General features: G+C 39.3%; 4 gene segments (V, D, J or C); all 4 read left to right on the top strand.

Annotated features, from left to right (window-relative positions):
* Positions 1–33,743: 33,743 nt before the first annotated feature.
* LOC691808 (Ig heavy chain V region PJ14-like) lies at positions 33,744–35,221 on the top strand. The segment is given in 2 exon segments: positions 33,744–34,496; positions 34,580–35,221. Coding segments are annotated over 2 exon segments (408 nt in total).
* Positions 35,222–41,334: 6,113 nt separating this feature from the next.
* LOC108351342 (uncharacterized) lies at positions 41,335–42,797 on the top strand. The segment is given in 2 exon segments: positions 41,335–41,389; positions 42,436–42,797. Coding segments are annotated over 2 exon segments (417 nt in total).
* Positions 42,798–62,835: 20,038 nt separating this feature from the next.
* Positions 62,836–63,358, top strand: LOC102551538 (Ig heavy chain V region PJ14-like). The segment is given in 2 exon segments: positions 62,836–62,912; positions 62,997–63,358. Coding segments are annotated over 2 exon segments (408 nt in total).
* Positions 63,359–70,956: 7,598 nt separating this feature from the next.
* Positions 70,957–71,740, top strand: LOC134479188 (Ig heavy chain V region 6.96-like). The segment is given in 2 exon segments: positions 70,957–71,165; positions 71,274–71,740. Coding segments are annotated over 2 exon segments (513 nt in total).
* Positions 71,741–72,089: the final 349 nt, after the last annotated feature.

Genomic DNA, 72,089 nt, shown 5'->3' with positions numbered 1-72,089 from the left:
GAAATAGTCTCTATTTTCTGGTTTACCAAATTAGCATAGACTAGAAGATGCTCTCAGGTACCACCACAGGTGCCTCAACAGAGTGATTCTACATTCTCTGTCCTGCTGTGCCACCATCAATTCCATTCACCTGTGTGATGACAGTTTCTGAAAGGGAGATGAGGCTTTAACATCATGTCCACAAGGAACTCACAGCTACAACTACAGTAGTGAATGACTGGATAACTACAAACTGTGGTCCAGACTGACCAATGACGCTTGAGACTGACATGTTTTCTGGTTTCATCTCAATTTCCAACACAACTTGATTAACAGTTTGCAAATTTCTTTGGTAATTAAAGTCTTCTCAGAGCCAAAAGCCAAAGTTCTTATTATTTCTGTACGTTTGTAAAGTAAGTATATATATGTGTAGAACAATGCAGAGGAAGTGGCCATGGGAACCACAGAACACAGGGTAAAATATTCCAGCACTTAAGCAAATGAAGAGAGAAGACAAATGTCACTAAACCCCTTAATTTCTACAAGAGCTATAGCAATAGGGCTGAGCTGTCTATAATATATAAAATATCACCACTGCCCCAAAACACTGCCTGGAATATTTCCCTTTCAATCTTATTCACTGGTCATAGGATTGCTAGAATGTGGCTTCATCGCAAATGTTTAATTCACTGCTATTTTTCAAGTTGTTACATCACTTCACTCTGGGTTACTTTTCAGAACATCCTATTTGCACACAGGGGAAGCATCAACATAGTGACATGTCATGAGAGTCTTTAAATGTATATAAACCACCTAAGTGAGGAGTGCAAGAATTTGTTTTGCTTGCTTTCAGATCTGTGATTGATGAACTAAATACAGAATAATTATTGTTGTTCCTTCATGCTCTGTGCACACCCAGACAAAATGACAAACATGTATCTGATGAGGAAGGAGGCTCTTGAAGTGTCCACACTCTGAGATCACCTGCTGCCAAATAACTGGAGCTCTCTTTTTCTCAGGATCTACCCAAATGTTTCTGTTACATTTCCACAGTTTTCTTTGTGAAAGAACAGTGGTGGAGGAAATAAATCACTGCTGTGTATTGTATTTCTCAAATAAAAATTGAAAAACTAAATTAAAAAATGAATTTCTTTCTCCTCAAAAAAAAAAAAAGAAAGAAAAGGAAAAATGAGAGAAAGGGAGAAAGAAAAAGCATTAGCCGAAGGGGGTTCATTTCTGGGATTTCAATTCTATTCCACTGGTCTATCTGTCTGTCTCTGTACCAATACCGTGCAGTTTTATCACTATTGATAGGCTCATGTCAGCAAATATAAATGTATCATTATTAGTATTGGGGTTTGGTTCCTAACCATTGGATTGGTCTCAGTTTAATCCAGTTGTGGGTTAGCCATTCCTTCAATCGCTGCTCCATTTTGGCCTGTGAGTCTAGACTCCCTCTAAATATCACATTCAGAGATTCTCTATACAAATAGAGTCTGTAGCAATCATTGATGAGTCCAAATATTTGATCAAATTTCTGCTTTGCATATGACTTCATTCGTGTGTTTATTGCAGTGTTTTGTGTGTGTGTGTGCATGTCTCTCTCTCTCTCTCTCTCTCTCTCTCTCTCTCTCTGTGTGTGTGTGTGTGTGTGTGTGTGTGTGTGTGTGTGTGTGTGTGTGTACATTTTAACAGAAGATGCCTTCCTCTGCCAATCATTACTATATTTTAGACATGTTTTGTCACTGGGCATTACTTTACCACCTGGTTAGTCTGTCTGTGCAGTGAGCCCTAAGATCATAATTCCACTCTAAGAAAACTGGAAGGGTGTGGAGGAATTTTGAAATGATCTAGAAAGCAGGGAAAATGGAGACAGATGCCGTGAGAGAGAGTCCATGCCTGATACTACTAATAATATTCTTCCATAATTTGAGAGAGGAGTCTAGCATAACTTTTACAATTTACCCTGCAGATGATGGAAACCAATATAGAGACACACAGTCAAACATTAGTCTTTTTGTGAAATGAGATTCTGGAATCTTTTGCAAGAGGAAAGAAAGATTTTAGTCAGAAATATCAAAGACATCTGAAGAAAATGTACAAATCAACTATTATCAGTGCATAGGGACTCACAGAGACTTAACCATCCACCAGAGGGCATACATGAGATAGGCCTAGGCTCTCTAAACATGTGAAACAAATGTACAGCTTGGTTTATATGACATACTCCAAACCACAGGTTCTTTGGCTGTTTTTGACTCTGTTGCTTTCCTTGGATCACTCTTCCCTAACTTGATGTCCTTTCTAGCCTCAATATGGGAAGATGAGCCTAGAAGTACTACAGGTTGATAGCCAAGGTAATATGAAATCCATGGGAGGATTTCCATTATCTGAGGAGAAAGGGAGGAAGAAACCAGAGGAATTGAAGTAAGAGGGAAAACCTGGGAAGGGAAGAAGTAGTAAAAGATTTCATCGGAATTAAATTAAATAAAGAAATTATTTAATGAAAAATATAAAGGATAAAATACTATTACCAATACAAATGATCCATTACATGAGTGTCTGTATTACAGTAGATACAATTTAATGACTGGAGAAACACATAAGAATAAACCCTCTCAAAATAAACTATAGATAACTATGAAAAATTGTAAATAACATATGACTTCATCATCAACTCTCTCCTTTTGTAAAAGGGAAGCCTATTTGTGACTACCTTCTACAGAGTTTCATGGAAAAGGATAATCTACATAGCATGAGGTTATAATAAACTACTCAAATTCAAATAAACCAGATAAAAAATTACTTGAGTAAGGGGTCTCATATTAGATTTTCCAGTGCCCTGTGAGAAAAGGACATTTCCTCCTTTGATCCTCTTTCCCAGCATTTGTAATGACAATGAAAATATCAGACACACCCAAATTGCATATACTGAGTACACTGCCTGAAAAATATTATTCTACCCAAACAGAGTGAATAGAGTTCTCACAGTGGTGTGTACTCATCAGAAGTTGCACAGGATGACTCTCTCCCTAACATCAAGACCTAACTCCACAGCTGCTTCTCACAGTAAAAGATTATATGCAATGAAATATTATGCCCCCAAAATATGATGTCCCCAAACCAACAAGGTAAACAGACATTTTCTGGTTTCTGTATGAACAGGTTGTTTTCAACTCTGTACTTCCTTTCTCCAGTGGTATATATTACCAATAGAGAAGAGCACTACAGACCTTTTTTCTCTATGGTCATCAGCACCTTAAGGAACAGGGTCCTCCATGTTCATTCCTGCCCTCTGCTCCATTTGCAGTCATCACTTAGGAGTCTCTGGATTATTCATTAATTCATCAACATATTCCTCAAGTCTGGTTGCACATGGCCACTATGATCTGCTATAAAGAGCAGACCTTTAAATCCTACACCAGTACAGAAATATATTTAGGAATGTGAGCTTTTTATCTGCTATAAGCTGAAGACAGTGACAAACAAAAAACAAAGTACACACAGATAAATCCAACAAATCACATATACTAAATGTTTTAAAGAGCTGCCCCACAAGTTATATTTTATAGACGAGTGATAAAGTTAAGACTCACTCAACAGACACCAAGAAAATTAAATTAAATATTTCCTGAAGCAAGATTTTCCACCATAAGAGCCCCTATTACAACCCAAACTTCTTCTGGAATTTACAGAGATATGAATGCTTGCAGGATATGGATCCCTCGTCTGCCTGCACTGCATGAATGAGGCTCACTTCCTGTAATTAGCCACATCCTTTATTCCAATGCCTGTACAGTGTGACATATATAATGTCTTCTTTGTCTGAAATTTGGTCAGACTGGAAAAGGAACTTGTTCCTGAGTATACATTGCCATTTTCTCTAAGAAGCACAAATTAAACTTTATTAAAACTTGAAGCCTTTCTCAGTGCTTCCTTTTATCCTCTCAGGAACCTTCCTCAATGCAAAGCAGCCCTTATACTCAGCATAAAAGCCCAGACAAAGCTAGATTCCTCCTTCTCTTTTCATTAGAGTATTCATCAGAGTATGACTGTCCTGGCTCTGCTCCTCTGTCTGGTGATATTTCCAAGCTGTAAGTGTTTCAGGGTTTTAAGAGAAGGCCACAGACATGTTCATTTTTAGGATGTATGTTTAGAGTGTATGTTTTCTTTTGTTGTTGTTAAAATTCAATTTTAATTTACTTTTTCTTTTTTCACTTTACATCCCTCTCACTGCCCCACTCCTGTTCACCACCTCCTACAATCTTTTCCTCATCCACTTCCCCTTTTCCTCTAAGCTGTTAGAGGTCCACTTGGGTATTCCCAATCCCTGGCTCTTCAATTCACTACGAGGTCAAGTGTTTCCCTTTCCAAAGGGACCAGATATAGCAGCCCAGGTAGAGGAACATTATCCAATGCAGGCAAGAGCATTTGGACAGCACCTGATCCATTTATTGGAGGAACTACATGAAAACCTATCTTCACATCTGACACATATGTGCCAGGAGTCCTAGGTCTACCTCTTCTATGTCCTTTGCTTACTGGTTTATTCTCTGAGAGCCTCAAATATCGAAGACAGTTTCTTGGTCTACCTGTGGAGTTGTGTTGGGGCTGGAATCCTTCCTACTATTCTTCCATCAGAGTCCTCAAGTTCCATTCTCTGTTTGCCTGTGTAGTTCTGCATTTGTGTGAGCCAGTTACTGGGAACAGCCTCTCAGAGAACAACCATACTAGACTCCTGCATGCAGTCATAATAGAGTATTATTAACAGTGTGAGGGATTGCTGCTTGTCTTTGGAGTGGGTCTCTAGTTGAGACAGTTATTGGTTGGTTATTATCTCATACCCTTAATTAGACCCTGAAGCTTCTCTGGAAACTTACGCCAATAATGTATGATGAAGCCATGGGGACCAAATTGACTACATTATTTAAAACTCTGAGTTCAGGACACATGTAATAATAAGTTAAACAACTCTACAGGAGGCCGAATCCAAAGGATCTTATCTAGTTTTGGTGGCTGCATAAATATGTGTCACATGTGCAGTGGGCTCTGAATGGCCGTTACTTCAGTCTCTGCTCCAAACGTTGTCTCCATATCCACCCTAAGAATATTTCCCTTTTAATGAGGGAAGCATCCGCACATTGGTCATCCTTTTATTGAGTTTTACGTGGTCTGTGGATTGTATCAAGGGTAATTTGAGTCTTTGTGCTAATATCCACTAATCATCGAGTGGATACCAAGTGTGTTTTTCTGTGATTGGGTTACCTCACTCAGGATGATATTTCCTAGTTCAATCCATTTGTCTATGAACTCCATGAAGTCTTTGTTTTTGAAAGCTGAGTAGTATTCCATTGTGTAGATGTACCATATTTTCTGTATACTTTCCACTCTTGAAGGGCATCTGGTTTATTTCCAGCTTATGACTGTTATAAAGAGCGCCACTGTGAACATAGTGGAACATGTGTCTTTGTTGTATGTTGGAGCATCTTTTGGGTATATGCTCAGGAGAGGTATAGCTGGGTCCTCAGGTATGGCAATGTCAAATTTTCTGAGCAACCTCCAGACTGATTTCCAGAATGGTTCTACTTGTTTACAATCCCACCAACAATGGAGGAGTGTTCCTCTTTCTCCACACCCTTGCCAGCATCTGATGACACCTGAGTTTTTTACCTTAGCCATTCTGACTGGTGAGAGGTGGAATCTCACAGTTCTTTTGATTTGCATTTCTGAGATGACAAAGGATTTTGAGCATTTCTTTAGGTACTTCTCAGCCATTTGATATTTCTCAGCTGAGAATTCTTGTTTACATCTATACCCCATTTTTAATAGGGTTATTTGACTCTCTTGAGTTTTCATATATTTTGGATATTAGCCCTGTAGAAGATGGAGGACTGGAAAAGATTTTTTCACAATCTGTTGGTTGACATTTTGTCCTAATGGCAGTGTCCTTTGCCTTACAAGAGTTTTTCAGTTTTATGAAGTCCGATTTGTCAATTCTTGATCTTACAGCAAAAGCCATTGGAATTTTGTTCAGGAAATTTTCCCCAATGCTCATGTGATAGAGACTCTTCCCCACTTTTTCTTCTATTAGTTTGAGGCTATCTGTTTTGATGTGGAGGTCCTTGGTCTACTTGAACTTAAGCTTTGTATAGGACAATAAGAATGGATCGATTTGCATTTTTCTAAATGCTGACTGACCTCCAATTGAACCAGAATCGCTTGTTGAAAATGCTATCTTTCTTCCATTTGATGGTTTCAGCTCCTTTGTGAAAGACCAAGTAACTATAGGTGTGTGGGTTCTTTTCTGGGTCTTCAATTCTATCCCCCTGATCTACCTATCTGTCTCTGTACCAATGCCATACAGTTTTTATCACTATTGCTTGGTAATATTGCTTGAGGTCATTGATGGTGATTACCCTAGAAGTTCTTTTGTTGTTGAGTATAGATTTTGATATCCTGTGTGTGTGTGTGTTTTTTTTTTACTTTCCCAGTGAATTTGCAAAATGCTCCTTCTAAGTCTATGAAGAATTGAGTTGAAATTTTGATGGAGATTGCATCTAATCTGTAGATTGCCTTGGGGAAAACGGCCAGTTTTACTATATTAATCCTGCCAATCCATGAGCATGGGAAGTTTTTCCATCTTCTGAGATTTTCTTCAATTTCTTTCCTCAGAGAACTGATGTTCCTGTCATACTGACCTTTCACTTGCTTGGTTAGTCACAATGAGGTGTTTCATATTATTTAGAACTATTGTGAAGGGTGTCTTTTCCCTAATTTCTTTCTCAGCCTGTTTATACTTTGAGTAGAGGAAGTCTACTGATTTGTTTGAGCTAATTTTATTCCCAGCCACTTTGTTGAAGTTGTTTATCAGCTGTAGAAGTTCTCTTGTGGAATTTTGGGTCATTTTAGTATACTATAATGAATTCTTCCTTTCAGTTTGTATCCCTTTGACCTCGATTTGCACTCTGATTGCTCTGGCCAGGACTTTGACTATTCTATTAAATAAGTAGTGAGGGAGTGGGGAGCCTTGTCTAGTCCCAGATGTAATGGGATTGCTTCAACTTTCTCTACATTTAGTTTAATGTTAGCTACTGGTTTGCTGTATATTACTTTTACTCTGTTTATGTATGGTATTGAATTCCTTATCTTTCCAGGACTTTTATCATGAAGGAGTTTTGAGTTTTCTCAAATGCTTTCTCAGGATCTAATGAAATAATCATGTGGTATTTTTCTTAGAGATTGTTTAAATAGTGGATTATGTTGATGGATTTCCATGTACTGAACTGCCCCAGCATCCCTGGGATTAAGTCTACTTGATCATGATGGATGGTTATTTTAATGTATTCTTGGATTCAATTTGCAAGAATTTTATTGAGTATTTTTGCATCAATATTCATAAGGGAAATTGGTCTGAAGTTCTCTCTCTTTGTTGGATCTTTGTATGGTTTACTTAGAAGCATAATTGTGGCTTCATAGAATAAATTTTTCGTATTCCATCAGTTTTTATTTTGTGCAATAGTTTGGACAGAATTGGTATGAGTTCTTCTACCAAGGTCTGATAGAATTCTGCACTAAACCCATCTGGTCCTGGCCTCTACTTGGTTGGAAAACTTTTAACAGCTGCTTCAATTTCTTTAGGAGTTATAGGGTTGTTTAAATGGTTTATCCGATCCTGATCTAACTTTGGTACCTGGTATTTGTCTAGAAAAATTTTCATTTCCTCCAGATTTTCCAGTTTTGTTGAATATAAGCTTTTGTAGTAGGATTGGATGATTTTTTTTAATTTCCTCAGATTCTGTTGCTATGTCTTGCTTTTCATTTCTGATTGTATTAATTTGGATATTTTCTCTGTGCCCTCAGGTTAGTCTGGCTAAAGAAAATGATATCCATAAGCATAAAAGAGGCCTACAGAAACCCAAATAGATTTTACCAGAAAAGAAATTTCTCCTGCCATATAATAGTAAAAGAAACAAATGCACTAAACAAAGAAAAAATTTAAAGCATTAAGGGAAAAAGGTCAAGTAACATATAATGGCAGACCTATAATAATTACACCAAACTTCTCTCCAGAGACTATGAAAGCCAGAAGATCCTGGGCAGATGTCATAGAGACCCTGAGAGAATACAAATGCTTGCCCAGGCTTCCATATCCAGCAAAACTCTCAATTAATATAGATGGAGAAACCAAGTTATTCCATAACAAACCAAATATACACAATATTTTTCTACAAATTCAACCCTTCAAAGGATAATAGATGAAAAACTCCAACAAAAGGAGAGAGGTATGCTATAGGAAAATCAAGAAAGTAATCTCCTTGCAACAATACCAAAAGAAGAGGGATACACAAACATAATTCTACCTCTAACAACAAAAATAACAGGAAGCAACAATCACTATTCCTTAATATCTCTTAATATCAATGACCTCAATTCCCCAATAAAAAGACAGAGACTAACAGACTGGATACATAAAGAAGACCCAGCATTTTGCTGCATACAGGTAACCCACATCAGAGACAAAGACAGACACTACCTGGGAGAAAAAGGCTGGAAAACAAATTTCCAACCTAATGTTCCAAAGAAATAAGCTGGTGTAGCCATGCTAATATTGAATAAAATTGACTTACAACCAAAAATTATCAAAAAAAAAAAGATAAGGAAATAACATTCATATTCATGAAAGGAAAAAAATGCACCAAGATGAACTCAAGCCTGAATATCTATGCTCCAAAGGCAAAGGAAACTACATCCTTAAAATCTGAATAAAACTCAAAACACATATTACATCTCACACAATAAGAGAAGCAGATTTGAACACCCCACTCTCATTAATGAACAGATCATGAAAAAAAGAAATTAAACAGAGACATAAAGAAACTAACAAAAGTTATGATCAGAATGGACTTAACAGATATTTATAGAACATTTCATCCTAAAACAAAAGAATATAAATTTTTCTCTATACCACAAATTACCTTCTCTACAATTGAACATGTAATCAGCCACAAATCAGGCCTCAATAGATACAAGATTGAAATAATCCCATGTATCCTGTCATATCACCATGGACTTTGGCTGGTCTTAATAACAACAAAAACGACAGAATGTCCACATACATGGAAGTTGAACCACACTCTACTTCATGATAACTTGATCAAGGAAGAAATAAAGAAAGAAATTAAAGACATCTTAGAATTTAAGGACAATAAACGCACAGCTACCCTAACTTATGCGACCCAATGAAAGCAGTGCTTAGAGGAAAACTCATAGCTCTGAGTGCCTCCAAAAAGAAACAGGAGAGAGCACTAGCAGCTTGACAGCACACCTAAAAGCTCTAGAACAAATAGAAGTAAAAATACCCTAGAGGAGTAGAAGGCAGAAATAATCACACTCAGGGCTGAAATCAACCAAGTAAAAACAAAAAGGACTATACATAGAATCATCAAAACCAGGAGCTGTTTCTTTGAGAAAATCAGCAAGATAGATAATCCCTTAGCTGGAATAAGTGTTCCTATAGCATGTTCCCTGATAGTGTGTCACCGGAGTGACATGTATTTCTGGGATTTTTTTTCCTAATTCTGTCACCATAAGGAAATACTACCTTAGTGTCAAGTATCAAATACAGAAATTTAGATGGACACTTTATAAATCACAAGGAAATTTTCTGTGATTAAATATTATAGAAATACCAGAAAGGTCCTTCCTGGTCTGAGGAATGTGGTCCCTGCCTGATGGAGTAGCTGCAACTGGATCAGTCAGAGCAGAAATAAAATTGAAGTTTAAAAGTGACTGGTATCCTCAAATTGGTTATGCAGTTTAGAAAAATTAAATCAGATTATTACTATTCTTACTATTTTGTTGTTTGAGTGATTCATACACTTACCAGGTAAAAACTAAAAATATTGATATTAAAGGAATTCTGATTAATGAGAAGGACCTCAGAGAGTCAATAAATCATAGATTCCTGTTACAGTTAGGCACCTAACCTTGCTATAACTAATAAGATAAGGATATATTTTATTGAATTTTAGAAACTTTAAATATGGTAATTTATTTGTGCTATATGCTAACACCTTAAGTAGAAACATTAACATGTATCTATTGATGTATATCAGGAAACATCAATATGGCTCCCACTGGGTACTAACTCTTAAGATCCCAAGCTCCAAACCTCTGCAATCACCATCCACCATCAAGTCCAATAGGCTTAAGATCTGCCCTGAACCCTCTGCACTCCATCTTTTGGCCCAAACACCTATCCACAATCTCAGAGGCCTGCAGCCATATTGGATCACCAGGTGAAACCTGAACCACAATTTTTGACATACCATCACCTCTGGGCAAACCCATGGCACAAAGTTCAGCCTTATCATCTATGCACAGTAGTTTCTGGGCCATAGACAGCCTACATCCCTAGAAGCCTGCTGGTGTCCAGGACAACAAATGAGATTCATAAGCACCAAGCCGTGTCCCACTGGGTTCCCAGGAAAACCCAGCAGCCATGAAATCTGCTGTCATCTCAGTCCTTTGTCACACTGTCCTCAAATCTGCCAGCCCAAAAGGCTTGCTATCATCAAGGAACATGATCTCTGCCTGAGTCCCTGGAGGCCCGCTGTAACCAAGGAAACCTACCTCTACCTGCACTTAAAGAGGGACACTAGTGTCATAGACTACCAATTCTACATGCAAGCACAGAGGTTTGTAGGCTTATAAACCATAAATATAACCAGAAGGGCTACCAGGCTTATCAACATAAAATATAACCAGATGGCTAAACGTCAGCATAAGAACAAAATCAATAAAAGCCCGGGCAATATAGAACCAACAGAACCCACATAATCTGTTACAGCACATCCTGAAAATGCTAACACACCTGAATTACAAGAAAATGTCCTTAAATCTAATCTTATAAAGGTAATAAAAAGATAATAGAGGCCTCTAGTTGGGTATGTGTGAATCCCTTAAAAAATACTGAAAAATACAGGGAAAAAGGTAAAAGAGACAAATAAAACTTTTCCAGACATAAAAATGAAAATATAAACGATTAAGAAAATATACTGTGGCTATCCTGGAGATGGAAAAACCAGCACAGAGAACAGGTACTACTTACACAAGCATTACAAACAGAAATGAAAGGGACAGAAGAAAGTATAACAGGCATAGGAGTCCTGGTAAAAGAAATTAATACATCAGTCAAAGAAAATGCTAAAGATAAAAGGTTACTTTAAAAAAAAAACAGGAAAATTGGAACATATGAAAAGAACAAACCTAAAAGTAGTAGGAATAAGATGGATTTCCCAAGGAGTCCCGCAGGGCCACAGGATTAACGAACTTGAATACCAGCTCCTTGAATCATCTCATAGTCTGGGACACTGGTGCACTGCAAACAGAGGTCAGTTGACTATGGCTCCCAACCTCCAGTAGCTAGCAAGGGACCTGCCATTTCATTCCAAGGAACTTGTAGAGTCACCCCAAAAGCTTTCTCCTTCCCCGTAGAGGCCTGCATACCCCAAGAAAAATCAGTTTAAATCCTACCCCCTCTTTTTCCACACAGTCTGATTTGCCTGGATCACAGCCTGCAGAGAGGCCTGTAGTGACCCTAAGAACTACCATCTTCTAATATTCCCATACTAATTCCATGGCAGTAGGTCCTCGAATATTGTAAAAAAAAAAAAAAAAAAAAAAAAAAAAAAAAAAAGCACCAAAAAATGATCAAATGATCTTGGCCCAAGACAAACCTGCCTAGTGCCCTCTGTGCCCTCTGTACATAGGAACCTAGGAGCAGTCAGGAGCAGGAACCTTCCAGTTTCTGCCTGCACTCAGAACAGAAAGCAAGTGACCAGAAGGGCCAACACACCTAAGAGCAGAGGTCAGACAAACACTTCTGCTCTGAGCAACCAACCCTCTTGGGGGCCTCAGGACTCACAAACGAAGGAGCAGTCTGGGACAGGACACTTCAGATTTCTGGCTGCACCCAGAGCTGAAATGATACCATAGCTCTCTATACACAAATCCCATGGAAGAGAGAGCTGGACTCTAAAAATGCAGACAATCCTGTGAGCAAAGTGGAGATCCCGTCTGCTCACATTCCTGGCCCAAACATGACTTGGCTAGTGCCCTGTGGATATGGGAAACTAGGAGCAGTCAGTAGCAGGAAACGTCCAGTTCCTGCCTGAGGCCAGAGCTGAAAGCTAGTCACCAGGAGTGCCTACATACTTGAGAACAGAGGTAAGACCAGCTCTTCTGCTCCAAATGACCTGCTTGGTGGCCCCAGAACACAGAAACTCATGAGAAGCATGCTACAGACACTTTGGTTTCTGCCTGCAACATGAGCTGAACCAGTCTCACAGTTCTCTGTTCCCAATTCAGTTGAAAGAAAACAGGTCTACAGGAGTACTGCCACACAAGTTTACAAGAGACTCAAGTGACTGTCAGAACAGTAAGACAAACTAACACCAGAGACAAACCTGATGGCAAGCACAGGAACCTAAGCAACAGAAACCAAGTACACCTGGCAGCATAAGAGCCCAGTTCTCCCACCAGAGCAAATACTGGATATCAAAACTCACCAGAAAAGCAAGATAAGCATTTAAAATCACATTTCATGATGATGATAGAGGAGTTTAAGAAGGAAATAAATAATTCCCTGAAAGAAATACAGGACAGCAGAGGTAAAAATTAGAAATGCTTAGAGAGGAAACACAAAATCCCTTAAAGAATTACAGGAAGAATTAAAGGTGGAGGAATTGAACGAAACCATCCAGGATTTAAAGATGGAAATAGAAAAAATAAATGAAGGAAAAAAGAGAGACAACCCTGGGAGATAGAAAGCATAGGAAGGAGATCAGGGAACACAGATGCAAGCATCATCAACAGAATACAAGGGATAGAAGAGAGAATCTTAGGGGCACAAGACCCCATACAAAACATTAACACAATGACTAAAGAAAATGTAAAATGCAAAAAGCACCTAACCCAAAATATCCAGGAAATCCAGGACACAAAGAGAAAATAAAACCTAAGGATAACAGGTATAGAAGAGATTTAAGACCCCCAACTTAAAGGGACCATAAATACCTTGAAAAAAGTTATAGAAGAAAATTTGCCTAACATAAGGAAAGATATGCCCATGAGCATACAAGAGCCTACAGAACACCAAATACATTGGACAAGAAAAGACATTCCTCCTGTCACATAAAATCAAAACAACAAACACACAAAACAAAGAAAGAATATTAAAAGAGGTAGAGGAAAATGTCAAGTAAGTATAAAGACAGACCTATTAGATTAAACCAGAGTTCTCACCAAAGACTATGAAGGCCATAAGATCCTGAGAAGATATCATACAGAACACAACAGAATGCAAATGGCAGCACAAGCTAGTATATTCAGCAAAACTTTCCATTAACATAGATGGGGCAATCAAGATATTCCATGACAAAACCAAATTTACACAATATCTTTCTATAATTCCAGCCCTACAAGGATAGTATATGGCAAAGCCCAACACAAAGAGGCAAGCTACACCCGAGAAAAAACAAGAAACTAATCTTTTTACAATAAAACCAAAGGAAGAGAAGCATACAAACATAATCTCATCTCCAAATACTAAAATAATAGGAAGCATCAATCACTATTCCTTAGTATCTTTCAATATCAATGGACTCAATTCCCAAATAAAAAGACAGAGATTAACAGATAGGATAGTAATGAGGACCCAACATTTTGCTGCCTACAGGAAACATACCTCAAAGACAAAGACAGACACTACCACAGAGTAAAGGGCTGGAATACCACTTTCCAATCAAATGGTCTGAAGAAGCACCTGGAAGGGTCATTCCAACATAGAGTAAAATCAACATTCAACCAAAAGTCATCAAAAAAGATAAGGAAGCACACTTCATATTCATTAAAAGAAAAATTTCACATGATGAACTCTCAATCCTAAATATCTATGCTCCAAATACAAGGGCAAATACATACATAAAAGGAACCTTACTGAAGCTCAAAGCACACATTGCACCTCACACAGTAACAGTAGGAGACATCAACAAACCACTTTTATAAATAGACAAATCATGTAAACAGAAATTAAACAGAGACCTAGACAGACTAACAGAAGTTATAAACAAAAAGGACTTAATAGATATTTATAGAACATTCTATCCTAAAACAAATGGATATACCTTCTTCTCATCACCTCATCATACTTTCTCCAAAATTCACCATATATTTGGTAAAAAAACAGGCCTCAAAAGATACAGAAAGATAGAAATAATCCCATGCGTCCTATCAGACCACCACGGGCTAAAGCTGGTCTTTAATAACAATAAGGAAAGAACACCCGCATATACATGGAAGTTGAACACTATTCTATTCAATGATATCCTGGTCAAGGAAGAAATAAAGAAATTGTAGACTTTTTAGAATTTAATGAAAATGAAGGTACAACGTACCCAAACTTATGGGACATACTGAAAGCTGTGCTAAGAGGAAAATGTATAGCTCTGATTGCTTGCAGAAAAAAACAGGAGACAGCATACATCAGCAGTTTGACAGTACTCCTCAAAGTTCTACAACAAAAAGTAGGAAATAAACCCAGGAGGAGGAGAAGGCAGGAAATAATAAAACTCAGAGCTGAAATCAACCAAGTAGAAGAAAAAAGGGCTATACAAAGAGTTAACATAATCAAAAGCTGGTTCTTTGAGAAAATCTGCAAGATACATAATCCCTTAGTCAGACTAACAAGAGGGCACAGAGATTGTGCCCAAATTAACAAAATCAGAAATGAAAAGGGAGACATAACAACAGAATCAGACAAAATTAAAAAAAATCATCAGATCCTACTACAAAATCTATATTAAGCAAAACTTGAAAATCTAGAGTAAATGGACATTTTCTAGACAAATACCAGGCACTAAAATTAAATCAGATACAGATAAACAATTTAAAGAACTCCATAACTCCTAAAGAAATAGAAGCAGTCACTAAAAGTCTCCGAAGCAAAAAGAGCCAAGGACCAGATGGGTTTAGTGAAGAATTCTATTAGACCTTCATAGAAGACCTCATACCAATACTGTTCAAACTATTCCACAAAGTTGAAACAGATGAAACACAACTGAATTCCTTCTATGAAGCCACAACTACTCTTCTACTGAAAACACACAAAGAACCAACAAAGAAAGAGAACTTCAGACCAATTTCCCATAGGAATATTGATGCAAAAATACTTAATAAAATCCTTGCAAACCAAATGACAGAACATATCAAAACAATCATCCATTGTAATCAAGTAGGCTTCATCCCATTGATGCAGGGATGGTTTAATATACAGAAAACCATCAACATAATCCATTATATAAACAAACTCAAAGATTAAAAACCACATGATCATTTCATTAGATGCTGAGAAAGCAATTGACAAAATTCAACACCCCTTCCTGATAAAAGTCATGGAAAGAACAGGAATTCAAGGACCATACCTAAACATAGTAAAAAGCCATACGCAGCAAACCAGTAGTTAACATTAAACTAAATGCAGAGAAACTTGAAGCAGTCCCACTAAAATCAGGGACTTGACAAGGCTGCCCACTCTCTCCCTATTTATTCAATGTAGTTCTCAAAGTCCTAGCCAGGGCAATCAGACAACAAAAGGAAATCAAAGGATGCAAATTGGAAAGAAGAAGTCAAAATATCACTATTTTCAGATGATATTATAGTATACTTAAGTGACACCAAAAGTTCCCCAGAAAGCTACTAAGTCTGAAAAAACAACCTTACCAAAGTGGATGGGTATAAAATAAATTCAAACTAATCAGTAGCCTTTCTCTACACAAAAGATAACAAGCTGAGAAAGAAATTAGGGAAATGACTGTTGTGATTTGCCCTGGAGTTATCTGTATTTTGATGCTAATTCCACTGCCTCAAGGACAGCTGCCTAGTCACACTCTCAGGAATCAGGTGACATCACCAGAACCTTCTCCCCATTGAATTTGTAAAATACAGGTGAGGGGCAGGTACAGGATAGAAGGAGGCCTGTCATTGGAGGAGAAGGAAGGATGGGTGGGAGAGAAGTTTGAAGTAACAGGAGGAGACTGGAACAAAGAGTGGAGGAAGGGGGAGAGAGAAGCCATGGCAAGATGATGGAGGCTGACTTTAAGATTCCTCACTGTGTGTTTACAGGTAGTTATTAATGTTCCTTAGGGATGGATGGTCCTAGGCTTTTTATGTTTGGGTGCATAATTATATCTTACCAATTGGGTCAAAGATTATTGTGCTGTGTGTTCTTTTATGTGACTGAGTGTAGCAAAGTGTGCACCTACAGGAGACAGTTGACTGCCAGGGAGCTGGGATGTGTTTCTGCCAAGATATCTAGCAGATATCTTGGGGCATTGAGGTGCCAGGCCTATGTGAGGTAAAAGACAACACACTTTTTTTATTTTTATATTTTTACAACAACACTTGACAGCCTTCATAATAGTCCCAAATAATATAAATTACCTTGGTGTGACTTTAACCAAGCAAGTGAAAGATCTGTATGCTAAGAACTTCAAGTCTCTGAAGAGAGAAATTGAAGAAGATCTTAGAAGATGGAAAGATCTCTCATGTTCATGGATTGGCAGGATTAATATAGTTAAAATTGACATTTTACCAAAAGTTTTCTACAGATTCAATGCAATCCCCATCAAAATTCTCTCTCAATCCTTCACAGAGCTAGAAAGAGTAATTTGCAAATTCATTTGGAATAACAAAAAACCCAGGAAAGAGAAAACTATCTTCAACAATAAAAGAACTTCTGGAGGAATCATCATCGCTGACCTCTAGCAGTATTACAGAGCAAGAGTGATAAAAAAAAAAAAAAAAACTGTATGGTATTGGTACAGAAACAGACAGGTAGATCAATGGAATAGAATTGAAGACCATGAAATGAAGCACACACACATCACTTGATCTTTGACAAATATCTAAAACCATCCATTGGAAAAAAAGATAGCATTTTCAACACATGGTGCTGGCAAAACTGGAGGTCAGGATGTAGAAGAATTCAGATCAAACTATTCTTATCATCCTGTAGAAAGCTTAAGTCCAAGTAGATCAAGGACATCCACATAAACCAGATACGCAAACTTATAGAAGAAAATTTGGGAAAGAGCCTTGAGACCATGGGTACTGGGGAAAATTATGCGAACAAGACATTAATGGCTTATGCTCTAAGATATAGAATCAACAAATGTGCCCTCATATGACTGCAAAGTTTCTGTAAGGCAAAGGACACTTTCATTAGGACAAAACAGCAACCAACAGATTGGGAAAAGATCTTTACCAATCCTACTTCCATTAGGGGACTAATGTCCAACACATACAAAAACTCAAGAAGTTGGACTCCAGAAAGCTAAATAACTCTATTAAAAACTGGATACAGAAGTAAAAAAAGAGTTCTCGGCTAAGGAGTATCTAATGGCTGGGAAGTACCTAAAGAAATGCTCAACATCCTAGCCATTAGGGAAATGCAAATCAAAACAACCCTGAGATTCTACCTCATACCAGAGAACTTCTTAAATAGGGTAAAAGTCATCCCAGAATTTAATTAAATTCCCTGGTTGTACTAATTACATTTATTAATGAAAAGGAAAGATAACAACCAAATTTGACTCAAAGAAAAATATGTCTTCCTAGCAAATTCGGGTGGTAGGCAGACTGGGACCTGGAATGTTTCTGGTGCAAGCCTCCAAATGATCCGAAGACTGCATGCTATCATGAATGATCAACTTCTAAAAATTTCCATAAGAAAAATGAGTTCTGCTATGATAGCCTTGCAGATGTAACCCTGTCCAAGAACCATATTCAGGAAATGACATAAGCTCCTCAGACAGTAGGAAAGACTATACTCATATCTAGAAACAAAATTATGTGTGGTGCTATTTAATTATTCATTTAATTACTCATTTAGGGTACATGACAGTATGGAAACAAAACATGTTCATGCATATGTGAAAAAAAACTAAATGGAGTGTGGGAAATTCTTATGCAAAATAAGTGAATTTGAAACTTCCATTAATTTGTCATAGAACTGTGACTTTCTTGTCTTATCTGCTATGATCACTGGCTTCATCATAGTTCCAGTTCCAGAGAATACTATAGCAGGAAGACATGCAAATAAGCCTTCTCTGTGCCCATGAAAACCAGCCCTGCCCTTACCCTGCAGCTCTGACAGAAGAGCCCAGAACTGGATTCCCAAGTCCACTCAATCAGTGATCAGCACTGAACACAGACCACTGGCCATGGACTTCAGGCTCAACTTGGTTTTCCTTTTTTTTTTTTTTAATTTAAAAAGTAATTGGTAGAGATGAGATTCTGTTTTGTGAACACGAGGAATAGAAAATTTTGTTTTGTTTCATTATTTTCTTTAGTTTTCTTAGTAACAGTTTTCTGAATTGCATTCGTTCTTTGCAGGTGTCTGGTGTGAGGTGAAGCTAGTGGAGTCTGGGGGAGGATTAGTACAGCCTGGAAGTTCCCTGAAACTCTCCTGTGTAGCCTCTTCCAGCCTCCTGTGTAGATTCACTTTCAGTAAGTATGACATGCGCTGGGTTCACCAGGCTCCAAAGAAGGGTCTGGAATTGGTAGCAATCATTTATTATGGTAGTGATAACAAGTACTATGCAGACATAGTGAAGGGTCAATTCACCATCTCCAGAGAGAATTCTAAGAACACCCTGTACCTGGAAAAGAGCAGTCTGAGGTCTGAGGACACAGCCATGTATTATTTTGCAAAACACAGTGAGGAAATATTACTGTGAGCTCAAACACAAACCTTCTGTAGTGCATGCACTCAGGACCAGCTGGGGGCTCAGAGAGAACACAAAGCTCCTATTAACTGAGTCTTAGCAGTCTATTTAGAAAGACCTGGAGTTAGGGAGGTCTGGAATCCTTGTGTCTAGGTTGCCTCACTGAAAGAATTCTCTCTACAAGTACAGGGTGTAGAAGACATTGTAATACACAAATGTCCATTCAAATTTCTGTTTACCTGTATAACACGTGTTTTGTATTCATTTACTTATTACAGTGTTTCTGTCTCTCTATGTAGATCTGTATTTATTTTGCCTCTCTATCACATGTGAATATCTCTCTGTCTCTCTCCAAATGTGTCTCTTTATATTTCTTTCACTCTCAGTGTTTGTGTGTGAGTGACTGTGTGCGTGTGAGTGTGAATGTGCCTCTGTGTGTGTGTGTGTGTGTGTATTTACATGTTGAGATGAAATGACTTCTATCAGTCTATATAATAACACTGAAATAGTCCATACATGGGCCTAGATCTTCCTATGGCTACCATACCCACCATCTTTCTAAATATATAGAACTAACAGAGATACTTGGGATTATGTGGTTATAACTTGAAGCACAGAGTTATAAAATCAGTCCCTTTTTAGATGACCTGAAAATGTAGTATCACCTCTGACTTGAACACAAAAATCAGAGCATCATTCACGGCAGAAGTTGTTCTATTAGAAGACCGTGATTAGAACCTGGAGAAGCAAAGAAGTCTTAAGATTGGGAAGGCCTTGATTCAGGGCAGAGAGTCAGTAAGACTCCCTGGTAGAGCACCATATAGGATTTAAAGGAAAACAGAAATAATTAAGGGCCAGTGACCCATGAACCTGATGACGTTCACTCTCTTCACATCCTCACACTTGTGCTAAGCAACAGACCTGATGCACTGAGATGCTGGTAATAAAATGTGTGTAAGAATTGTGAATTGAGTCATGAGGCCAAGGTAACTGATGATACTCACCGAGCTTCAATTTGCTGCAAACAGCTCTTAACCCACTTAATGGGTAACATCTCTTTTCTTTCCTCCTGTTTCTCTTTATCAGTTAAGCTTTTGACCCCTAGAATTTTATGAGTCATATGATTTTTTGTTTTAACACATTAATCCCTTTTCTTACCCCCAGACTTCTAAGAATCTTATTTATACTGCTGTCCCAGAAACATAATGTAAACAATTCTTGGCTCATTCTGAGTTGTGGTTCCTCAACAGAAGTCAGGTGTGTAACCAAGTACCTAAATACAACATTCTTCTCAATGACACTCTGGGAACATATGGATGGTGTCACTATAAAAGAGTAGGTGGGTATTGGAAATCAAGGGCTGATGTTTGTTCAATAAAAACATGAAGTGTCTCTAAAAACTGCCTAATTTATCAGATTTTCAGGCTCTTCTTTTCCCTGTAATGACAGAATCTCTCTCTCTGCAACGTATTGGTACGATATGACTTCTAATCAAAAGGGAAAAAGAGAGTTCTGTACTCATTGGTTCACTCATTAACCCGATAATTGGGAGACGCTCCAGTAACCACCACATGTTCTTCTATACATTGATTCTACATTCTCTGTCTTGCTGTGCCATCATCAGCTCCATCTCTGTGTGTGAGGATAGCGTTTCTAAGAGGGAGGGGAGGACTGAGCGTTTTGCCTACTTCAGCATCACAACTACAACTAGTCAAGTGAATGAGGAGTCACTGGGAAGAGTGACCCACACAGGCAGAAGCCTGAGACCTACAATTTCTCTGATTTCATCTCAGTTTCCAGCAGACTGTTCTTAATGGTTCCCGAAAGTTTTACTTGTTGATGTCTTCTGAGAGTCAAAACCCAAAGTTCTTGTAATCTCTGTAATTTGTAATGTAGATGTGTGGAGGTACACAACAACGCAAAAGAAGGAGGACCACGAGGAACCACGGAGCATAGGGTGGGAGATTGCAGCACCAAAGCAAATTAAAAGAGGAGTAAAATGTCACTAAATCCCTGTATTTCCATAGAGTCTACAGCAATAGGGCTGAGTTGGTTACACATATAGAACATCACCACTACCTTGAATATGTCCCCTTCAATCTTGTTCAGTGGTGAAAGGAGCGCTAGAATGTGAGTTCATCACCAATGTTTACTTCTCTGCAATTTCACAATGGTCACCTCATCCACTCTGGGTCACATTTCACAGGACCTTATTAGCATAAAGGCAAAGGAGCAACATGTTGTCATTTTACAAGAGTCTGTAAAAACACATACTTGACCTAAGTGCTATTGGAGCAGTATAAGTGTTTGTGTTTTTGGCTTTCAGACTGAACTAAATAGAGAATGCTTTCTATTTTTCTTTGATTTTCTGTGCATACTGAGGGATGGACAGCCAAGGTTGTAGACATGTATCTGATAAGAAGGAGTTTCCAGCACTGTCCACACTCAGAGATCATCTGCCATCAAATTTACAAGACGGCTTTAAATAGTCTTGAAAACACCAGGTTAAATATATTGTCAGCCAAATATGAAACCTGTGCAATAATTCAAAAAGTTATCACCAGGAAAGGGACCTCCCTTGAGGAAATTCCTCCATGACATTCAGCTGTAAGGCATTTTCTCCATTAGTGGTAAAAGGGGAGGGCCTCTTGTAAGTAGCACCATCCCTGTGCCTATGGTCTTGATTCTATAAGAAAGCAAGCTGAGCAAGACAGGAGAAGCACGCCAGTAAGTAGCATCCCTCCATGGCCTCTGCATAAGCTCCTGCTTCCTGACTTGTTGAGTTCTAGGTTAATACAACATGAATGCCGGCAGCATATGCCTGGTAAAACAACTGACAAAGAGAATGATGAAGTTACAGGGATCATATCGAGAATTTATAGATGAAAAACAAGTCATTTGCTGCAAATCGAAATATTTCTGAATATCAAACATGGAGCTCTAGAAAGACATTGATTTAAAATGTTTAATTTGAAAGCCTTTATAAGGATTGAGGACAGTGTTCTCTCATGAAAAAGTATAATACAGAATTATCCCAAGTGTTAGCTCATAGAGATCAAGTTCTGATAACCTTGCAAGGGAGGTGTGACCTTGTTCAAAATATCAGGTAGGATTCATGTCCAGACAAGACAAAGGGAAAGATTGAGTTCCTATATAGAAACACAACTGTGTGTAACAGGTTTTTATTTTCCTTTCATACTAAGAAGATAGAATATATATTAAATCAAGTTCTATGAACATGCACAAGAGAAAAGGAAATGCAGTGTGTTGGATGCTTAACAAAGAAAATATGACTATGAAAGTGCAGTACTGTGTTAAATTCTATAACTGTCATCATTTTATTTGATATTTTATATCTTCTCTGAGCAGTGTTTCCTGCCAACTTTCCAACTGTAGAACTTGCAATAGAGAGAGCAAGAGGACATGTAAATATCACTTCCCTGATAACCATGAAAACCAGCCCTGCCCTAACGCTGCTTGAGGAGAGGGGCCCAGCCCTAGGTAACCAGCTCTTGACATTCCCTGATCAGCACTGAACACAGATTATTCTCTGTATACTTGAGTCTCTGCTTGATTTTCCTTGTATTTATTTTATGGTTATTTAAATGTACTTGACGGAGATGAGATTTTGTATTGTATGGACAGGAAAAACGCAAAAATTGCTTTTCGTGACAGTTTTCTGACCAGCATTCTGTGTGTTTGCAGGTATCAGTGTAAATTGCAGGCAGAGGAGTATGGGGGAGGCTTAGTGAACAAAAAAGACCATCAACCTCTACTGTGCAGCATCTGGTTTCACCTTTGGGGACCGCAATTGGCTGTCTGCATACCTGATGTGATCAGCAGGGTTCTGCAGAGCTCTGGCTCAGATACAGCAGCCAAAGAGTGCCTCTAATGCAGCCACCACTGCCAGGCAGTGGGATGCAGTGGGCAGCTAAGAGCCAAGGCCAACTCCACTGAGCAGGAAGTGGCTGCACTAGGCTTGAGCAGCTACTAGCAACATAAACTTCAGGAGACAATAGTCTTACCTGGAGTGGTACAGCTCAATAAGACAAACACTCTCAAGCAATCTTTGGTAAAATGACTAGTATACTTTCTTCCTTGTACAGAGGATCTTTTAAACATTTGGTGTAGATTGGGATCTTAAATCAGATGTTTCCTGGAGGCTTTGTATTAGATGTTATGGATGATTCATCATCATGTAGAAGGATGTGAGATATTGTCCAGATGTGACTGATTGTCTCATTCCTCTCCTTGGGGTGTAGAGGTCATCTGTTCTAAGACAGGGACCTGGACAGGTATATGTTTTAATTCCTACAATCTCAATTATGATAATTGCTGCAGTTCCTGAATTCACTGAACGTTACCAGGTTTTCTGTCTTATGACACAGTCCACTGCCCCACATGACATGGCCTGGGTCCTCCAAGATCCAGGAAAGGGCTGGGATGTGAAACATACATTAATAGTACTAGTACTTGCATCAACTATGCCAGAAACCTTGAAGGGACAATATCCCCAAGGGGCACTGCCAAGAACACCTTGTACCTAGAAATTAGCAGTCTGAGATTTGAGGACATGGCCATGTATTATTGTGGGAGAGACATAGTGAGTGAATGTCACTGAGAATCTAGTAACAGACCTCCCTGCAGGGAGCTCAGAGCATGCAGGGGCTTTGAGAGCATGCAGAGTGTTGCTGTCACCTCTCCAACCTGAATATGTCCATGCAAAGAAAACACAAGTTGATTACTATGAATACTAGGTCATGCCTAGACTGGGAAGATCTCCCACTACACTATCCCATTCCCCAGCAGTGAAATCCCTCATAACTTGTGGTTTCTTCATGCTATGTGGTTCAGCTCCATCTTTCCTCCTTCTCAGAACTCCTCTCTCCCTCCTCTCCTGCTTCCCTGCCCCTGCCCAATCACTGACTCTCAAGTTTATTTTACAAGTTAAGTGGGGAGAAGATTCTGAGGAGGTCACCCGAGTCCTGAATAGAGACAAGGCAGCCATCCTCCTTGCAGCAGAATTACCATGAAAATACAGATAACTCCTGGGCAAACCACACAGCAGAACTCTGAGTTACAGAGAGTTAGAAGAAGTTCAGACAGGCATTAAAGAATGGACTCCTTTGTTTCTGGATTCACTCTACACATACACTGTGCAGTATTCCTGGAAGTATCTACAATCTTATTGAAATATGCATTTTCAACTGTGGTATATATTTTCATCTTAATTTATTATACTGCCTGTCTTTAGAGCCTCCCTTTCCCCTCGGTGTGTATGTGTGTGTGGGTATCTGTGCACACTCTATCCATCTGCACCATGTATTTTAAGACAAGTTCTATCACTGAGCCTGAAAAATCACAAACTGACTAGAATGTTTGGACTGCAAGCTCCTGTGACTGCTCTGTCCTCACACGTCATGGATTGGATGACTGGCTGGCTGCCGCACCCAACTCTTTGTGTAGGCATAGAGAACTAAGTTCGAATAAAAGATCCCATGCAATGCTCCCTGTTTAACAAGAACTTGAACCACGGATATTTTCACAGCTCCATTATAATTGATTTTAAATGTAAGATGTGCTCTGACATGAACACAAGGCAGAGGTGATTCCATGATGTGACCAGCATCAGTTCCAGAAGAAGCAAAATGAACCAGAGATGGTAAACCCTAAACACAGAGCTGCTCAAACACACATCAGTCTGAAGGACAAAGTGCTGTCTGTTTGATTCCTCATTCAGTACTGGGAGTTAGGATAATGGTAGAGCTCTTGTGTAGCATTGGTAAGACCTTAATTCAAATGGTAATGTTGCAAAAAGGCATCCCTCATTTTAATTAATAAATATAACTTTAGAAAAATCACTAGTCCCTGTTAAAGATGAGGCCTCTGTTTCATCCAAGAGATCAGGCTATTTTTCATATCCATAGGCTTAAATGAGTTGATCTCATGGCATGAGAGGGAATAGCTGTCTCTAGGTTAGGAAGCACAGATATAAAGTGTTTGAGATGAAACAAAGTCAGATGGATCACAAGAGTTCAGATCATGTGATAAACCATCCCACCTGCTTCTCAGCTAAGTGCTGAAGGTCAACTCCTTCTATGAGCAGGTGCCGTACACCTGATTTATCTTCAACCTTAGATTTTATTATTACACCTTGTACCTACTAATAAGAATTGTAATCTATAACACAAATATATACATTAGATAATGATTTTTATAACTGAAAATGTATTGACAACTACAGATTTTTAAATCTCTCTTTGTCAATATGAATGAATGCCATTAAACTATCCCTTGAATATTTATAAAAGGTTGTAGTTAAAGTAATTGAGCAAGTTTGGGGAGAGGAAGGATTTGGGGAGGGATGAAGGAAGCAAAAATTATGATCACAATGTATTGTATAAAAAGATATCCTTAAATTTCTTTAATTTTTTTTGTTAATTGTGATTAATTTTATTCACTTATTTTTGTAACAGTTACATTTATTTTTTTAACTTTATTAACTTGAGAATTACCTATTTACAGTTTGATTATTATTCCCCTTCCCAGTTTCTGGGCCAACATCCGCCTAACACCTACCCCTCCCCTCCAATAAGGGCATCCCCTCCCCATCCTCCCCCCATTACCAACCTCCTCTCAACAATCACATTTACTAGGTGTTGAGTCTTGGCAGGACCAAGGGCTTCCCCTTCCACTGGTGCTCTTACTAGGATATTCATTGCTACCTATGAGGTTGGAGCCCAGGATCAGTCCATGTATAGTCTTTGGGTAGTAGGTTAGTCCCTAGAAGCTCTGGTTGGTTGGCATGGTTGTTCATATGAGGTGTGGAGCCCCTTCAAGCTCTTTCAGTCCTTTCTCTGATTCCTTCAACGGGGGTCCCGATCTCAGTTCAGTGGATTGCTTCTGGAATTCGCCTATGAATTTGCTGTATTCTGGCTGTGTCTCTCAGGAAAGATCTACATCCGATTCCTCTCAGCCTGCACTTCTTTGCTTCATCAATCTTATCTAATTGGGTGGCTGTATATGTATGGGCCACTTGTGGGGAAAGCTCTGAATGGGTATTCCTTCTGCCTCTGTTCTAAGCTTTGCCACCCTATTCCCTGGCAAGGGTTTCTTGTTCCCCTTTTAAAGAAGAAGTGAAGCATTCATGTTTTGGTCATCCTTCTTTAGTTTCATGTGTTCTGTGCATCTAGGGTAATTCAAGCATTTGGGCTAATAGCCACTTATAAATGAGTGCATACCATGTGTGTTTTTCTGTGACTGTGTTACTTCATTCGGGATGATATTTTCCAGTTTCATCCATTTGCCTATGAATTTCATAAAGTCATTGTATTTGATAGGTGAATAATATACCACTGTGTAGATATACCACATTTTCTGTATCCATTCCTTTGTTGAAGGGCATCAGGGTTCTTTCAAGGTTCTGGCTATTATAAATAAGGCTGCTATGAACATATTGGAGCATGTGTCTTTGTTATATGTTGGGGTCTTTTAGGTGTATGCCCAAGAGAAGTATAGCTGGGTCCTCATGTAGTTCAATGTGCAATTTTCTGAGGAATCTCCAGACTGATTTGCAGAATGGTTGTACCAGTTTGCAGTCCCACCAGCAATGGAGGAGTGTTGCTCTTTCTCCACATCCTCGCCAGCATTTGTTGTCACCTGAGTTTTTGATCTTAGCCATTCTCACTGGTGTGAGGTGAAATCCCAGGGATGTTTTGATTTGCATTTCCCTTATGAATAAAGCTGTTGAACATTTCTTTAGGTGTTTCTCAGCCATACAGCTTTCCTCAGCTGTGAATTCTTTGTTTAGCTCTTAACCCCATTTCTAATAGGGTTATTTGTCTCCCTGCGGTCTAACTTCTTGAGTTCTTTGTATATTTTGGATATAAGCCCTCTATCTGTTGTCGAATTGGTAAAGATCTTTTCCAAGTCTGTTGGTTTCCATTTTGTCCTAACAACAGTGTCCTTTGCCTTTGCCAGTTTTATGAAATCCCATTTGTCGATTCTTGATCTTAGAGCACAGGCCATTGGTGTTTTATTCAGGAAATTTTCTTGAGTGCCCATGTGTTCGAAATGTTTCCACATGTTTTCTTCTATTAATTTGAGTGCATCTGGTTTGATGTGGAGGTCCTTGATCCACTTGGACTTAAACTTTGTACAGGGTGATAAGCATGGATCAATCTGCATTCTTCTACATGCTGACCTCCAGTTGAACCAGCACCATTTGCTGAAAATGCTATCTTTTTTTCCATTGGTTGGTTTTGGCTCCTTTGTCAAAAATCAAGTGACAATATGTGTGTGGGTTCATTTCTGGGTCTTCAATTCTATTCCACTGGTCTATCTGTCTGTCTCTGTACCAATACCATGCAGTTTTTATCACTGCTGCTCTGCAATATTGCTTGAGTTCAGGGATAGTGATTCCCCCAGAAGTCCTTTTATTTTTGAGGATAGTTTTAGCTATCCTGGGATTTTTGTTATTCCAGCTGAATTTGCAAATTGATCTGTCTACCCTCTTAAACATTGGATTGGAATTTTGATGGGGATTGCATTGAATCTGTAGATTGCTTTTGGTAATATGGCCATTTTTACTATATTAATCCTGCTAATCCATGAGCATGGGAGATCTTTCCATCTTTTGAGGTCTTCTTCAATTTTTTTCTTCAGAGGCTTGAACTTCTTATCATACAGATCTTTTACATGCTTGGTTAAAATCACACTGAAGTATTTTATATTATTTGGGCCTATTACGAAGGGTGTCGTTTCACTAATTTATTTCTCGGCTTGTTTCTCTTTTTTGTAGAGGAAGGCTACTTACTTATTTGAGTTAATTTTATACCCAGCCACTTTACTGAAGTTGTTTATCAGGCTTAGTAGTTCTCTGGTGGAACTTTTGGGATCGCTTAAATATACTATCATATCATCTGCAAATAGTGATATTTTGACTTCTTCTTTTCCAATCTGTATCCCATTGATCTCCTTTTGATGTCTGATTGCTCTGGCTAGAACTTCAGGAACTATATTGAATAAGTAGGGAGAGAGTGGGCAGCTTTGCCTAGTCCCGATTTTAGTGGGATTGCTTCAAGTTTCTCTCCATTTAGTTTAATGTTAGCTACTGGTTTGCTGTATAAGGCCTTTACTATATTTAGGTATGGGCCTTGATTTGCTATTCTTTCCAGGACTTTTATCATGAAGGGGTATTGAATTTTGTCAAATGCTTTCTCAGCATGCAATGAAATGATCATGTGGTTCTGTTCTTTCAGTTCGTTTATATAATGGATTACACTGATGGTTTTCCGTATATTAAACCATCTCTGCATGCCTGGGATGAAGCCTACTTGATCATGTTGATTGATCATTTTCACGTGCTCTTGGATTCGGTTTCCCAGAATTGTATTGAGTATTTTTGCGTTGATATTCATAATGGAAATTGGTCTGAAGTTCTCTTTCTTTGTTGGGTCTTTGTGTGGTTTAGGTATAAGAGTAATTGTGGCTTCATAGAAGGAATTCGGTAGTGCTCCATCTGTTTCAATTTTGTAGAATAGTTTGGATACTATTGGTATGAGGTCTTCTATGAGGGTCTGATAGAATTCTGCACTGAACATTTCTGGATCTGGGCTCGTTTTGGTTGGGAGACCTTTAATGACTGCTTCTATTTTGTTAGGAGTTAGGGAGTTTTTTAAATGGTTTACCTGTTCCTGATTTAACTTTGGTACCTGGTATCTGTCTAGGAAATTGTCCATTTCCTGCAGATTTTCAAGTTTTGTTGAATATAGGCTTTTATAGTAAGATCTGATGATGTTTTGAATTTCCTCTGATTCTATAGTTATGTCTCCCTTTCATTTCTGATTTTGTATTTTGGACAGACTCTCTGTGTCCTCTTGTTTGTCTGGCTAAGGTTTTATCTATCTTGTTGATTTTCTCAAAGAACCAACTTTTGGTTCTGTTGATTAATTCTGTGGTCCTTTTTGTTTCTACTTGGTAGATTTCAGCTCTGAGTTTGATTATTTCCTGCCTTCTACACCTCCTGCGTGTATTTGCTTCTCTATGTTCTAGAGCTTTTAGGTGTGCTGTCAAGCTGCTGATATATGCTCTCTCCTGTTTCTTTCTGCAGGCACTCAGAGCTCTGAGTTTTCCTCTTAGCACAGCTTTCATTTTGTCCCATATTTTTTGGGTATGTTGTACCTTCATTTCCATTATATTCTAAAAAGTCTTTATTTCTTTCTTTATTTCTTCCTTGACCAGGGTATCATTGAGTAGATCATTTTCGACTTCCATTTATATGTCGGCATTATTCCCTTATTATTATTGAAGACCAGCTTTAACCCGTGGTGGTCTGACAGGACGCATCGAATTATTTCTATCTTTCTGTATTTGTTGAGGTGTGTTTTATGACCAATTATATGGCCAATTTAGAAGAAAGTACCATGAGGTGGTGAGACGATGGTATATCATTTTGTTTTAGGATATAATGTTCTACAAATATCTCTTAAGTCCATTTGGTTCATGATTTCTCTGAGTCTGTTTATGTCTCTGTTTAATTTAATTTTCCATGCTCTGTCCATTGATGAGAGTGGGGTGTGGAAATCTCCTACTATTATTGTGTGAGGTGCAATATGTGCTTTGAGCTTTAGTAAGGTTTCTTTTATGTATGTAGGTGCCCTTGTATTTGGAGCATAGATATTTAGGATTGAGAGTTCATCTTGGTGGATTTTTCCTTTGAAGAATAAGAAGTGTCCTTCCTTATCTTTTTTGATGACTTTTAGTTGAAAATCGATTTTATTCAGTATTAGAATGGCTATGCCATTTGCTTGGAATGTTGTTTTCCAGCCTTTCACTCTGTGGTAGTGTCTGTCTTTGTCTCTGAGGTGTATTTCCTATAGGCAGCAGAATGCAGGATCCTCATTGCGTATCCAGTTTGTTTATCTATGTCTTTTGATTGGGGAGTTGAGACCATTGATGTCGAGAGATATTAAGGAATACTGATTATTGCTTCTTGGTATATTCATATTCGGATGTGAGATTATGTTTGTGTGCTTTTCTTCTCTTTGTTTTGTGGCCAAGCCGATTAGTTTCTTGCTTTTTCTAGGGTGTAGCTTGCTTCCTTATGTTGGGCTTTACCATTTATTAACCTTTGTAGCGCTGGATTTGAAGAAAGATTTTGTGTTAATTTTTTTTGTCATGGAATATCTTGGTTTCTCCATCTATGTTAATTGAGAGTTTTGCTGGATACAGTAACCTGGGCTGGCATTTGAGTTCTCTTAGGGTCTGTATGACATCTGCCCAGGATCTTCTGGCTTTCATAGTCTCTGGCGAAAAGTCTGGTGTGATTCTGATAGGTCTGCCTTTATATGTTACTTGACCATTTTCCCTTACTGCTTTTAATAGTCTTTCTTTGTTTTCTGCATTTGGTGTTTTGACTATTATGTGACGGGAGGAGGTTTTTTCTGGTCCAATCTATTTGGAGTTCTGTTGCCTACTTGTATGTTTATGGGCATCTCTTTCTTTAGGTTAGGGAAGCTTTCTTCTATGATTTTGTTGAAGAAATTTACTGGTCCTTTGAGCTGGGAGTCTTTGCTCTCTTCTATACCTATTATCCTTAGGTTTGATCTTCTCATTGAGTCCTGGATGTCCTGTATGTTTTGGGCCAGTAGCGTTTTCCATTTCACATTATCTTTGACAGTTGTGTCGATGATTTCTATGGAATTTTCAGCTCCTGAGATTCTCTCTTCTATCTCTTGTATTCTGTTTGTGATGCTTGTATCTATGGGTCCTAGTCTATTCCTTTCATTTTCTATATTCAGGGTCATTTCCTTGTTTCCTTTCTTTATTTCTTCTATTTCCAGTTTTAACTCCTTCACCTGTTTGACTATGTTTTCCTGAATTCCTTCAGGGATTTTTGTGATTCCTCTCTATAGGCTTCTACTTGTTTATTTATGTTTTCTTGTGTTTCTCTAAGGGAGTTCTTCATGTCTTTCTTGAAATCCTCCAGCATCATGTTCAAATGTGATTTTAAATCTAGATCATGCTTTTTTGGTGTGTTGGGATATTCAGTGTTTTCTTTGGTGGGAGAATTGGGCTCCGATGATGCCAAGTATTCTTGGTTTCTGTTGCTTGGTTCCTGTGTTTGCCTCTTGCCATCAGGTTGTCTCTGTTGTTACCTTGTTCTGCTATTTCTGACAGTGGCTAGACAGTCCTATAGGCCTGTCAGGAGTGCTGTAGACCTGTTTTCCTGTTTTCTTTCAGCCAGTTATGGGAACAGAGTGTTCTGCTTTCGAGCGTGTAGTCTTTCCTGTCTACTGGTCTTCAGCTGTTCCTGTGGGCCTGTGTCCTGAGTCCACAAAGCAGGTTGCTTGGAGCAGAGAAATTGGTCTTACCTGTGGTCCTGCAGCTCAAGTTGCTCATGAGGGGCTGCTTTTGAGCTCTTGGTGAGGGCAGCAACCAGGATGGTCTGCGCCACCTTTTCGCAGAGCCCTGGTGCACCAGGGTCCCAGATGATGTTAGGTGTTTTCCTCTGGAGTCAGAAATGTGGTCAGAGTGTAGTCTCTTCTGGGTTCCCTGGTGTGTCTTCCCCTCTGAATGTTTAGCTGTCCCTCCCATAGGATTTGGGTACAGAGAACTGTTGCCTGATTCCCTTCAAGTCCAGGTGGTGTCTGGACTGCAGGTGGTCTGCCATAAGGGTGCCCCTATTTTCCGGTTCCGAGAGACCTTGTACAGTTTACTCTTGGACCAGGGATGTGGGCATGGGTAGGCAGTATTGGTGGCCTCTCCTGCTCTGCAGTCTCAGGAGTGCCCACATGTCTGGGTGGTGAGCTCTCTCTCCCAAGGGGTTTAGGAGCAGTGAGCTGTGGGCTGGGATCCTTAAATTTATTTTTAATTCATTTTATTTTCATAATTAATTTTTCAAATCACCTACATGTAATGGTAAGGAATAGTGATACACACCTTTAATTCAGTCAATAGGGAGAAAATGACAAGACAATAAATGTCTGATAGTTTAATACCAGATTGGTCAACATAATGAGCCCAGAACAACAACATTACCCCTGTCTAAAGAAATGATTTAAGAAAGCAATGCCCTCTGTCTATGAAGATATATTTCTGTCTGTGAATGTGATGCTCTGTGTGTGTATTGTAATGTATTCCTGTATCTGTAATTGTGACTGTGTGTGTCACTATAGTTGCAGCTGTACAGAATGTCAAGTCCCCTATACCCATTTTTCAATCAGAAGAATTTCGATTGTCTGAGTCCGCTATTTTTATTTGATCAATATTATGACTAAAGCAACTGAGGAAGGAGAGAGATTCTGCCATCTTAATTCTCACAAAACATCCCAGAGGAAAATCAGGACATGAAGTCAAGGAAAGAACTTGAAAGTGGGACCAGAATCAGAAAACATTAAGAAAATCATCTGACCAACTGTGTCTCCATAGTGGTCCTACATCCTTTCTAAGGCAACCTAGGAATGCAGGATCATGGATGACATCAACCGTATCTACCTGGCATATAATGTTTGTCATTATTTAAATGAATACCTCCACAGATTTGCCTGCAGACCAATCTGATGGATATGTTGGGGCTTTTTTGTTGTTGTTGTTTGTTTGCTTGTTTTGTTTTGTTTTTTAAATTTAGTTTCCTTGATGCTGATTACTGTAGTTTGTATTATGTTGATAAAATCTTAGCCAGCACACAAATGGACAGTCTGGTATTGTCTTAGCACCATGACAAGTTAAGTGAGTATCCATCTGTGAACTACATATAAGTAAACAAATGAATGAAGAAAGACATTAGTAAGGATCCACTCTAGAAATTAAGACAATTATAAATAAAGTATGGATTTATCATGAACTCATGCTTTTCCTAATCACTTTTTCCTAGTACCTTTACTGTAGAGGAATTTATGGAAAAGCAGAGTTATGGGACAGAATAGGAACACAGGTTATCTCTGAAGTAACCAAAGACAAAAACACATGTATAATTAGACTTGAATCACATTCCCCAATATAGTATAAAAAAAGTGAATTTATTTCTATGATACTCCTTTCCACAATGAAAACACAATACAAATATCAGACAAACCCAAGATGAGACCTACTGAGAATAATGTCTGAAAATATCCTCCTAACCCTCAGAGTATCAGAACAAGAGGAACACAGCACTAATACTGTTAATGACCATTAAATGGATGGCTTTCTCCTAATGTGAATGGTCTGCAACCACAGTTGCTCACAGTTCAAAGATAATGCAAAATGAAATAAGAAAAACAAAATATTGGGACTACAAGGCCAAGTAATAGATCCACATTCTCGGAGTCCTAGCAAAGAGATTGTGATAGCTCTGTCCTTCTCTTCCATGCTGCTTCCATTACCACGGTATGGGGAGAAGCTCCCCACACTCTTACTCTCTATGGTGATCAACACCTCAAGTCGCAAGATTCCTCATGTTCATGCCCGCCCTCTGCCTCACTTTGCCTCATCACTCAGTGATCTCTGGCTTACCTTTTACTTCAATTAAAATAACAACCTGGTGTCAGTCTACTGATTTTTATGATTTGTTATGAACAGCTGACTTTCCCTTCACTCACCAATGCATAATCCTATTTAGAACACATTATTTATGTGTTACAAGCTGAAACAAGAAACAAACAGAGATGTATAAAAAAGTACATTGGTACAGAGAAACTGACATAAATCAAGAGGTGTGAAGACTAGGTCCCAACTACAGTGTCCCTAAAGTGGGAGGCTAATTCACTCAACCTACTGACATAGGACCCACATGAGTCCCTTGGACCTACTCTCAGATAAAACTCTGAAAAAATGTGCTAAATATTTGTGAACTGCTTTCTTAAAAGTTATTTCTTCAGAAGTGATGAGACGAATGTGAGTCTACAGTAAGTGTTTTTTAAAAGAGCTGGTTACTCATATAAAAAAGTATAAATATATAGTTGGAAAACAATTTGATTACTATTTGCTAAGTAAAATTATACAGATTTTGCACACAATTGAGGAATCATAACTTTTATACTTTTATACTGAAACAAATGCTAATAATACATAGTTATCCTACTGATGTTTATGGTTGTAAATTTATGTGAAGATAACTTGAAAATCAATTGCAATATAAGGCTATTTATTGTCTGTGGATTTACATCTTTATTCTCAAACCACCTGGTGAAGGGGGTGCCACTAATGCTGTTCTGAAAAGAATAATAAATATAAAAATCTAAAAAAAAATAATAGAAAAGAATCGAAGAGAATTACTTTCCGGGAAAAAAATTCCCATTCCACCTTACACATTTTAGAGCAATTAGCAATAATATACGATTGCATTGACGATAAGGTAACCTGTTCTACTTTTATTGCATGAATAAATAGTCACCTACTATAAACCTCCCTATCCCCTCCCCCTTTTTTTTGCTTCCAAGGCCTGCACAATGTGACTAATACATTTTTATTTAGAATTGTAAATCCAAACACTAACAGGAAAAGTTCCTGAGTTTTCGGCTCCATGTTTTCTAAGCACAAAGGTAATCTCAGGCACATGGAGAGGAAACTAGAAATTCTGCCCTGCACTTCCTTTTATCTTCTCAGGATCCTTCCTCAATGCAAAGCAGCCCTCAGGCCCAGATTGAAAGCCCAGGCCTAGCTGAGGAGCCCCATCTCCTTCTCACTAGAGCCTCCATCACAGCATGGCTGTCCTGGTGCTGTTGCTCTGCCTGATGACATTTCCAAGCTGTAAGTGTTTCAGAGTTTCAGGAGAGGGACTCAGGCACTAATCTATAGAATGAATGACTAATGGTGATGTTGCTTGTCCCCAGGTGTCCTGTCCCAGGTGCAGCTGAAGGAGTCAGGACCTGGCCTGGTGCAGCCCTCACAGACCCTGTCTCTCACCTGCACTGTCTCTGGGTTCTCATTAACCAGCTATCATGTGCACTGGGTTCGACAGCCTCCAGGAAAAGGTCTGGAGTGGATGGGAGTAATGTGGAGTGATGGAGACACATCATATAATTCAGCTCTCAAATCCCGACTGAGCATCAGCAGGGACACCTCCAAGAGCCAAGTTTTCTTAAAAATGAGCAGTCTGCAAACTGAAGACACAGCCACTTACTACTGTGCCAGAGACACAATGAGGGAAGTCCAGTGTGAACTTGCACAAAAACTTCCCTACAGGGATTCTTAGGACCAGCAGGGGGCACTGAGGATCAACAAGTTCTTTCCAGGATCACTTCAGATTTTAGAAAGCTCTGGCTTATGATGTTTAAGCATGGGTTTTAATATTAAAGATAGGGACTCTTCTTCCAGCCATGGAAATTCTCTAGCACATACTCTTCAGTGTCATATTCTATTAAACTTCTTGTTTCTTCACACAATAGAAGAATTATTAAGTGGTTCTATAATCTTACAGTGTAAAATAAGAACAAATTATTGAGTTGATATTTATGAAGATGACTCAGTGAAACACTGTGGATGAGGAAAGCCAATGAGATTTGGTAATGTACTGTTTCTCTCATGACTGCAGTTTTGGTAACATTTCTACTGCTTACTTAAATGATATTTGAAAACAATTGCATTCCTTTTCTCTAATATAAATTTTCAAGTCCACAATATAATGATGGCACAATTAGCACTTTAATACTAACAAATAGTATATTCTTTCCATACATAAGGAACATAATACATGGCTATTAACTGTGGCCAACATCCATACATATTATTATTAAGATTATCCTTTTCTTCTAATTGACTAGTCTTCCCATTCTACACTGTCTGAGCTATGATCTACTGTAAGGCTTTGGGCAGTGAGAGAAAATCTGATAGGGTTAAGTTAAGGCTAGCAACTAGGGATGGTAGGAGCTTTCCCTGTTCCTAGAACCAGGTCCTTTCACAGACCTGCATCCTTTCACATCCCCCTCCCCATAGGGATATCTGTAGCAGTCAGTCACTTAGAGGCAATAGCTCCAACCACTTCCCCAGGTAAATGAGGCACCCCAAACATCTCAGACCAAGCCAATCTGAAGTACCCACTGTCAGACCCCAATCCATCCCAGAAAGGTATTTAAAGATCCTATCCAGAAGAAATAAAGGTGTGTGAGAATATCTTAGTCTTCTGAGAGATTCTGTAATAAGAGTTGTAACATCACCACCAAGAAAGAGAATTTGTCTCCTAAAATGCTGCCAGGAGCTCCCCTGCACTACGGTGTCCAGTGCAGCATCTTGGAACAACAGCAACTACAGTAGCAGTGGAGACAGCAGCAGCACAGGCCACGGAGCCCAAGGAGGCTGTTCTTCTTCCCTGCTCATGCACTTTCACCTGTGCTTGAGCATCTGACCTGGCTGGAAATCTCTGTGGAGATCCTCCAGTACACAGGCCCACAATCAGCCTGACTTAGTTTTACTTTCCCTCAGATCAGTTTGGGGGTTCCATTTGAGTAGTTCCATTTGAACATGTTTTGTTCTCTTGGAGCTCCTGTACCTGCTGACTTTTCTGAGTTGTAAGGGTTTCAGGCTTTCAGGAGAAGAAATCATGCTTGATACCTATGGCATGTATGACTTCTGGTGATGTTATATGACCCTGAGTGCCCTGTAGAGATTCAAATGAAGTAGTCAGGACTCATCCTGCTACATCCCTCAAAGAGCCTGTCTCTCAACTGCCCTATCTCTGACTTCTCATTAATCATCAACGATGTAAACTGGGCCCTCCAGCCTCTAACAAAGGTTCTGCAGTAGATGTTAGCAATGTGAAGTAATGAAATCACATTGTATAATTCAGATGTCAGATGATAATCCTGAATCAGCATCATCAGGGAAACAACAAATAGTCAAGTTTTACTTGAAACTGAACAAAGTTCAAACTTAGGACACAGACATCTATCTCTTGGCTAGAGAATCACTGAGGGGACTTCAGTATGAACCTAAACAAAAAATCTCCTCTCTATGGAAAATGTTGTATCAAACAATTTGACAAAACCTTGAAATGGCAAACACTTCCTCTTTCTTTCATATGCAGAAAAATCATTAAATTTCAGGGGCTCTATCTAAGATTCCATTTACATGCAGGCAACTTACTAAAACCAAAACCCACATGCTGACAAGGACATGGAGCAAGAAGAAGACACTCCATTGCAGGTGGGAGTGAAAACTAGTACAGCCTCTCTCAAATTATATTTGGTTGTTTTACAAAAATCTGGGAATACTGATAACTCAATACCGAGCTCTATCATCCCTGAGCATATAAACAAAGACTACCCACTATACCATAGGGACACTTGCTCAAGAATGTTCATAACAGATTTATTCATAATATCCAGAAACTTGAAACAACATAGGTGTCCCTCCACTGAAGAATGGATAGGAAATCGAAACATCTAGACAGTGTAATACTATTCCTATTAAAAACAAGGACCTCATGCATTATCCAGGCAAATTATTGGAACTTGAGTATATCGTGCTGAAAAAGGTAAAACAGAACCATAAAGCACTTACGATATGTACTCACTAGTTTACACTAGTCATAATGTGCAGGACAATCATGCTACACTCTAAAAGCACAAGTAACTGGATAGTAAGTTAGACCCAAGTGATGATTCATGAATCTCACTAAGAAGGGTAAAAGAAATACTCAGTGGAGGTAGACAGAGAGAGGGAACTGGGTAGAGAGAAGAGATAATAAGAGGGCAGAGGATGCCAATCAGTTCTAGGGAGATAGAGCCAAGAGATGGCTGGGAATGAGAATTGAAATATGCACAGTGGTGTTGTGGGCATCTTTGTTTCCTAACTAGAGCTGTAGGACAGGAGAATACATGGGGAGTCTATGACGGTAACCCCAGCTGAGAATCCTACCAGCCAGGATATAGGGACTGAAGTGTCCACCTCTTGTACCATGACAAGACTTCAACAGGAAGGATGGGAACTTCGTTAATCCATAAAAATTGTCTTCCCATTGAGATTAACACAATTGTCTCCTGAGAGGTTTCCTCCAGCTGGATATTGGGGCATATGCAGGGCCAAACAGACTGGGTTCCAACAACAGAGCATGCAGGAGACAGACCTAGACCCTCTATATATCTGAAACAAATACACAGCTTGGTTTTCATGTGTGTACCCTAAAAAGGGGAACAGTCTCTGTTATGGTCTCTACTGACTATCATTGGATTTCTCTCCCAACATCCGAGCTGCCTTGTTGAGCCTAGTTAGGAGAAGATGTGTCTAGTCCTGCAGAGACAAAGAACCGCAGGGTTAGGTGGTATGCAAGGGTGACTCCTCTTATCAGAGGAGAAGGGGAAAGGACAATGTGGGGAGGGATTCCTAAGGTCAAGATTGGGAAGAGGGGATAAATGAGGCTGTGATTAAGATGTAAAGTGAAAATAAATAAATAAGCAGGTAAACAATCAAATAAATAATGCAGACAGGGATGCTTGTCTGTAGTAGAATAGAAGAGCCAATAGAATGGAGATGCCCTCAAAATTCTCTTCACTTAAATATATCATGTGATTATATTTTCTTTGAAAAATTGAAGTACTCTAACACAGTAGTTGTTGTGTTTATAAAAAAAGATTAAAGGTGAGAGAAGCAATGTTTTGGTGGATGAATGGTAAGGTATAGGGTTAGGGGATAACTCCTCAGGAACATACTGAGGCATTCTTTCCCTCTGAGGGACCAGCTTCAATAAGGTATAGTCTAGAATAGACTTTGTTTAGGTCATGGGAAGGGGGAGTAAAGAGGGTAGTAGGAATAAAGTCAGAGAGAAAGAGAGAGAGGGGGGGGAGGGAGAGAAACAGAGATGGAGCAAGAGAGAGTGGAGTGGGCAAGCAGCCCCTTTTCTAGTGAATCAGCCATACCTGGTTATTGTCAGGTAACTCTGGGGCAGAGCTTAGACAAAATGCTAAGAGTTGTCTCATTTTTCTTCTAAAGAACATTTTTATCACTTGTCTGAGATGTGAGTCTCCACGATAAAACATAGACTACAATAAAGAGAAGAGAGACATAGTATTCTCTTGGGCACACAACTTTCTGTCTTCTGTCCTCCGCTAACTAACTGGGATCCTTCCTTTCAGTCAGAGAATGTGGACAGAAGAGGATTCATAAACTCAACATCTCCAATAATAACAGAAATGGAATTTAAATTCTAAGTGAAACACTTTTGATAATCAATGATATTAGAACATTTAAAAATGAGTGAAAAGAAGTGTTGCCTGGTTGGAGAGAAAGGGGTCCCTGTTCCCTATGAACTTTAGCGTGATTATGTTGAACTCTGGCATACAATATGCAGGATCCCATGGATTTCAAAATAGCAATCATGTGACCTAGAAATCTCCTGTATGGTTGTACAGTGATGACAGGTAGTGACATTTTCATCTGAAATATATTTTTGCATTTCGAAGTTCATTTCTTGATCTCACAGTCACACTGTCTCTCACTGCTAGAATCTCTGTCAGGAGGCATGAGGTGTGAAGTCATAGGAAGACACTCTCACTGAATGGTGCTTGTATCTCACATATACCTATGGTCCTCTTCCTATGAGATATTGTCATAGAACTAGTCCTTGAGGCACTGAACTTACCTCAGTCAGATTGTTTAACATAATTTACTGAGGTACTACATGAATTCAAGTATGTCTACTTACTAGCATTTATTTTATGAGTTTAAATGTGGCAAACATGATGAAACCACTATACTGCAAGAGAGAAAAACATTCATTGCTTTCCTGAAATTCCTGTCAATAATCCCACATATGATCATGTGACTCTATATGCAGAAAAGATACTGACAATCTTTATGTTTCTGGAAGTGTTCTCCTGACATTTTCCCCTGACCTAGAATAGAGGTTGATTGAACTTTTCTAATGGAAGAAAAACTTCCTTGTTTCTTGTTTTCTAAACTCAAGATTTATTGCCTCATACCTTTGATTTCAGAAGGCCTGTGTCTTCAAGGGTTGGGAATACATGGTATGTAACATATTTGTATCCTACAAAGTTGAATTATTAAAAGATTTTAACACATGCACTTCAGAAAAACAGTTATGGTAGTTTTTATCTTCCCCCAAAAGAAATCCTATAATAGTCCTATAGCCTTATAAAACTCAGTGAATGCCCTCGATCCTCTTCAATAGCTGTACCAATAGTGGATCCTGAAATCTTCGTTCAATGTCTGCTCAGTTTCTTCTACTTCTGTTCCTGGTCCCCATTCATTTAGGAATCCAGATCACATACAGATATTGTCAAAGGTCCCCCACTTATCCGACTAATCAAGGAAACAGCAAAATAAAAGACCTTGGTCTTTATCTTCCAGTACTTTTTCTCTAAGGTTCTCACACAGACCCATGTACCACAGCCACACAAAGCTGCACATACCACACCCCCAATATTCTGTACCTTATTTCACAACCCTTCTCTGTTTAGAGTATCTGTAGTTATGTTTTCACCATTCAGGGACCCTTCACTTGCCCCTTGGGGTGAGAAAATCCAAGAGGTAAATTGGCACCTCCTCCTGGTTCCTATCCTGTTCTCCAAAACAAGCAATGAATGCAACTACTACCTTCACCTCTTACACTGGTTCATTATTGTTTCCTTAGCATGTTCACAAAAACCATATACAATCTCAGGTCTCTGTACCTCTTTTTCCAGACACCTGTCTCTCCTCTCTCTCTCTCTCTCTCTCTCTCTCTCTCTCTCTCTCTCTCTCTCTCTCTCTCTCTCTCTCCATGTTTGTATATGTGCAAGTGCAATGTTGGTTCTATTACCATGGTTTAAAACTGCTCCTTGGAATATGGTGTAGTAAAATTTAAAAAAGAAAAAAGAAAACCTTCTTTACCATTGCCTTTACTGAGGGTTGCCTTACCTATCCACTCTTATATTTTGCAGCATATATCTTTATATTTTCTTTGGGGATTTATTGTCTTTAGACAATTCAACAATCTAGTAGGCACCTTTTTTCTAAGTTCTGAAGAACGGTATACTCCACGTGTATAAGTTTAATATGTTTAAGTCTCTATCCTATTTTCCCCTTCAACATCCCCATATCTTTGCCAACCACATATCTCATCTCCACCACTCTCAACATCATGGCATTTTGATCCCAAAAATGCTGCGCATATGTGCATGTGTGTAAAGGCAAGCATTGCAGCAATAGAAAATCGACCAATGAACACATTGTGCTCTTCTCCATGAAACCTATATAAAGCAGTCCCTCACTAAGACAGAAGACCTGTAAAATACTTACAAAGTCTATATTAGGTTATGATTGGCTTGGTTTCAGGTGGGGACAGATAACAGCCATCATCAGTGCATGGATTGGATAGGTAGGTCCTGTCCACAAGACATTATTTGACAGTTCTCAACCCCAAGTTTCACATATTTCATTTTCTCTATGTCCTCTGAATTCATGTCCTCTGAGCCTTGGAGGAATTTAAATGTGACTGTAAAATATTACTTCAAACAATAAAACAAAGCCTTGAGAAAGCAAAAACAGCCTGTTTCATATTCAAAACATTCTCTGCGTGCCTGCAGTTCTGAATTATATTTTGTAGCATTTGGAACGAGAAACCTAAGAAGGGGATACATCTTATGCATAGGACATGGATGACCAAGGACAAGGGAATATTGGTGATATAAAAGCAAAATTGAAGTGTGGTACGCGGAACCAAATTGGGAGGACTGAAACAAGAGAACTGATTAAATATGAAAAAGGCACCCTAAAATATAATTAAAAGCCACAGGTATATGGAGTATGATAACTGGAGAAAATAAAAACTAATATAATATAATATAAAACAGTCACATATTGACTGGTATACACATGCAGAGAGAAATGTTGGAGGGGGGACTTTAAAGGAATAAATTAATAACTTCAGAATGAAAAATGAGTGAGTTTGCTGCAAATATGCATCTGTCTCCATGACCAATTTTGAGTCTTAGACAGTCTCCACAATGTCTAATTTAGAAATATATATAAAGTCTAAGGACAGTATTCTACCATGAAGAAGTAACTTTCAGAAAAAACCCAGTGTTCTTGTCACAAAAACGAGTTCTGCTACCATGACCTAACAGGAGTAACTGTTTCCAAAAAACACAAGAGAGAGAAGCCATGTCCTGCTCAGGTATTGGAAAAGACTTAGCACATATGTAGAAACACAAGTATGTATGGTGCTGTTTAATTCCATATTTATACTAAATAATCCTGACAATGAAAACAAAACTTATGTGCACAAGGACAAAAGAAAACTAAATGTAATATGGTGAATCTTTACCAAAAGAAAATGTGAATATGAAACCACGACACTTAGTCAAACTCTGTAACTGACATCCATATCTTTGATGTCATATATCTGCTATGAGCTCTGTTTTTAGCTCAGGTGTAATTCCATAGCATGTTTTAGTAGTAAGATATGCAAATAATTCTTCTCTATGCCCATGAAAACCAGCCTGTCCTGACCTGCAGCTCTGACAGAGGAGCCCAGTCCTGGACTCTGAGGTTCTCCCATTCAGTAATCAGTACTGCAGCACTGCACAGACTCCTCACCATAGACATCAGGCTCAGCTTGGCTTTCCTTGTCCTTTTCATAAAATGTAATTGATAAAAGTGTGATTATCTCTGTTGTGTGCACATGAGAATAAGAAAGTTTATTTTGTTTTGTTGTGTTAGTGATGGTTTTCTAACCAGTATTCTCTGTTTGCAGGAGTCCAGTGTGAGGTGCAGCTGGTGGAGTCTGGGGGAGGCTTAGTGCAGCCTGGAAGGTCCCTGAAACTCTCCTGTGCAGCCTCAGGATTCACTTTCAGTAACTATTACATGGCCTGGGTCTGCCAGGCTCCAAAGAAGGGTCTGGAGTGGGTCGCAACAATTAGTCCTAGTGGTGGTAGCAATTACTATCGAGACTCCATGAAGGGCCGATTCACTATCTCCAAAGATAATGCAAAAAGCACCCTATACCTGCAAATGGACACTTGGAGGTCTGAGGACACGGCCACTTATTACTGTACAACAGACACAGTGAGTGAATGTTACTGTGAGCTTAAACACAAACCTCTTGCAGGATACTAGTGACCAGCAGGGGGCACAAGGAGCACAGAAAGCATCCAGTTGCTGAGTGTTAGTTTATGTAGAAAGACCTGGAACAAAGTAAGCCTGGGACTCCTTACTGTCTAGGTTGCCTCTCTACAAGGATTCTCTCTCCAAGTGATCTTGTAATAACCCTTGATGTAGACAAATCTTTATTTCATTTTCAGTTTTCCTGTTTAATATGTGCTTTGTATTCATTGTATTCATTTATTTATATATTATGGAGTTGTTTTTTGTTTTTTGTTTTTTGTCTCTGTTTGCCTCTCTGTCTCTTCAAGGCTCTGTTCATGTATTTCTGATGCCTCTCTCTCTCTCTCTCTTTCTCTCTCTCTCTCTCTCTCTCTCTGTGTGTGTGTGTGTGTGTGTGTGTGTGTGTGTGTGTGTGTGTGTGTGTGTGGAGAGGGTTGAGATGTTTTTTCTATCCATTTACACACTACCATTGAAATAAAGTCCATCACAAAGCCTGTATTTCATCACTAGACATGGATTACAGTATATTGTTAGGCTGCTTGGTTATGGAGTCCCAATATCATACTGTCTTCACATCTGAGAAGTAGGCTTTCTGATTGGCTACCTACCAAACTGAACTATTTTGTAGTTATGGAGACTAAACACAAATCTTCCTGCTGGTGTGGAAAGAACTTAAAGAACAAAATTATACCTATACTCCCATTGAAGATGACTTTCAATGTAGGATAAACTGTGACTTGAACAAAAGGCAGAACATCATGTAAGGAAGACAAGAATCTGTTTGAGGACCCTGGTTCAGATCCCCAAAAAAATAAGGAACACATGAGAGTGTAGAAATAGAGAGTCTGTAACATTCCCTTCACAGTGCACTGTATGGTCTTCAAGATAGAGTCAACATGGGAAACAAAGAGGGCCTGTGTCCCATGAAGTAGATGACTTTGTGTCTCTCCATAAATATCAAAAATATCATATGACACGGACCCAACACAGACCCAGCTTGTGGTGTCAGTAATAAAAATGTGTGTGAGGCTCCAGAATTGAGACATGAGGTCAATGTAAATAGTAATACTTACTGAGCTTCAGGAAGTTCTACACAGATCCTATTCCACCCAAAGTGTAACATTTCTTAGTTCTTTCTCTGTAGTTTTTACGGTTTAGTTTTGTATTGTTCTCCAAGAATTTAATAGACAGATAATTTTTTGGGTTTAACACATTAATCTACTCTCCTTTCCTCAGGTTTCTAAGGATTTTCTTTTATGCTTTTGTCCAAGATACATGATGTAAATGACAATTGGTTCATTCTTCATCAGAAGTCAGGTGTTGCGTTTAGAATCTAAATATAACAACTTGTCAATGGCATTCTGGTCATATGCTTGGTGTCACCATAAAAGAAAAGTAGGTTCTGTGGTGATACCATCCTGAAACATTAGATCCCTGAGAGAGTAGGAAAGTATTAGACACCAGGGAATGATTATTGTTCAAAACATGAGGTAACCTGGGAAACTGTGTATGATTGTCAGATTGTCATTGAGTTGTAATGCCTGTGATAGTGGAATAGCTTGGAATGCAACACATTGGTTTCCTGTGAGTTCTGTAGAAATAAAAGAAATAGTCTCTATTTCCTGGTTTACCAAATCAGCATAGACTAGAAGATGCTGTCAGGTACCACCACAGGTGCCTCAACAGAGTGATTCTACATTCTCTGTCCTGCTCTGTCACCATCAATTCCATTCTCCTGTGTGATGACAGATTCTGAAAGGGAGATGAGTCTTTAACATCATGTCCACAAGGAACTCACAGCTACAACTACAGTAGTGAATGACTGGATAACTACAAACAGTGGTCCAGAACAACCAATGATGCTCGAGACTTACAAGCTTTCTGATTTCATCTCAATTTCCAACACAACTTGATTAGCAGTTTGTAAATTTCTTTGGTTATTGAAGTCTTCTCAGAGCCAAACAACGAAGTTCTTACAATTTCTGTACATTTGTAAAGTAAGTGTATATATGTGCACAACAATGCAGAGGAAGTGGCCATGGCAACCACAGAACCCAGGGTAAAATATTCCAGCACTTAAGCAAATGAAGAGAGGAGATAAATGTCACTGAACCACTGAATTTCTACAAATGCTATAGCAATAGGGCTGAGCTGTCTAAAATATATAAAATATCACGACTGCCCCCAAGACACTGCCTGGAATATGTCCCCTTTTAATCTTATTCACTGGCCAAAGGATTGCTAGAATGTGGGTTCATTGCAAATGTTTAATTCACTGCTATTTTTCAAATTGTTACATCACTTCACTCTGGGTTACTTTTCAGAACATTCTTTATTCACACAGGGGACTCATCAACATACTGACAAGTCATGAGAGTATTTAAATATATATACATCACCTAAGTGAGGAGTGCAAGAATTTGTGTTGCTTGCTTTCAGATCTGTGATTGATGAACTAAATCCAGAATAATTTTTGTTGTTTCTTCATGCTCTGTGCACACCCAGACAAAATGAGAAACATGAATCTGATGAGGAAGGAGGGTCCTGAAGTGGCCACACTCTGAGATCACCTGCTGCCAAATAACTTTGAAAATACTAGGTTCAATATATTGTCAGACATCTATGAGTACTGTATGCAACAATTCCGTAGTACAAATGTCATGACCGCTAGGATGTAACACTGAAGTCCATCCAACATTAATCACACAGATTTTCCTGTGCTTTCAATAAAGAGAACATGTTTGGAAAACCATCTTTACTTTGCATGCTGATCCTTATGCACTGCCTCTTGTCTTTACTTTCCTGCCCTATCTGTTTTCCAGTTCTGATTTCTTTTTCTAATTAACAAGAATGTAGAAAGGTTGCCCAAATGAACATTTTCACTTCAAGTTTATTTTTCGCAGTGTTTCATCACTACAATTTTAATCCCCAGTAAAAGCAGGGATTCTCCTGTAGATATAGAATGTCCAACTTTTGATAAAATATCAGACTCAAGCCTTTAGCAGGTCATTATCCTGGTTAGTTCATATACAGCGATAGAATATAATACTCATTTTCAACAATTTTATTAAGCTACTTCATACTAGGATCTTCAAAAGAAAAAAAAATGAAACCTATGTGAAACGTCTGTCTTATGGAAGGAAAATATGAATAATCTAGGTAAAAGAACTAAAGATAAGAGAAAGATGAGTCGTGGAAGACTGGCTGATGAATGTGGATTAGAGAGTCAAACATCTCTAAGCTTTCTTGTTTCACCATCAGTGAGGTACATAGAGAGGCAGATGCTCACAAACAACCATTGAACTAGGTTCAAATTGGAGGAGATAGAGAATGAACTTAGGTAACTAAGGGGGTTGCACCTCCATAGGAAGAACAACAATATCAACATACCAGACAACCCAGAAGAGAAGGCCTTGTTAAGCATCAAACAGTAGAGAGGACCTTGGTCCTGTGAGGTGTGATTCCCCAGTAAAGGAGAATGCAAAGGCATAGAGGCAAAAGGTATTTGGTGGATGTGTTGGGGAGCAAACTCAAGGAGGCAGGGTTTGGAGGCATGAGACAGATTTTTCTGGAGGGAAAACCAGGAAAGGGAATAATATTTAAAATATGAAAAAAGAAAATGTCCAATAAAGGAAAGAAAAAAGTGGAACAATAAGCATAAAAAAGAAAATTTTCAAGAGAGGAATACCGAATGTTCAAGAATCCCTTAAAGAAATATTTAACATCTTTAGTCATCAGAAAAATGCAATGCAACATACCATGAGATTACATGTTACCCTCATCAGAATTGCTAAGATTGAAAACTCAAATGATAACACATACTGGGAAGGATTCAGAGCAAGAGGAAAAATCATCCTTTGCTAATGGGAATGTAACAAGTACAAAATTTTTTGAAAATATATTTGATGGTTTCATAGAAATCTTGGAATATTTCTACATCACAATCATGTTATACCATTCCTGGGTATAATCCCAAAACATCCCCCACTGTAGGGACATTTGTTCAGCTATATTCACAACGACATTATTTGTAATAGCCAGAAAACTTGAAACAAATAGATATAGATGTCCCTGAACTGAAGAATAGATAAAAAATGTTTAATAGCTATAAATAGAATACTGTTCAGGTATTACAAAGACATCATGAAATTTGCAGGAAAATGGATGGGACTTAAGAATCATGCTGAGTGGTGTAGTCCAGAACCAAAATCACCTATATAATATGTATGCATTTATAAGTATACATTAGTCAAAAAGTACAGGACAACCATTCCACAATCAAAAGATCCAAAGTAGTTGAATATTAAACAGGTCCCACAGGAGGATTCATGAATCTCACTCAAAATGTAAATTAGTCAGCTGAGGTGAATGGAGAGGATAAAGTGTGTAGGAGAAGAGGAGAGAAGGGATTTGGCAATGGCAATCAAGTGTGAGAAGGAAGAGGCTAGAGAGATGACTGGAAATCAGAATAAAAATGTGTCGTAGTGGAAGGGTGCCTCTCTAGTAACTAGCTAGAGGTCTGGGTCAGAATAGTGTATGTGAAGTCTATGGGGGTGATCTAGCTGAGATTCTTATCATAAGGGGGTATAGAAACTAAAGTCCATAACCCTTGTAGCCTGGCAGTACTTACAGAAGGGCGATTGGCACATTACTTCAACCACAAAATCTCCCACCCATATTTTGACTTGCCTACAAGATGTGCAGGGGCCATAGCAAAACTGCCTCCTGAGTGGATTCATCAAGCAGTAGATGGAGGCAGATGTACAGCCAAACACAATGCAGATCCCAGGGGCTCTTGCCATAGAGTGAAGGATAGAAATGAGCAGGTTGGAAGTGTCCAGACTCCACAGGAAAACGAATAGAGTCAAATATCATGAGACCATTTGGGGATCTACACAGCCTGGGCCACGAACCAGGGGGCATGCTGGAGCCAAACATAGACCCCATAAATATTTGAGCAAATGTGCAGCTCTGTACTCATAAAGGTACCCTAAGAAGTTCACCAGGTTGTGTCCTGGTCTCTGCTCTCTGCTATTGAATCCCTTTCTCCTTATTCAAACTGCCTTGTTGGGGCTCATTGTGAGGCTTACTGAGACTAGATGCTACAGGGTAGAGTGGTACCCTTACAGTCAGATAAAGGAAAATGGCAACTTGGGAAGGGATTTGTAAGGGTGAAACTGGGAAGAAGAGAGAAATGAGGACTATGACTGAGTTGTAAAATCAAAATAAATACATAAGTACATGAATAAATATTCAATAAAAAAGAAAAATAGTGCAGATAAGGATGCTCTTCTGAAGAAGAGAAATACCAATAATATGGAGTTGGCATCAAAATTCTCTTGACTTAAACATGCTCTGTGATTCTGTTTCATATGAAAATTGAAGTTCTTCAACACAGCCATCTCATTTTTCTTCTAAAGAACAAATAATTTTTATCACTTTTCTGAGATGTCAGTTGTTAGTTTTAGTAGGTTGACAGGCTAGAAGAAGGAGCAGAGAGATAACTGGAGCTTGGATTTAGGCAAAAGAAAATAGAGGCTCCCACTTAGCTAGAACATCCTTTTCCAATAAGGGTACAGTACATGTTGGCACTTCCAAAGAGAAATGGGCGAGAGGTACACACCCTAAAAATGCAACTAAGTGGTGGGGTCTGGTGAGGAATGTAAGGTTGTCCTCCTACATTGATAATAGGAAAAAAGATGAAGTGGATCCCCAAAACTCCATAAGGACTGAGTAAGTGACCCCAGTATCAAGAAAAAAAAGATGGGCTACTCACATACCATGATGGCTACCCAGAGCTCCGTAGTGATGGCAGTGGTCATGTCAAGTAAGCTCAGGCCCCTTAAGTTGCCCATAGCTAAGCCTAGGAGATCAGCTGGAGCATTATCTGGGAGTAATGTCCCTCTGTCCTGCCCAACATGAGGGCAATCGACAGCCCAATGTCCCTCCTGATGGCACCTAGGACATGGTTCCCTTGGCTTGCAGAAGGTAAGACAAGCCTTCACCAAATGACTTTGTTGACCACATTTGTAGCAGGAGCCCAGTGGTCTCTGAGCCAGAAAAGACAAGGAGTCCATGACAATAGCTTGGGCTTATCACAGAGCTTATGCCAACATATGGTATTTTTGTCTCATATACTCCTTATCTCTCTGATGGTACACTTTGAGGGCCAGGGCCAAAACATTTGTCTGTGGAGTTAGGGGTCCCCTCTCCAGGTTTCTAAGCTGGGGTTGCTCTGGGGAAAGAAATAGGTCATTAGAGGTTGCTAACCTTCTGGTTTTTCAGAATCCAGATTAGTGTATTATAATAAAGCCTTTGTGAGGCATTAGGAAAATTGAGATGGGTTTTCCTGTTTTTCCTGGATGACCTCTTGGAGATTTTCACATTTTACTGGATGTAAGGCTGCCCTATGGAAACTGCCAGGAGGCAGGTTACGAATCTATCTCTGGCTAAAATGTCACCTTCAGAATTATAATTCTATTCGGGGTCTTGGTCAGTTACCACCACAAATGCAGTTGGATATGCTCCATCTGTTTGATGCACCTGGTCTGCATGTATTCTCACCTGCTCCAAAACTCACCTGCCTTTGTCAGGAAGTAAACTATTGGTAAGGAGTATATGTACATTGTGGAAAGACAAGCTATAAGATTGAGGTTCTGAACCTTCTTTAGTAAAGGCACAGGAGTTAGAGGTATAGGAACCCATTCTCCTTTTATCTGAGAAAGTTCATTAATGAGAAAGGAACATGTACACTGACAGGGCCATTTTTCAGCTTCTTTCCTTAAAGGAAAGAACAGTGCTTGTTGAGGTGTCCCAGACAATGAAGGACTTGGGGGTTTGGCTACCACCTTGGAGCAGCTGATGGGAGGGGTGAAGATAGGTACCAATTCAGGGCACCTCCATTGTAGGTGCCTGAAGCTGTCACAGGAGGAGGGGATGCATCTGGAGAGGTTGAGCAAGGAGGTTCTTGGGTAGCATGGTGAGAATGAAAACCTGAGGTGGTGCTTTGGGTTATTCAAGGTGTGGATACAGGCCTGCTGCAAAAAGGAGGCAGTTTGTTAGCTGGATTGAGAGCTGTAGCTTCATCTGTTTGAGGTTCCATGGATAAGAGAAGTTGGATTGGGGAAACAAGAGGAACACAGGAAGGAGTTGAAGCAAAGGTAGTTAAATGACTGCTCATAGATGACCTCTTTCCATTTACCAGACCACTGGGAGTATGTATGAAGAACCCATGAGATTATTCAATCTAGTGTGCCATTAAGTGGACATTTGGAGCCATTGGTTAATGGGTACTGAATCCAGACTTTATTGCAGAGGTGTGTTAGTTGTGATGCCCTCACGTCAGGCAATAACTTCAGAGATTCGAAATTTTTCAGGAGACATCCCAGTGAGGGTCCAGGAGGTATGCTCGAAAATAAGTCACCATTTGGGGAGTTGTTGAATTGTCCACACCTCCATCCTGAGAATAACTTCAACTACAAATTTTCTGCCAAGACAGATGTCTAAGTTGTCACTTAGATCCTCTACAGGGTAATTACGGTGAGTCCTAGACTCACAGAAAGCACTCATACCCAACACTCAGAAGATCTACATGGCTTCAAGAGTCCCAAAAGAAAAGGGTATAAGAGCTGCTTTCGAGAATATGCCTAAGAGTTGAAGTCTTATCTTGCATGCCAGGAAGGAGGCTGGTTTTTAGGACTGTGGCCCTAAAGTGCCAACACCTTACCCCATAAAGGCTGGCCAAGCCCTATTTGGGAAATCAGGGGTCCTTCTTGCCAACTGGAGGGAAAAAAAAACTTAAAATTTGCGGATGTTGGTGCACGAATTTTAGTGGCTGGTTAGCAAGAAACATGAAATTGTACCATTGGTTCAGGCTTGTACATAAGCAACCGACATGGCAGGAGATAGCATGCCGTGGTGGGCCATGGAAATCAGCCGCTCACATAGTAGAAATCCATATGTCCTGAGGCCGCAGTAGCAACTCACATGCAGAAAAGTAGTCCCTTCTATGCCATGAAGACGTGGGAGCTGTGACAGCAGCTGTGATCTGAATTAAAGTGGAGAATGGCAGAGGCACAGGACCACCACATCAGCTACTGTCCTCTGGCACAGCTACAAGGAGTTCCCGGGTTTCAGCACCAATACTGTGATAGAATCACAGCTCACATCCAGACACCCCAGGCCAGGCCAATACATTCCCATGTGGAAGAGGGTTATTGCTGATGATGGAGACAAAAGGGGAGCAAGAAGTAAAATGGGAAGAGGGAAGGAAGGTTCTGCTTTTTATTTAAATTGTGATGTAAATATTCCCAGGTAATTGTGGAAGCTGAATCCAAATGTCTACTGGGAATGTATGGACATCACCATGCCAATAGATGTGCCCTGTCGACTGCAGGTGACATCACTGCTGGAGGCAAAAGCAGTTCCTCATACCAACACTAGTCTCCAGGATGAAACAGGCATTATGGAGAGATATAATGTTCTCTTAGGCAACTTTCTGCCCTCTGTCCTCTTACTGGCTTCCTTCTTTTGGGTCAGTACATGTGACAGAAGAGGTTTCAGAAAGGCACCATCTCCAATCACACCACCAATGGAAATTAAATTCTAAATGAAAAATTTCTGATAACAAATGTAATGAGGACAATTTAAGAAAAAAGAATGAGAAGAAGTGTTGCTTGATTGGAGAAAAAGAGGGCCGTGTTCCCTGTCAACATGAGCATGATCCTGTGCAATACTGATTCATAATGTGGATCCCATTGATTTATAAATTAAGAACACAGGACCCAGCAATCTCATGCCTGGGTATATATAGATAACAGAAAATAACATTTTCATTTCAAATAGATTTTTGCATTTCTGTGTTTACTTCCAGAGCTCTCAGTTGTACAGTCTCTCACTGATCTCTTTTCTAATGGAAGTCCTGAATTCTGAAGTCACATGAAGATATACTCACTGAATAGTGTGTGTAGTTGGCACATATTTATGGTCCTCCTCCTACATGTTATACATAAAACTAGTCCCTGAGTAAATGTGGGGAAAAGTTATCTCAGTAAGATTGGTAAAAATAATTTAATGAGGAATTTTGGGCACTCAAAAAGTCTCCATTCTAGCATGTGTTGTATTGTGTTGTTAGATTGATGAACCCCATGAAACCATTATACTGTAAGACAGAAAATCACTCCTTGCTTCCCTGAAGTTCCTATAAGTATTCCCTTATAGGATGTGAGCCTGTTTGTGGCTTGGAAAGAGGTTGAATAATTTTTAAAAAGGTAGCAGATCTTCCTTGTCTTTCTGTTTCTAAACACAAGAATGATTATCTCCTAACTTTGTTTCCACAAGGTCTGTGTCTTCAAGGGTTGGGATACACAGTATGCAATATCTTTGTATCATACTGCCTTGAAACTCAGGAGATACAAAGAAACTGATAATTAAAGGACTTGAGCACATACATTTGAAAAAAAAGTTATGATGATTGTCATCTTCCCCAGCAGGAATCCTACAACTGCCTCATATTCCTGGAAGACCCATTCAACACAACTGCCCTCTTCAGAGCTCTTATAAATGGCAGATACCCAAATCTCTTTTTGTGTTTTTTTAATTCTGGAGCTGAGGACCGAACTCAGGGCCTTGCACTTGCTAGGCAAATGCTCTACCACTGAGCTAAATCCCCAGACCCCAGATACCCAAATCTCAATCCTCTCTTCAACCAGTGTTTTTTTATTTCTGATCCTGGCTCATCTTCATTCAGGACTACTGAGATCACACACAGAGACTGTCAAGATCCCTCCACTTGTCCCACTTAGCCAGGAAACAATATAAGAAGAATGACCTTGGGACTTTATCTCCCAGCAATCTTCACACTTGCCATGGCCCCAACATTCTGTGCATCTTCTTGTAGCCCTTCACTGTTAAGATTCTCTATAATTATGTTTTCACCAGACAGGAAACCTCCAGTTGCCCCATGTGGCTAGAAAGTCCAAGATGTGAATTTTCCCTTCCTCCTGGTCCCTATCTACTTCTCCAAAACAAGTCATGAACCCAGCAATTACCTACACCTCTTCTACTGGTTCATCTACATATGAAATGCCCCAATGCCCTGAAGTCTACCTGGCAGATGTCCACGGATACCAAAGGGAGACCATGTAGTGATCTTGCTAATTATTCTTCTTCCCTTGGCAAGTCCACAAACACCATTGACCACCTCAGATCTCTGTGCCTCTTTCCCCAGACTACTCCTCTCTCTCTCTCTCTCTCTCTCTCTCTCTCTCTCTCTCTCTCTCTCTCTCTCTCTCTCTCTCTCTCTCTCCATGTCTGTGTCTGTGTGATTACAATGCTGGATTTATTATCAACATAAGAAGCTTTAACTTAACATTAGTAAAAATAAAACCTCCATCACGTTTTACTCAAGTTACTCTTGCCTATCAATTCATATCATATTTTGCAGCATAATCCTTATCATTTTCTTTGGAGGATTTAGTGTCTTTAAAACATTCAGCCATTTAGTATTCATATTTTTTAATCTGTTTTGTGGAAATATTTACTCTACATGCACATGATTAAATGTAACTGAAATATGTTGATCAGTATGACAAAAACTTGAAAGTACAAACATTGGCTGTTTCTGTCATTTACAAAATCATCATTGTGCATCAGTGGCTCTGGATTTTTTTCTATCTTTTGGAACTAGAATGAAAACCCTAGGACGGGATACATCTTAAATGTAGGACAGGGCGAACCAAGGACAAAGGAATATTGGTGATGGGAAAGGAAAACTGAGGTGTTTTGAGAGAAAGTGAAAGGGGAGGAGGGAAACAAGAGAACTGGTTAAGTAGAAAAAGTTCATCATAAAATTTAATTAAACACCCTAATCATGTTAATTGTAGAATAGGAAAACTAGTCAAACACAATATTAAAATAGTCACATTTTACCTAGTGTAATGATGGGAAAAGAGGAGGGTGGATGGTGAACTTAAAAGAAATAAATGGAGAACATCAGGATGCAAAAAACAAAAGCAATTTGTTATCCATAGATATGTATCTCCAGAGCAAATTCTACATGGCAAGCAGATGGGGATAAGGAAGGTCTCAGGTGCCTTAATAATGTCTGAAGATAGCATTGATAGGAATAATTTGAATTCAGAAAGTTCTCAGGTGTTCTTTTTACAGAGAATATGTTATGCTGCAATTATTTTGTAAGTGTTTCCACTTACAGAGCCACATTATAGAAAATTCCTGTCTATCCCAGACAGAGGTAAAGATTGGGCTGTTACCTAGAAGCACAATTATGTTTGAGATACTAAATTACACAATGATACTAAGGAATCATTACAGTATGGAAACAAAGTATGTTTTGTGGACATGCACAAAGAGGAACAAAATGAAGTGTGATCAATCATTAACAAAATGCAAAAATATAAATATGTAACTACCACATTTTGTTACTCTGAAACTGACATTAGTGTCTTTGATATCTTATACCTGCTATGAGAAGTGTCTTCAGCACAGGTCAGATTCTATTACTTTCAGTGTATCTAGTTTTAGTAGAGGTCCTTGATCCACTTAGATTTTAGCATTGTACAACATGATAAGAATGGATCAATTTGCACTCTTCTACATGCTGACCACCAGTTGAACGAGCACCATTTTTGAAAATGCTGTCTTTCTTTCACTGGATGATTTTTAGCTCCTTTGTCAAGATCAAGTGACCACAGGTGTGTCGGTTCAATTCTGGGTCTTCAATCCTAGGTCTTCAATTCCTATTCCATTTATCTACCTGCCTGTTCTGTACCAATACCATACAGTTTTTAATCAGGATAGCTCTATGATACACTGGAGGATAGAGAAGGTGATTCTACCCAAGATTCAAATCACAAACCACTTGAAGCCCAAGAAGAAGAACAAAGTGTGCATGCTTCAGACCTTCTTTGGAGGGGGAATAAGACAAATATTCACTGGAAGAAATATAGAGACAATTTACATACAAGAGACTGAAGGTAAGGCCACCCATATACTGCCCCATCTAAGGGATACATCCCATATACAGACACCAAACTTAGACAATATTGCAGATGCCAAAATTGCATGCTGACAGGAGCCTAATGTAACTGTCTTCTGAGAGGCTCTGCCAGAAGCTTACAAATACAGAGGCATATGCTTGCAGCCAACCATTGGACTGAGAACAGGATCTCTGATAGAGGAGTTAGAGAAAGGACTGAAGGAGCCAAAAGGGTTTGCAACCCCATAGATAGAACAATAATATAAACCAACCAGAATCCCCCCCCCAATGTCCCAAGGACAAAACCACCATCCCAAGGGTACACATGGATGGATCTATGGCTCCAGCTGCATATGTAGCAAAGGATGGCATTGTCAGGCATCAGTGGGAGGAGAATCGTTTAGTCCTGTCAAGGCTTGATGCTCAGTGTAGGGTAATATCAGGGTAGAGAGGTGAATGGGAGTGTGTGGGTAGGTGAGGTAGCACTGTCAAAAAGCAGGGAGTGGTGGGATGGGATAGTGGATTTCTGGAGGGGAAACTGGGAAAGGGGGTACATTTTTAAATGTAAATAATAAAAATATCCAATAAAAGAAAAGAAATGTAAAAAAAAGAAAGAAAAAAAGGCTTGGAGGAAATAGAGGATCAGAGTCCTCTGGGACTGGACTTTCTCTGTACAAGGATTCTCTCTACAAGTATACTGTATAGTAATCTCCAGAGTGTACTAATATTTATTCAACTTTGTGTTTTCCTCTGCTATATGTGATACTTATTTATTCATTTGCTTACTTACTTATTTATTTATTATAATATATCCCTCAGTTTCTGTAGGTCAAATGTGTTTATTTGGCTCTCTGTCTCTCTGTTAATCTGTTTCTGTCTCTATATCTCCCCATGATTCTGTCTCTCTCTGTTCTCTCTCTCTCTCTCTCTCTCTCTCTCTCTCTCTCTCTCTCTCTCTCTCACTGTCATGTGAGTAAGTGACTTTGTGATTGCATGAGTGTCTGTGTTTGTCATGATGAAATATATTCTTCTATCTATGTACACAGTCACCTCGCCATCTTGCTAGACTGTTTGCCCTGTGAGTCCCAATGACCATGTTGTCTCCACATCTCAGAGGTGGGCTTAATGGTTGACTTTCAAGCCTGCCTCTTTTTGTAGTTATGAAGAACTATACTCAAGTCCTTGTGCTTATGAGATAAGATCTTGAAGCACAGAGCTATAACTGCTGCCCCCATAGGTGACCTTTATTTTTATTAGTCATTTTATTTATTTACATTTCAAATTACATGCCTCTTCCAGATTACACATCAACAAATGCTGCACTCCATCTTCCCTCTCCCCACTGCCCTTTGCCTTTATGAGTGTCCTTCTTTACCCACTCACCCACTCCTGCCTCACTGTTCTAACATCCCCCTATGTTGGGGCATCAGACCTACAGAGAATAAAATGTATTCCCTCCCATTGATGTCAGATACAGAAGTTCTCTGCTACGTATGTATGTGGTGCTATGGCTCCCTCTCTGTATAATCTTTGGTTGGTGATTTGTTCTGGGAGCTCTTGGTGGTCCAGTTAGTTGATATTGTTTTTTCCTATGGGGTTGCAATCCCTTTCAGCTCCTTCAGTCCTTCCTCTTAGCTCTTCCATTGAGGTCCCCATGCCCAGTTCAATGGTTTGCAGTGAGTATCTGCATCTGTATTGGTGACATGCTGGTAGAAACTCTTAGGAGACAACCATACCAGGCTCCAGGGAAGTGTATCTTGACATCAGCAAAAGTGTTTGGTGTCTGCCAATGGGGTGGATCACTGGGTAGTGTGGTCTCCAGATGGCCTTTCCTTTAGTCTCTGTTCCATTTTCTGCCTGCCTTTCAACTGTATGGGAACATGTCTGGACTGAAACTTTTGAGGTGAGTGGGTGACATGTAGGATAAACTCTAACTTGAACACAAAATGCAGAGGATCACAGAGGGCAGAAGTGACTATTATGAAGGCCAGGATCAGAACCTGAGAACACAAGAACCCTTAAGATAGAGGAACCTGCGACTCATGGCAAAGACTGGGTAAGGTTTCCTGTTTAAAGCACTGTGTGGCATTCAAATTAAAGACAATATGAAGATAAGCCAGGTACAGTGACCCATGAAACTGATGACTTTCAATCTCTCCATCATTCTCACAGTAACCATATGACAGGCTCAGCACTCATCCATCTGTGATGCTGCTAATAAAATATGTGTGAGGCTCCAGCCTGAGATACAAGGTTAAGGTAGCTACTGATACTCACTTAACTTCAACTATCTGCAAACAGCCCCTAATGCACTAAGTGGGTAACATCTATTTTCTTTCTTCCTCTGTATTTATGATGCTTTAGTTTACATAGTTAAAACATGATTACACATAATTCACATATTAAGCAGATGCTGAAAATTAAAAAATACATAAAGCAAACTTTAAAATGATTTCTATTGTATATGACAGAAAAGAATATGTGTACTAGAGTCTAATTGCATAGAATAGCATTCCTAGAATGATGTTTCAAATAAACTTCAGTGACACACATGACACTTCACTTGAGAACACTGTGACAGGGCCCAGATATTGCTGCTGACTGGAAGAACACCATGTCACACATTTGCGCTAGAAAAGCATTATTCAGAGAAGCAATGTTGGCTGTGGGTTCCATCTCAATGCATCATCAAATTGAGACAGCTTTTGAAGTCAGATTGATGAGATTATTAGAACTCTGGATCTGAACAGTAAGTTGAACAGCTCCACACAATGTTAAATGTAAATCATCTGCTGTCATGTTACATAGGAACAGGCTGAAGATCAATCCGTTGGTGAAAAAGGATGAATGAGAAGTGGGTTGGAACTAAATTATATCAGAACCAACATTTAGATTTCTAATTCTTAAGGATGTAATTTTTTACCAAGAGCATGTGTAATGTGTAATTAAGGTTTGTTGTGGTTTGAATATGATTGACCCATAAAAAGTGGTACTATTAGGAGATGTGGACTTGTTGGAGTAACTATGGCCTTGTTGAAAAAGTACATCACTATGTTGGGGAAGAAAGAGGGGTGAAGTCCTATGCTCCAATTCTACCCACTGTGGAAGAGAGCCCCTCTTGGTTGTCTGCAAAAGATTGTCTCTTCCTGTCTTCAAATTAAGATGTAGAACTCTTGGGTCTTGCAGCACCATGTCTGCCTAGAAAGGAATGCCATCTTAAGTCAGGGAGGAGTGGACCAAAGGTAGGGGAATATTGTGACCAGTGCACACAAGTGGGCTGTGATGAGAAAATTAAGATTGGAAGGGGAAAACGAAACCAGTTAAATAAATACAAGGACATAGGATGAGTTAATGCACAAACCTCGTTTTACTAATTTATTTTAATCGGGGAACATGAAAACTAGGCTAAAACAACAAAAGGTAGGCACCACTTGCCTGGTATAACAATGGACAAAGAGAATGGTGAAGTTACAGGAAACATATTAAGAATTTCTGGATGAAAAACAAGTCAGTTTGATGCAAACAAAAATATTTCTGAATAGCACACATGGAGCTTTGAAAGACATTGAATTAGAATGTTTAAGTTGCAAGCCATTATGAGGCCCGAGGACAGAGTTTTGCAGATTATAGTAACCTGGGCTGGCATTTGTGTTCTCTTAGGCTCTGTATGACACCTGTCCAGGATCTTCTGGCTTTCATAGTCTCTGGCGAGAAGTCTGGTGTGATTCTGATAGCTCTGCCTTTATGTGTTTCTTGATCATTTTCCCTTGCTGCTTTTAATATTCTTTCTTTATTTTCTGCATTTGGTGTTTTGACTATTATGTGAAGGGAGGAGTTTCTTTTCTGGTCCAATCTATTTGGAGTTCTGTTGCCTACTTGTATGTTTATGAGCATCTCTTTCTTTAGGTTAGGGAAGCTTTCTTCTATGATTTTGTTGAAGATATTTACTGGTCCTTTGAGCTGGGAGTCTTCACTCTCTTCTATACCTATTATCCTTAGGTTTGATCTTCTCATTGAGTCCTGGATTTCCTGTATGTTTTGGGCCAGTAGCTTTTTCCGCTTTACATTATCTTTGAGAGTTGTGTCGATGATTTCTATGGAATCTTCTGCTCTTGAGATTCTCTCTTCTATCTCTTGTATTCTGTTTGTGATGCTTGTATCTACAGCTCCTTGTCTATTCCTTTGGTTTTCTATATCCTGGGTTGTTTCCCTGTGTCCTTTCTTTATTGCTTCTATTTCCATTTTTAACTCGTTCACCTGTTTGATTGTGTTTTCCTGGAATTCCTTCAGGGATTTTTGTGATTCCTCTCTTTAGGCTTCTACTTGTTTATTTATGTTTTCCTGTGTTTCTCTAAGGGAGTTCTTCATGTCTTTCTTGAAGTCCTCCAGCATCATGATCAAATATGATTTTAAATCTAGATCATACTTTTCTGGTGTGTTTGGATAAAAAGTGTTTGCTTTGGTGTGAGAATTGGGCTCTGATAATGCCATGTAGTCTTGGTTTCTGTTGCTTGGTTCCTGTGCTTGCCTCTCGCCATCAGGTTGTCTCCGGTGTTACCTTGTTCTGCTATTTCTGACAGGGGCTAGACAGTACTATAGGCCTGTATGTCAGGAGTGCTGAAGTCCTGTTTTCCTGTTTTCTTTCAGCCAGTTATGGGAACAGAGTGTTCTGCTTTTGGGCATGTAGTCTTTCCTGTCTGCTAGTCTTCAACCGTTCCTGTGGGCCTGTGTCCTGAGTCCACCAGGCAGGTTGCATGGAGCAGAAAAGTTGGTTTTACCAGTGGTCCTGCAGCTCAAGTTGCTCATGAGGGGCTGCTTTTGAGCTCTTGATGAGGGCAGCAACGAGGACGTTCTGTGTCACCCTTTCCCAGAACCCTGGTGCACGAGGGCCCCAGATGGTGTTAGGTGTTTTCTTCTGGAGTCAGAAATGTGGGCAGAGTGTAGTCTCTTCTGGCTTCCCTGGCGTGCCTTCCCCTCTGAATGTTTAGCTGTCCCTCCCATGGGATTTGGGTGCAGAGAACTGTTGACTCATTCCCTTCAGGTCCAGGCGGTGTCTGGACTGCAGGGGGTCTGCTGTAAGAGTGCCCCTATTTTCCAGTTCCAAGAGGCCTTATACAGTTTACTCTTGGGCCAGGGATGTGGGCAGGGGTGGGCAGTATTGGTGTTCTCTCCTGCTCTGCAGTCTCAGGAGTGCCCACCTGTCCAGGCCGTGAGTTCTCTCTCCCAACGGGTTTGGGAGCAGTGAGCTGTGGGCTGGGATCCTTAAATTTATTTTTAATTCATTTTATTTTCATAATTAATTTTTCAAAGCACCTACATGTAATGGTAAGGATTAATGATGCACACCTTTAATTCAGTCAATAGGGAGAAAATGACAGTACAATAAATGTCTGATAGTTTATTACCAGTTTGGTCTACATAATGAGCCCAGAACAACGACATTACCCCTGTCTAAAGAAATGATTTAAGAAAGCAATGCCCTCTGTCTATGAAGATGTATTTCTGTCTGAGAATGTGATGCTCTGTGAGTGTATTGTAATGTATTCCTGTATCTGTAATTGTGACTGTGTGTGTCACTATAGTTGTAGCTGTGCAGAATGTCAAGTTCCCTATACCCATTTTTCAATCAGAATAATTTCAATTGTCCTAGTTCGCTATTTTTATGTGATCAATATTATGACTAAAAGCAACTGAGAAAGGAGAGAGATTCTGCCAGCTTAATTCTCACAAAACATCCCAGAGGAAAATCAGGACATGAAGTCAAGGAAAGAACTTGAAAGTGGGACCTGGATCAAAACATTAAGAAAATCATCTGACCAACTGTCACTCCATAGTGGTCCTACATCCTTTCTAAGACAACTCATGAACACAGGACCATGGATGACATCAACCATATCTACCTGGCATATAATGTTTGTCATTATTTAAATGAATACCTCCACAGATTTGCCTGCAGACCAGTCTGATGGATATGTTGGGGGTTTTTTTTGTTTGTTTGTTTGTTTTGTTTTGTTTTGCTTTGTTTTTAAATTTAGTTTCCTTGTTTGCTGATTACTGTAGTTTGTATTATGTTGATAAAATCCTAGCCAGCACACAAATGGACAGTCTGGTATTGTCCTAGCAACATGACAAATTAAGTGAGTATCCATCTGTGAACTACATATAAGTAAGCAAATGAATGAAGAAAGACAACAGTAAGGATCCACCTCTAGAAATTAAGACAATTATAAATAAAGTATGAATTTATCATGAACTCGTGCTTTTCCTAATGACTTTTTCCTAGTAACTTTATTGTAGAGAAATTTATGGAAAGCAGCATTATGGGACAGAATAGGGACACAGGTTATCTCTGAAGTAACCAAAGACAAAAACACATGAATAAGTAGACTTGTATCACATTCCCCAGTACAGTATAAAAAGGTGAATTTATTTCTATGATACTCCTTTCCACAATGAAAACACAATACAAATATCAGACAAACCCAAGATGAGACCTACTGAGAATAATGTCTGAAAAATATCCTCCTAACCCTCAGAGTATCAGAACAAGAGGAACACAACACTAATACTGTTAATGACCACTAAATGGATGGGTTTCTCCCTAATGTGAATGGTCTGCATCGACAGTTGCTCAAAGTTCAAAGATAATGCACAATGAAATAAGAAAAATTGTTGGGACTACAAGGCCAAGTAATAGATCCACATTCTCGGAGTCCTAGCAAAGAGATTGTGATAGCTCTGTATTTCTCTTCTGTGCTGTTTCCATTACCACGGTATGGGGAGAAGCTCCCTACACTCTTACTCTCTATGGTGATCAATACTTCAATCACAAGGTTCCTCATGTTCATGCCCGCCCTCTGCCTCACTTTGCCTCATCACTCAGTGATCTCTGGCTTACCTTTTACTTCAATCAACATAACCACCTGTTGTCAGTCTACTGATTTTTATGAATTGTTATGAACAGCTGACTTTCCCTTCACTCACCAATACACAATCCTATTTAGAACACATTATTTATGTGCTATAAGCTGAAACAAGAAACAAACAGAGATGTATAAGAAAGTACATTGGTACAGAGAAACTGACATAAATCAAGAAGTGTGAAGACTAGATCCCAACTACAGTGTCCCTAAATAGGAAGCTAATTCACTCAACCTACTGACATAGGACCCACATGAGTCCCTTGGACCTACTCTCAGAAAAAACTCTGAAACAAAATGTGCTAAATATTTGTGAACTGCTTTCTTAATTGTTATTTCTTCAGTAGTGATGAGACTAAAGTGAGTCTACAGTAAGTGTTTTATAAAACAGCTGGTTACTCATATAAAAAAGTATAACTATCTTTGGAAAACAATTTGATTACTATTTGCTAAGTAAAAATTATACAGATTTTGCACACAATTGAGTAATCATCACTTCTACACTTTTATCCTGAAACAAATGCAAATAATACATAGTTATCCTACTGATGTTTATGGTTGTAAATTTATGTGAAGATAACTTGAAAATCAACTGCAATATAAGGCTATTTACTGTCTGTGGATTTGCATCTTTATTCTCAAACCACCTGGTGAAGGGGGTGCCACTAATGCTGTTATGAAAAGAATAATAAACATAAAAATCTAAAAAAAAATAATAGAAAAGAATCGAAGAGAATTACTTTCCGGGCAAAAAATTCCCATTCCACCTTACACGTTCTAGAGCAATTAGCAATAATATACGATTGCATTGAGGATAAGGTACCCTGTTCTACTTTTATTGAATGAATAAATAGTCACCTACTATAAACCTCCCTATCCACTCCCCCTTTTTGTGCTTCCAAAACCTGCACAATGTGACTAACACATTTTTATTTCGAATTGTAAATCCAAACACTGACAGGAAAAGTTCCTGAGTTTTCAGCTCCATGTTTTCTAAGCACAAAGTTATCATAGGAACATGGTGAGGAAACTAGAAATTCTGCCCTGCACTTCCTTTTATCTTCTCAGGATCCTCCCTCAATGCAAAGCAGCCCTCAGGCCCAGCATGAAAGCCCAGGCCAAGCTGAGGAGCCTCATCTCCTTCTCGCTAGAGCCTCCTTCACAGCATGGCTGTCCTGGTGCTGTTGCTCTGCCTGGTGACATTTCCAACCTGTAAGTGTTTCAGAGTTTCAGGAGAGGGACTTGGGCACTTAATCTATAGTATGAATGACTAATGGTGATGTTGCTTGTCCCCAGGTGTCCTGTCCCAGGTGCAGCTGAAGGAGTCAGGACCTGGTCTGGTGCAGCCCTCACAGACCCTGTCCCTCACCTGCACTGTCTCTGGGTTCTCACTAACCAGCTACAATGTGCACTGGGTTCGACAGCCTACAGGAAAAGGTCTGGAGTGGATGGGAGTAATATGGACTGGTGGAAGCACAGATTACAATTCAGCTCTCAAATCCCGACTGAGCATCAGCAGGGACACCTCCAAGAGCCAAGTTTTCTTAAAAATGAACAGTCTGCAAACTGAAGACATAGCCACTTACTACTGTGCCAGAGACACAGTGAGGGAAGTCCAGTGTGGACTTGCACAAAAACTTCCCTACAGATATTATTAGGACCAGCAGGGGGCGCTGACGATCAACAAGTTCTTTCCAGGATCACTTGAGAATATAGAAAGCTCTGGCTTATGATGTTTAAGCATGGGTTTTAGTATTAAAGATAGGGACTCTTCTTCCAGCCATGGAAATTCTCTAGCACATACTCTTCAGTGTCATATTCTATTAAACTTCTTGTTTCTTCACACAATAGAAGAATCATTAAGTGGTTCTATAATCTAACAGTGTAAAATAAGAACAAATTATTGAGTTGATATTTATAAAGATGACTCAGTGAAACACTGTGGATGAGGAAAGCCAATGAGATTTGGTAATGTATTTTTTCTCTCATGACTGCAGTTTTGGTAATATTTCTACTGCTTACTTAAATGATATTTGAAAACAATTGCATTCCTCTTCTCTAACATAAATTTTCAAGTCCACAATTTAATGATGGCACAATTAGCACTTTAATACTAACAAATAGTATCTTCTTTCCATACATAAGGAACATAATACATGGCTATTAACTGTGGCCAACATCCATACATATTATTATTGAGATTATCCTTTTCTTCTAATTGACTAGTCTTCCCATTCTACACTGTCTGAGCTATGATCTACTGTAAGGCTTTGGGCAGTGAGAGAAACTCTGATAAGGTTGAGTTAAGGCTAGCAGCTAGGGATGGTAGGAGCTTTCCCTGTTCCTAGAACCAGACCCTTTCACATACCTGCATCCTTCCACATTGCCCTCCCCATAGGGATATTTGCAGCTGTCAGTCACTTAGAGGCAATAGCTCCAACCACTTCCCCAGGTAAATGAGGCACCCCAAACATCTCAGACCAAGCCAATCTGAAGTACCCACTGTCAGACCCCAATCCACCCCAGAAAGGTATATAAAGATCCTGTCCAGAAGAAATAAAGGTGTGTGAGAATAACTTAGTCTTCTGTGAGATTCTATAATAAGAGTTGTAACATCACCACCAAGAAAGAGAATTTCTCTCCTAAAATGCTGCCAGGAGCTCCCCTGCACTACAGTGGCCAGTGCAGCATCTTGGAACAACAGCAACTACAGTAGCAGTGGAGACAGCAGCAGCAGAGACCATGCAGCCCAAGGAGGTTATTCCTCTTCCCTGCTCATGAACTTTCACCTGTTCTTGAGCATCTGACCTGGCTGGAAGTCTCTATGGAGAGCCTCCAGTACACAGGCCCACAATAAGCCTGACTTAGTTTTACTTTCCCTCAGATCAGTTTGTGGGTTCCATTTGAATAAATGTTTTGTTCTCTTGGAGCTCCTGTACCTGGTGAATTTTCCAAGTTGTAAGTGTTTCAGGCTTTCAGGAGAGGAAAACATGCTTGGCTCCTATGACATTTATGACTGCTGGTGATGTTATACGACACGGGGTGCCCTGTAGAGATTCAACTGAGGTAGTCAGGACCGACCTGCTACATCCCTCACAGAGCCTGTCTCTAAACTGGCCTATCTCTGACTTCTCATTAACCATCAACGATGTAAACTGGATCCTCCAGCCTCTAGGAAAGGGTCTGCAGTGGATGCTAGCAATGTGAAATAATGAAATCACATTATATGATTCAGATCTCAAATCCTGAATCAGCATCAGCAGGAACACATCCAAGAGTCAAGTTTTCTTAAAACTGAACAAAGTTTAAACTTAGGACACAGCCATCTATCTCTTTGCCAGAGAAACACTGAGTGGACTTCAGTATGAGCCTAAACAAAAAATCTCCTCTCTATGGAAAATGTTGTATCAAACAATTTGTCAAAAGCTTGAAATGGCAAACACTAACTCTTTCTTTCATATGCAGAAAAAATCATTAAATTTCAGGGGCTCTAGCTAAGATTCCATTTACACGCAGGCAAATTACTAAGACTAAAACCCAAAGTGATAGTACATGCTGACAAGAACTTGGATCAAGAAGAAGACACTCCATTTCAGGTGGGAGAGAAAACTAATACAAATTACATTTGGTTGTTTTACAAAAATTTGGTAATACTTATAACTCAATACTGAGCTATATCATCCCAGGGCATATACTCAACAGACTACCCACTATACCACAGGGACACTTGGTCAAGATTGCTCATAACAGATTTATTCAAAATATCCAGAAACTTGAAACAACATAGGTGTCCCTCAACTGAAGAAAGGGTAGGAAATGTGAAATATCTAGACAGTGTAATACTATTCCTATTAAAAACAAAAACATCATGAATTTTGCAGGCAAATTATGGGAATTTGAGTATATCGTGCTTAATAAGGTAACACAGAACGGTAAAGCACTTATGATATGTACTCACTAGTTTACACTAGTCAAAATGTGCAGGACAATCATGCTACAATCTAAAAGCACAAGCAACTGGATATAAGTTAGTCTCAAGGGATGATGCATGGATCTCACTAAGAAGGGAAAAAGAAATACTCAGTGGAGGTAGACAGAGAGAGGGAACTGTGTAGAGAGAAGAGATGAGAGGGCAGAGGATGCCAATCAGTTCTAGGGAGATAGAGGCAAGAGATGGCTGGGAATGAGAATTGAATTATGCACAGTGGTGTTGGGGGCATCTTTGTTTCCTAACTAGAGCTGTAGGACAGGAGAGTACATGGGAAGTCTATGACCGTAACCCCAGGTGAGATTCCTACCAGTCAGGATATAGAGACTGAAGTGGCCACCACTTGTACCATGACAGGACTTCAACAGGAAGGATGGGGACTTCATTAACCCATAAAATTGTCTTTCCATTGAGATTACAAAATTGTCTCCTGAGAGGCTTCCTCTAGCTGGATATTGAGGCAGATGCAAGGCCAAACAGACTGGGCAGCCAATAACAGAGCAAGCAGGAGACAGACCTAGACCCTCTACATATCTGTAACAAATACACAGCTTGGTCCTCATGTGTGTACCCTAAAAAGTGGAACAGTCACTGTTATGGTCTCTACTGCCTATCACTGGATTCCTTTCCCAAAAACGAACTGCCTTGTTGAGCCTAGGTAGGAGAAGATGTGTCTAGTCCTGCAGAGGAAAGGAACACCACAGTGGGGTAGTATGCAAGGGTGACTCCTCTTATCAGAGGAAAGGGGAAAGGGCAATGTGGGGAGGGATTTCTAAGGGCAAGATTGAGAAGAGGGGAGAAATGAAGCTGTCATTGAGATGTAAACTGAAAATAAGTAAATAAGCAAGTAAACAATCAAGTAAATAATGCAGAGAGGGATGCTTTTCCGTAGTAGAATAGTAGAGCCAATAGAACGGAGATGCCCTCAAAATTCTCTTCTCTTCATTCTATCATGTGATTATATTTTATTTGAAAAATTGAAGAACACAATAGTTGTTGTATTTATAAAAATATTAAAGGTGAGAGAAGGAATGTTTTGGTGGACGAATGGTAAGGTATAAGGTTAAGGGCTAACTCCTCAGGCACATACTGAGGCACTCTTTCCCTCTGAGGGACCAGCCTCTATAAGGAATAGTATAGAATAGAGTTTGCTTAGGGCATAACAGGGGGAGTAAAGAGGGTAGTAGAAAAAAGGCGGAGAGAGAGACAGAGAGAGACAGAGAGACAGAGAGAGAGGGGAGGGGGAGGAATTGAGGGAGGGAGAGGGAAAGAGAGGGGGAGTGAGGGAAGGAGAGGGAGAGAGAGGGGGAGAGAGAGAGGGGGGAAAGGGAGGGAGAGAGACGGAGAGAGACAGAGATAGAGGCACAGACACATACACACAGAGACAAACACACAGAGAGAATAGATGAGTGGAGAAATAAAGGATGTCCTAGAACACTAGAGAGGACTGGACTGAATCGGGAGAAAATGGGGATGGAGCAGGAGGACAGAGTGGGAGCAATAAGTCAAGAGCAACAGAGAGCTTAGTAGGCAAGCAGCCCCTTTTTGAGTGAGTCAGGCATATCTGGCTATTGTCAGGTAACTCTGGGGCAGAGCTTAGACAAAATGCTAAGAGTTGTCTTATTTTTCTTCTAAAGAACATTTTTATCACATGTCTGAGACATGAGTCTCTACGATAAAACATAGACTACAATAAAGAGAAGAGAGACATAGTATTCTCTTGGGCACACAACTTTCTGTCTTCTGTCCTCCTCTAACTAACTGGGATCCTTCCTTTCAATCAGAGAATGTGGACATAAGAGGATTCATAAAGTCATCATCTCCAATAATAACAGAAATGGAATTAAAGTTCTAAGTGAAACACTCCTGATAATCAGTGATATTAGAACTTTTAAAAATGAGTGAAAAGAAGTGTTGCCTGGTTGGAGAGAAAGAGGTCCGTCTTCCCTATGAACATTAGCGTGATTCTGTTCAAGTTTGGCATAAAATATGCAGGATTCCATGGATTTTGAAATAGCAATCATGTGACCTAGAAATCTCCTGTATGGTTGTACAGTGATGACAGGTAGTGATATTTTCATTTGAAATATATTTTTGCATTTCGAAGTTCATTTCTTGATCTCACAGTCACACTGTCTCTCACTGCTAGAATCTCTGTCAGGAGGCATGAGGTATAAAGTCATAGGAAGACACTCTCACTGAATGGTGCCTGTATCTCACATACACCTATGGTCCTCTTCATACGTGATATTGTCATAGAACTACTCCTTGAGGGACAGAAGTTACCTCAGTCAGATTGTTAAAGATAATTTACTGAGGTACTATGTGAATTCAACGAAGTCTACTTACTAGCATGCAATTTATTGGTTTTATTTTATGAGTTTACATGTGGGCAAACATGATGAAACCACTATACTGCAAGAGAGAAAAACATTCACTGCTTTCCTGAAGTTCCTGTCAAGGGGTTGAGGATTTAGCTCAGTGGTAGAGCACTTGCCTACCAAGTGCAAGGCCCTGGGTTCTGTCCTCAGCCCCGTAAAAAAATAAAAAAAAATAAAAAATAAAAAATAAACCATTGGGCTGAAGTTCCTGTCAATATTTCCATATGTGAACAATGACTCTGTATGCAGAAAATATACTGACAATCTTTATTTATTTATTATATGTCAGGATTAGTTCTCCTGACATTTTCCCCTGCCCTAGGATAGAGGTTGAATGCATTTTTCTAATGGAAGGAAAAACTTTCTTATTTCTTTGTTTTCTAAACTCAAGATTTATTGCCTCATACCTTTGATTTCAGAAGGCCTGTGTCTTCAAGGTTTAGGAATACATGGTATGTAACATCTTTGTATCTGACAACCTTTAATAATTAAAAGATTTTAACACATGCACTTAAGAAAAACAGTTATGGTTGTTGTTATCTTCCCCAACAGAAATCCTACAATTGTCCTATAGCCCTTTAAAACCCAGTGAATGCTCTGCATCCTCTTCAGTAGCTGTACCAATAGTGGTTCCCGAAAGCTTCATTCAATGTCTGCTCAGTGTCTTCTATTTCTGTCCCTGGTTCCCATTCATTTAGGAATCCAGATCACATACAGACATTGTCAAAGGTCCTCTATTTATCCCATTAATCCACAAAACAGCAAAATAAAAGACCTTGGTCTTTAGCTCCCAGCAATTTTTATCTAAGGTTCTTACACAGCCCCACGTACCGCAGCCACACATGCCAAAGCTGCACATACCACACCCCCAATATTCTGTACCTTATTTCACAACCCTTCTCTGTTTAGAGTATCTGTAGTTATGTTTTCACCATTCAGGGACCCTTCTCTTGCCCCTTGGGGTGAGAAAATCCAAGAGGTAAATTGGCACCTCCTCCTGGTTCCTATCCTGTTCTCCAAAACAAGCAATGAACCCAACTATTACCTACATCTCTTACACTGGTTCATTATTGTTCCCTTGGCATGTTCACAAAAACCATATACAATCTCATGTCTCTGTACCTCTTTTTCCAGACACCTGTCTCTCTCTCCTCTCTCTCTCTCTCTCTCTCTCTCTCTCTCTCTCTCTCTCTCTCTCTCTCTCTCTCTATGTTTGTATATGTGCAACTGCAATGTTGGTTCCATTATCATGGTTTCAAACTGCTCCTTGGAATATGGTGTAGTAAAATTGAAAAAAGAAAAAAGAAAACCTTCTTTACCATTGTCTTTACTGAGGGTTGACTTACCTATCCACCATTACATTTTGCAGCATATATCTTAACATTTTCTTTGGGAATTTATTGTCTTTAGACAATTCAGCCATCTAGTAGGCACCTTTTTTCTAAGTTTTGAAAAATTGTATACTCCACGTGCATAAGTTTAATATGTTTATGTCTCTATCCTATTTCCCCCTTCAACATCCCCATATCTTTGCCAACCACATATCTCAACTCAACCACTCTCAACATCATGGCATTTTTATCCCAAAAATGCTGCCCATATGTGCATGCTTGTAAAGGCAAGCATTGCAGCATAGAAAATCGACCAACGACCACATTGTGCTCTTCTCCATGAAGTATCTATATAAAGCAGTGCCTCACTAAGACAGAAGACCTGGAAAATACTTACAAAGTCTATATTAGGTAATGATTGGCTTGCTTTCAAGTGAGGCTTCCACAGATTAACAGCCATCATCAGTGCATGGATTGGATATGCAGCTCCTGTTCACAAGACATTATTTCACAGTACTCAACCCCAAGTTTCACATGTTTCATTTTCTCTACGTCCTCCTAATTCATGTCCTCTTAGCCTTGGAGGAATTTAAATGTGACTGTAAAATATTACCTCAAACAATAAAACAAAGCCTTAAGAACAAAAAAAAAAAAAACAGCCTGTTTCATATGCAAAACATTCTTTGGGTGCCTGCAGTTGTGAATTCTATTTTGTAGCATTAGGAACTAGAAATGTAAGAAGGGGCCACAGCTTATACATAGGACATGTATGACCAAGGACAAGGGAATATTGCTGATGTGAAAGCAAAATTGAAGTGTGGTAAGCGGAACCGAATTGGGAGAAGTGAAACAGGAGAACTGATTAAATATGAAAAAGCCACCCTAAAAGATAATTAAAAGACACAGGTATATGGAGTATGTTAACTGGGGAAAATAAAAACTAATATAATACAACATAAAACAGTCACATGTTAAATGGTATACACATGCAGAGAGAAAATGTTGGAGGGGGGATTTTAAAGGAATAAATTAATAACTTCAGAATGAAAAATGAGTGAGTTTACTGCAAATATACATCTGTCTCCATGGCCAATTTTGAGTCTTAGACAGTCTCCACGATGTCTAATTTAGAAATATATATATAAAGTCTAATGACAGTATTCTATCATGAAGTAGTAACTTTCAAAAAAAAAACCCAGTGTTCCTGTCACAAAAACGAGTTCTACTACCATAACCTTACAGGAGTAACGGTCTCCAAAAAACACAATTGGGAGAAGCCATGTCCTGCTAGGTATTGGAAAAGACTGAGCACATATGTAGAAACACAAGTATGTATGGTGCTGTTTAATTACGTATTTATACTAAAGAATCCTGACTATGAAAACAAAATTTCTGTGCACAAGGACAAAAGAAAACTAAATGTAATATGGTGAATCTTTACCAAAAATAAAAAAATGTGAATATGAAACCACAACACTTAGTCAAATTCTGTAACTGACATCCATATCTTTGATGTCATATATCTGCTATGAGCACTGTTTTCAGTTCAGGTGTAATTCCATAGCATGTTTTAGCAATAAGATATGCAAATAATTCTTCCCTATGCCCATGAAAACCAGCCTGTCCTGACCCTGCAGCTCTGACGCAGGAGCCCAGTCCTGGACTCTGAGGCTCTCCCATTCAGTAATCAGTACTGCAGCACTGCACAGACTACTCACCATGGACACCAGGCTCAGCTTGGTTTTCCTTGTCCTTTTCATAAAAGGTAATTGATAAAATATGATTATCTCTGTTGTGTGCACACGAGAATAAGAAAATTATTTTGTTTTGTTGTGTTAGTGATGGTTTTCTAACCAGTATTCTCTGTTTGCAGGTGTCCAGTGTGAGGTGCAGCTGGTGGAGTCTGGGGGAGGCTTAGTGCAGCCTGGAAGGTCCATGAAACTCTCCTGTGCAGCCTCAGGATTCACTTTCAGTGACTATTACATGGCCTGGGTCCGCCAGGCTCCAAAGAAGGGTCTGGAGTGGGTCGCATCCATTAGTTATGAGGGTAGTAGCACTTACTATGGAGACTCCGTGAAGGGCCGATTCACTATCTCCAGAGATAATGCAAAAAGCACCCTATACCTGCAAATGAACAGTCTGAGGTCTGAGGACACGGCCACTTATTATTGTGCAAGACACACAGTGAGTGAATGTCACTATGAGCTTAAACACAAACCTCTTGCAGGGTATTATAGACCAGCAGGGGGCACAAGGAGCACAGAAAGCATCCAGTTGCTGAGTGTTAGTTTATGTAGAAAGACCTGGAACAAAGTAAGCCTGGGACTCCTTAGTGTCTAAGTTGCCTCTCTACAAGGATTCTCTCTCCAAGTGATCTTGTAATAACCCTTGTAGTAGACAAACATTTATTTGATTTTTTGTTACCCTGTTTAATATATGTTTTGTATTCATTGTATTCATTTATTTATATGTTATGGAGTTTCTTTGTCTCTGTTTGCCTCTCTGTCTCTTCAAGGCTCTGTTCATATATTTCTGATGCCTCTCTCTCTCTCTCTCTCTCTCTCTCTCTCTCTCTCTCTCTCTCTCTGTGTGTGTGTGTGTGTGTGTGTGTCTGTGTGTGTGTGTGTGTGTTGAGATGGTTGAGATGTCTTTTTCTATCTACACAATAACGTTGAAATAAAGTCCATCA

The sequence above is a fragment of the Rattus norvegicus genome, chromosome 6, assembly GCF_036323735.1.
Source record: "Rattus norvegicus strain BN/NHsdMcwi chromosome 6, GRCr8, whole genome shotgun sequence".
NCBI classification, from domain to species: Eukaryota; Metazoa; Chordata; class Mammalia; order Rodentia; family Muridae; genus Rattus; species Rattus norvegicus.
This window is presented reverse-complemented; position numbering and strand designations above follow the sequence as displayed.